The 72089-nt window shown below is 39.4% G+C and overlaps 4 protein-coding genes and 2 long non-coding RNA genes across 6 annotated transcripts in view; 1 reads left to right on the plus strand and 5 right to left on the minus strand.

Annotated features, from left to right (window-relative positions):
• LOC102404175 (olfactory receptor 491-like) overlaps window positions 1-7127 on the minus strand; it is a 160490-nt gene extending 153363 nt beyond the window's left edge. Inside the window, exon 1 of the mRNA XM_006052815.3 lies at window positions 7014-7127. The gene's annotated coding sequence lies outside the window, so the exon portion shown is untranslated. The remainder of the gene's footprint in view (window positions 1-7013) is intronic.
• Window positions 7128-8635: 1508 nt separating this feature from the next.
• On the minus strand, window positions 8636-9565 carry LOC102407305 (olfactory receptor 478-like). The gene has a single exon (XM_006052826.3). It carries the CDS (start codon window positions 9563-9565, stop codon window positions 8636-8638), a length of 930 nt encoding a protein of 309 aa, XP_006052888.3.
• A 12120-nt stretch (window positions 9566-21685) lies between these two features.
• On the minus strand, window positions 21686-27661 carry LOC102402555 (olfactory receptor 5P3-like). The gene has a single exon (XM_006052810.4). It carries the CDS (start codon window positions 22959-22961, stop codon window positions 22029-22031), a length of 933 nt encoding a protein of 310 aa, XP_006052872.3. The 5' UTR covers window positions 22962-27661; the 3' UTR covers window positions 21686-22028.
• A 39-nt stretch (window positions 27662-27700) lies between these two features.
• LOC112579662 lies at window positions 27701-35284 on the minus strand. The gene is made up of 3 exons (XR_003103965.3): window positions 35232-35284; window positions 34804-34923; window positions 27701-28544 (listed from the first exon to the last, which is right to left on the minus strand). It is a non-coding gene; the product is annotated as an uncharacterized LOC112579662 (long non-coding RNA).
• A 6148-nt stretch (window positions 35285-41432) lies between these two features.
• On the plus strand, window positions 41433-42368 carry LOC102402241 (olfactory receptor 1030-like). Its single transcript, XM_044929473.2, has one exon. It carries the CDS (start codon window positions 41433-41435, stop codon window positions 42366-42368), a length of 936 nt encoding a protein of 311 aa, XP_044785408.2.
• Window positions 42369-54213: 11845 nt separating this feature from the next.
• LOC123329623 lies at window positions 54214-59318 on the minus strand. Its single transcript, XR_006545156.2, has 3 exons — window positions 59259-59318; window positions 55024-55121; window positions 54214-54271 (listed from the first exon to the last, which is right to left on the minus strand). It is a non-coding gene; the product is annotated as an uncharacterized LOC123329623 (long non-coding RNA).
• Window positions 59319-72089: the final 12771 nt, after the last annotated feature.

Genomic DNA, 72089 nt, shown 5'->3' on the forward strand with positions numbered 1-72089 from the left:
AGAATAGCATTGAAAAATATACATTACCATGTATAAAATAGCCAGTGGGAATGTGATGTATGATGCAGGGAGCCCAAAATCGGTGCTCTGTGACAACCTAGAGGGATGGAGTGGGGAGGGAGCCAGGAGGGGGGATCAAGAGGGAGGGGACACATGTATAACTATGGCCAATTCCTGTTGCTGTATGGCAAAAAACCATCACAATATTGTAAAGTAATTACCCTCCAGTTAAAAAAAATTTTAAAGAAACCTGTATCACTATGGTAATCATCCCCTACATGGTGGGCTTGCTATCAGACAGCAAGTCCATTTCTCTTCCTGAGTGTGCCACACAGATGTTCTTCCTGTCCAGCAATAACTGCTTCATCGTGGCTGCCATGCCTCTGACTGGTACACTGCTATTCACAACCCATTCCACTACTCCATCTTCATGACCAATAAGATCTACTTTCAACTGATGTTGGCAGATTGGGTAGTGGGTAGGTTCCTGGTTTCTGTGTGCATCGTCACCATTGTATTCAACTTGTCTTTCTGTGACTCCAACACCATCCTGTACTTCTTTTGCGATGTCTTGGCTATGGTCTGCCTTGCTTGTGACTATACTCTCGTGAAATGGCTACTTTTGTGCTGACTTTGTGTTGGTGGGCAGCTTTATTTTAATTATGATTTCCTATGTCTTCATTGGGTTCATAGTCATGAAGATGCCTTCTGCCAAGGGGAGGTATAAGGCCTTCTCATCTCACGGTGGTGCGCATACACTATGGATTTGCTGGCTTTGTCTATTTGAGGCCAAGGACAGTGACTCAGCCTGTGAAGATATGCGGATGGCATATACAGTACTGACACTTCTGCTTAATCCCATTGTTTCCTTTTAACTTTAGTGATTATGTTTTTCAGATCTAGAAATTTCCCTTGGTTCTATTTTATAATTCTATTTCTTTGCCAAAATGTTTTAAACAAAGAAATAGAATTTCAATGATTGCTTGTTGAAGCTTTGTTTACTGCCGCCTTGAAATCCTTGTCAGATAATTTCAGCATCCTTTTCATTTTGATGTGGGCATACATTACCTTTCCTCATCGAACTGTGATTTTCCTAGTTCTTGGTATGACAGTGACTTTTATTGTAACAGAGACATGTAGGATATCATATTAAGAGACTCTGGATCAGATTCAATCTTTTCTTAGGAGGATGTCCCCCATCACAGCAACTACTAGGGTGTGGGTATGTGTGTGTGACTTCAGCTTCCTGCTGAGCACACTGATTTGGCCAAAAATGGAGTGCTGACTCCTCTGCCTCCTGGTAGTTGAGTGAGAGACAAGCTCAGCTTTTCCCACTGCCCTGTCGCCTCCTTCCCCATTATAGGGTAACACCCCCTGCCTTGCACACCTCCTCTCTTCCAAGTAAGGTCAGCTCCTCGCTGGACCCCCTGCCTCTAGGGAAGGGAGGATGTGGAGAGCTGGTTCACACTGCTCTGTGTTGAAGGTAGTGGTGGAACTCAGATCCCCATTGGGCCCTCACTTCCAAGGGTGGGGTCATCATTATAGGGAAGTAGAGTACCAACTAGTACCCCCTCACATTCTTTCACTGCTGCCAGATGACCAGGGGAGGTTCATTTCCCTGTTGGATGCCCCATGACAATACCCCAGCAGACAAATCAAAGGTTGGGGAGGAGGGTAAAAAATAGCTCCCTACTTGGCCCCGGTGAATCCTGCAGGTAGGAGACAGGTGTGGTTTTCCTCTCACTTGTCTGCAGTAGGGCAGGTATTGCCAAAAGGTTTTCTATTCTGTTAGGTCACCCTTTTCCCAGTTCCTTGGCTAGCAAGAACAGACTTATCTTTGAACACTTTTTGTCTTTTTGTGGTTCTGGGTTGGAGGCTTGTGCAGCATCCTGTCCAGGATATGTGCAAGCAATAAGAAAACACAGGGACTCAGGCCTATGGGATTTCCTCAGGTGTAAAGTCCCTAGGAGTCTGCCTCCTTCTCCACCTTCTTTATGATCTTCCTAAGTTTGTTGTTTTACCTAGGGATGTTTTTAATAAGAGGGAGAATCTAAGGGGTATAGAGCAACTTTATCTTCTATGAAATGGGAAGTTTATGCCTTCAAACATTTAACAATATTTTTCTAGCTTCTTATTGATTTTGTGACAGAAATTTGGTCTAATACAAGTTCACCTGACATATCCAGATGAAGAAGTCTGCATACTTTGAACAGAAAGAAATGAAATGTGTCACAAATGAAAGTCCCTCTAGTGGTGAAGTATTTTCGAAGAGCCCCGCATTCTGCCTGACCACAGAGAGTATGTACCTTAAAAGAAATCAGAGTATTAAGAGGATATTTGTAACCCTAAAATTTTGCTTAACCTTTATGTGTCTCAGTTACAGCTTCTGAAAAGGATGAATTAAAAAACACCTTTTGGGGTTATTCTGAGGATTAATTGGGTGACTACTTGTAAATTACTAAGAACTGTAACTGGAAGGTAATGAACAATCTCCTATTGTTAGCTCCTTTGCTAACACTCTTGCTACTGCTACGCTAACATTTGTCTTGTACAAATTCTAACTCTCCTCTGTGTCTCCAACCATGCCAAGACAAAAGGGAGACACTACTCAGCAGAGTGATTACATAGCTTTAACTAAGACAGGCTGAAATGATAGTTGCCAATCTGAGTTAAACAGGGTCAAGGCAGTGGTGTAATTGTGGTACGCATGGGTTTGTGTCAAGGCCTATTATAGGTGTAGCAGGATCTGACACAAACATTCAGTCAATTTGAATCAGGCTGACATTCAATTGATTCAAAGGCTGCCAAGTCAGTGGTTCATGCTAGGGCAAAAACTTCATTCATCCATTCATTTATTAATGTTTTATTCATACATTTTAAATATACCTTTATGCTTACTATGTTCCAGAAATCATGTAAAAACAGACACAGAGGAAAAGCAAGACATTAAAGGTGTCTGTATGAAGAGTCCAGCATTTTGGAGAAAACAAATACTGAGTCTGTAGCTGCAAGTGCACTGAGTATTCTTAAAAATATGCAGGGTGCTTCGGAGGGGTAACAGGTGTATTTAATTTGGTCTGAAGCCTGAGGAAGGTTTCCAGGAGGATGGAAAACATTTAAGTGGGTACGTATAGCCTAAGTACAGAGAAAGCAATGGCAACCCACTCCAGTACTCTTGCCTGGAAAACCCCATGGATGGAGGAGCCTGGTGGGCTGCAGTCCATGGGGTCGCTAAGAGTCGGACACGACTGAGCGACTTCACTTTCACTTTTCACTTTCATGCATTGGAGAAGGAAATGGCAACCCACTCCAGTGTTCTTGCCTGGAGAATCCCAGGGACTGCAGGGCCTGGTGGGCTGCCGTCTATGGGGTCGCACAGAGTTGTATATGACTGAAGTGACTTAGCAGCAGCAGCAGCATAGCCTAAGTAGATGTTACCCAGGTGTGAGGGGGAAAATGCATTCAAGTAGAGTTACTGCACGTGAGAGGGTCCTATGGTGGCAAAGAATGTGGATATATTTGTGGTTTTTAAAATAAGACGAATAATACATAGAGTCTGAGAGTCTGGGGAGTGCAGGAGGAGTGTTGAGAGAGAGAAATGTAACAGGGGCCACATTCAGGACTTCCTAAGACATGTTAAGAATTGGTGCCTTTACTTAGAGTCTTTGGGGGATATTAACAAAGGAATTAATCTGTTAGATTTATGCCATGGTTGGTATATGGAGAATGAGTAGTAAGACAATAAGAGAGGGGAAAGGAGAGATGATTAGCGTTCTATTAGCTGGGATTATCCAGAGAAAACAGAGCCACTGTGATGGTGGTGGTGGTGGTGGTGGTTTTAAAGGAACTGGCTCACACATTTATTTTTTTTTTTTTTTTTTTTGTTTTAATTTCATTTTATTTTGTCTTGCTACTATAAAATAGAGTCTTATCTCTCATTATACCCTCTAAGTAGTCATTGCATATATATATATATATATATATATATATATAAGATTATTGATTTCTGAATGTTGGTTTTTATAATTTGTGACTTTACTAAATTCTCTTATTGTTTATAATAGTTTTTCCATTGATTCTTTCAGGTTTTCTAGAGAGATAATCACATTGTCAACAGATAGAGTTTTAGCCTCCTTTCCAATCCTTATGCCATTAATTGTCTAAACACATTGTTTGTACATGTTATTTAATTTTATTCTTTTACATTACCTATGAATGTAGAGTCAAATGGCTTGTCAAATAAATTTCCAAATGAGATTACAGATTTTAATTTAAAATATCTATCTTTATCTAACTTCTGTTAGGTAGAATACAGTCCTGCTCTTATCATTAGTATCAACATTTTAATGCCTACATTTTTATTTATTTATTTTTTTTTTTAATTTTATTTTATTTTTAAACTTTACATAACTGTATTAGATTTGCCAAATATCAAAATGAATCCGCCACAGGTTTACATGTGTTCCCCATCCTGAACCCTCCTCCCTCCTCCCTCCCCATTCCATCCCTCTGGGTCGTCCCAGTGCACCAGCCCCAAGCATCCAGTATCGTGCATCGAACCTGGACTGGCAACTCGTTTCATACATGATATTTTACATGTTTCAATGCCATTCTCCCAAATCTTCCCACCCTCTCCCTCTCCCACAGAGTCCATAAGACTGTTCTATACATCAGTGTCTCTTTTGCTGTCTCGTACACAGGGTTATTGTTACCATCTTTCTAAATTCCATATATATGCGTTAGTATACTGTATTGGTGTTTTTCTTTCTGGCTTACTTCACTCTGTATAGTAGGCTCCAGTTTCATCCACCTCATTAGAACTGCTTCAAAGAAGACATACAGATGGCTAACAAACACATGAAAAGATGCTCAACATCACTCATTATCAGAGAAATGCAAATCAAAACCACTATGAGGTACCATTTCACGCCAGTCAGAATGGCTGCAATCCAAAAGTCTACAAGTAATAAATGCTGGAGAGGGTGTGGAGAAAAGGGAACCCTCTTACACTGTTGGTGGGAATGCAAACTAGTACAGCCACTATGGAGAACAGTGTGGAGATTCCTTAAAAAACTGGAAATAGACATGCCTTATGATCCAGCAATTCCACTGCTGGGCATACACACTGAGAAAACCAGAAGGGAAAGAGACACGAGTACCCCAATGTTCATCGCAGCACTGTTTATAATAGCCAGGACATGGAAGCAACCTAGATGCCCATCAGCAGATGAATGGATAAGAAAGCTGTGGTACATATACACAATGGAGTATTATTCAGCCATTAAAAAGAATACATTTGAAGCAGTTCTAATGAGGTGGATGAAACTGGCTCACACATTTATGAGAGCTGACAATTCCAAAATGCAAGGGACAGGAAATTCCAGAAAGAGTTGATGTCACAGTCTTGAATCCAGAGGCAGCCTGGAGACAGAATCCCTCTTTTTAAGAGGATTTAAGTTTTTTCACCTAAGGTTTTCAACTGATTGGATGAGGGCCACCCACATTTCGGACAGTAATCTGCTTTATTCAAAGTCTAAACGTTAATCACACCTAAAAATTACCTTCCCAGCAACATTTAAACTCATGTTTGACCAAACAACTGGTCACTGTAGCCTAGCCAAATTGACACATAAAATTAGGCTGTGCATTTGACCACAAACAAGTCACTTAAAGAGCTTGTTTATCACTCCCTAGGAATTCAGGAACCCTGCTTATTTCCACAGAGAAATCACCTGTTTTTGACCTGGCAGAATTCACAGCAGTTGGTCAGGGACATCTACTGTGTTCTTTATGAAGTCTCCTATAACTAGGCTGGAGTCAGACTTAATAACACAGAACAGATTTTTGGGGGTCCAAAAAGACCATCACCAGCAGATATCCATGCAAAAAGAATGTCTCTAATAATTTCACTGTCTGGCTCCACTTGGTTGTCTCCTCTCAGAATATACTCAGTCATAACTATAATTTTCATACTCATTCCAGGACAAGCTACTTTTGAAATGGACCCAGTCTTAAAGGTTTGACAGTCCAATAGCCTTCCTTGACTTGTACCAGAATACAGCTCTTGAAACGATATGAATAAAACTTTAAAGAATTTTCAAAGGATTATTTTTTCATGTTAACCAGTTTGGGTTACTAATTAAGAATTAAATTTCAGTTTATTTAAGAGCCTCTAGTTTACTCTCTGATACGGGAAAAATCTAGCCCCGACCTTTACTAAGAGCCTTCACATTAGCTAATAACATATAGACCAATATGTTTTGACCAGAGACAGCCTTTGTCCTTTCGTTATTATTTTATGGTACATCATTATATCAAATACTAAAAAAAAAGAACAAGAAAAAACAAATTAAGAACACACATTTCTAGCAAGCTCTCTCCACCCCCAAGCTGAGTTTTCAGCACAGCACGAACTGTGGTCTGAAGTGCAGGTACAAGGCCTCTGGACTCTAAGTAAGTGGAGAGAGGCTAAGCACAAAGGAAAACAAAGCAGTCTTCATCACACAGGAAAAGATGACTTCAAAGGTCATTTCAACCTTAGGGAGAGCAGCCAGGACAGCAAAGTAAAAGGACCCTGAGCTCACTTCCATCTCAGGAGCACACCAAAATCACAACTATCTGCACAACAACCATCAGTGAAAAAGACTAGAACTTACCAGAGAAGATCTTCTACAACTAAATGTATCAACATAAAGAAAGCACCAAGATAGGTAAAAAGGGCAGACTCAAAATACAATCAAACACCATCACCCCCCAAGCTGAGCGACGACCCACAAACTGGAGAATAATTATATTGCAGAAGTTCTCCCACAGGAGTGAGAGTTCTGAGCCCCAGCCTAGTGGTCCAGCACCAGGAAGATGAGCCCCCAAAGCATTTGGTTTTGAAGGTCAACAGGGTTTAATTTCAGGAGCCCCTCAGGGCTAGGGAAACAGAGACTCCTCTCAGGGTGCCCACAAAATTCCACAGGACCCCAGGCAAGAGCAGTAATTGTAAGAGCCTGGACCAGACCTACCTGCAGATCCTGGAGAGTCTCCTGGAGGGGGTGGGGGCAGCTAAGGCTCGCCCTGGGGACAAAGACACTGGCAGCAGCCACTCCTGGGAGCAGACTTCCTCGTGCAGGTGCTGGTGCTGGTAGAGGCTGATGCTGGCAAGCGCCATCTTGGAAATTTTCCTCCAGCTCATTAGCCCAACAGCCTACAGGTGCTGAGACGCCTGAGTCCAAGCAACTAGCTGGGTGGAGACATAGCCCCAGCCTTCTGCAGACAGCCTGCTTAAAGACTAAAGAGCCCACAGCTGCCTCTAGATGCAGCCCAGGACTCAGCTCCACTCACCAGTGCGCAGACACTAGCCCCTCCCACAAGAAAGTCCGCATAAGCCCCTAGACTAGCCTCACCCATGGAGACAGACACGAGAATGTAGACCAGATCCTGACCTGAGACAAGCTAGGCCATGGCCCTGCTCATTAGCAGACCAATGCAACCTTCAGGACCCCCAAATCCCACTACCAATGATTTGAAATCAGATCCAGGACCCCTGGACCCTGGAGTGTGGCTGCCAGTAGACCAGCACTAACCCAGGGCCTGGCTTCACCTCCCAGTGGGTGGACAACAGTCCCAGTCTTCAGGACCCTGGATCCACCCACCAGTGAGACACTGCTAGCCCTGGGGCCCCATAGGGTTCCACAGCCAGCCATCTCATGACCAGATCCTGCTAAAGAGCAGCCAGCAGCCTCCATACAAGGCTGAACCTGGCAGCCAACCAGACTGCTGGCATAGTCAGCCCACCACAACAGAAGGACCCACACAACCCTCTTAGGGGGATTCCTAGAACATATAGCTTGGGGAATGAGAGGAGAGTGCACTGCTGGGATGTGTAGGGTACCTCCTACAGAGGGCCAGTTCTTCAAGGTTCAACCACAGATATGGGCTTCCCAGGAGGCGCTAGTGATAAAGAACCTACCTGCCAATGAAGGAGACCTAAGAGACATGGGTTCGACCTTTGAGTCGGGAAGATCCCCTGGAGGAGGGCATGACAACCCACTCCAGTCCCATGGGAAAATCCCATGGACAGACAAGCCTGGCAGACTATAGTCTACAGGGTTGCATAGAGTCAGACATGACTGAAGGAACTTAGCATACACACACGCACTACAGATATAAAAACATAAATAGCAGCTTAAAATAAGGCAGCAGAGGAATATGTTTCAGATGAAAAAACAAGATAAAACTGCAGAAGAAGTGATGTGAAAATAGGCTGCTGCTGCTGCTGCTAAGTCGCTTAAGTCGTGTCCAACTCTGTGCGACCCCATAGACGGCAGCCCACCAGGCTCCCCCGTCCCTGGGATTCTCCAGGCAAGAACACTGGAGTGGGTTGCCATTTCCTTCTCCAATGCATGAAAGTGAAAAGTGAAAGTGAAGTCGCTCAGTCGTGTCCGACTCTTCATGACCCATGGACTGCAGCCTACCAGGCTCCTCCATCCATGGGATTTCCCAGGCAAGAGTACTGGAGTGGGGTGCCATTGCCTTCTCCGGTGAAGATAGGCAATCTACCCAAAAAAGAGTTCAGAGTAATGATCCTAAGAATGATTAAAAAACTTAGGAGGATGGATGCACAGAGCAGGAAGTGAGAAGTTTTTTAACAAAGCTCTCTCTTCAGAGCCCCCTTAATCTCATTGTTCCTGAGGCTATAGATGAGGGGGTTCAGCATGGGGATCACCACCATGTAGAACACAGACACCACCTTGTTCTGGTCAGTTGAGTAGCTGGACTTGGGCATCACGTAAATGAACGTGATGGTCCCATAGAACAGAGCGACTGCTGTGAGGTGGGACGTGCAGGTGGAGAAGGCCTTGTGGCGCCCCTCGGTGGAGTGCATCCTCAGGATGGTGATGAGGATGTAGATGTAGGATACAGCTATGACAGTCACTGTGACCACAATGATGGAGCCAGCCGTAAATGAGGGGACAGCTGCAGGGATACTGATGTCTGAACAGGAGAGTTCAACTAAAGGAGCAAAATCACAGAAAAAATGATTGACTCGATTTGGTCCACAGAAGAGTAAAAAATAGAAGCAAATAGTAAAAGAGCAAGCATTGAGAAAACCAGCTACATAAGCCACTGTGAGTAACTGAACATAAACGTGTGTGGACATTTTGGTAGAATATAGTAGCGGGCTGCAAATTGCCACAAAGCGATCATACGCCATGGCAGCCAAAAGAAAGCACTCAGATGACCCAAAGAAAACAACGGAACCAAGCTGGACTGCACATCCAGGATAGGAGATGGTATTTGTCTCTACCAGGAAGTTTACAAGCATATTGGGTGTAACAGAAGATGAATAGCCTATGTCAGCAAAGGCCAAGTGGCTCAAAAAAAAGTACATGGGATGATGGAACTGAGAAGAGATTCTGATAAGAATGATTGTGCTGAGATTCCCACATATGGTCACCAGGTAGATACAGAGGATGATCATGAAGAGGATGATTCGAAGGACTGGATCATTTGTTAAGCCCAGTAACATGAACCCTGCCACTGTAGTATCGTTCCTCTGCCACAGGGAATCCATGAGATAAGGTAGCTCCTATGGTAATGAACCTGCGATGAAGCATTACATTAAAGAAATTTTTAATTGGATGGTTTCCTTGTTCTTAATACACAGAGGTTATTATCAAAATAAACAAATTATTTTCAAGATGGTTTTGGACTAATTTTTTTTAACTTAGAGTAAAAAAAGTATATACTTTTATTTTTATATAAATTTTAGAGTAGAAAAGTTTATTTATTTATATAATGAATATTCTGTATGCTAAACATTGTTTTCAGTAGTAACACTGGAAAACCTGCTTCAAATAATGTGTATCTTTTTCTCTTTATATAATAGTTAACATTTATTGAATATTTACTAAATGGCAGGCCTTGGGTTAATAATTTTCTGTATAGTTCTATTTTAATTTATATAAAATAATATGTATTTTTATCTCATGTATAGATGATGAAACTGACTTTAGCAATATAACAGCTAAGTTTGCACAGCAAGTGGTAAAATCAAGATGTGACTCTCATCTTGGTAGTTTGAATCCAGTCCATTCCTTCAGTAACTATATGCTGCTGCTACTGCTAAGTCGCTTCAGTCGTGTCCGACTCTGTGCGACCCCATAGATGGCAATCCACCAGGCTCCGCCGTCCCTGGAATTCTCCAGGCAAGAACACTGGAGTGGGCTGCCATTTCCTTCTCCAATGCATGAAAGTGAAAAGTGAAAGTGAAGTCGCTCAGTCGTGCCCAACTCTTAGCGACCCCATGGACTGCAGCCTACCAGGCTCCTCCATCCATGGGATTTTCCAGGCAAGAGTACTGGAGTGGGGTGCCATTGCCTTCTCGCAGTAACTATACAGTACGCTATAAATGAAATTAAAGAATACTTACGATGAAGTCAAGTCTCTTGGATATGGGTGGATAGCACATTACTTTCCTACTTTCAGAAAGGTGAAGTATAAATGAGATACCTAGTTAATTACAAAGTTTACAGTTTCTCTCAATAAAACAAGATCACATTTTTAAAAGGAGAAACACAATTTTCTTAATAGGACAAAGAAGAAATGGAAAGGAAATTTAAAGTTATAAATGAAATCAGCTATTATAAATGTATTATGTTCATTTAACATTTATAATTAAGAACTAAATGTTTCAATTAGTTTGAAACATCAATATAATCTCTATGCAAAATGTTACATGTTTAATATCTAGGACATAATTAAGCTACACACATTCAAAGAAATCTGATTATTTCCTAATGTCATGATGTTACATTGGAGTAAAATAGAACAAATAATATTAGCTTCAACATAATATACTGCTGAATAAGTTTCCAGGTTAGATAAGAAGTGTACTCAGTTTCACCCAGCAAGTTGCCAGCTTGAAACTCATCTGCAAGTTCTTTGACTTTATATTTCCAACTTTGTCTAAAGCCTCTGGTTGCCTCTAAGCTTAAGTCTTCCAAACAATTAATAAAGGAAGTTTTTCCAAGATATTTACAAACAGTAAGTCCTCAAAGCATCTTAAAGTTAGTGAATTTTATAGTATAATACTTATTGGCTAAATACCAAGTTTAAATATCATTGAAAGACTATGTAATTTTCTGGTCTTATGGGTGAAAAAATGAGGAATCATTATCACTTGAATTAAGCCTATTTATACACTAAGTGGGCTTTCACAGTAGCTCAGCTGGTAAAGAATCTACCTGCAAAGCAGGAGACACTGGTTTGATTCTGTGGTAAGGAAGATCCCCTGGAAAAGGGATAGGCTACCCACTCCAGTCTTCTCGGGCTTCCCTGGTGGCTCAGGTGGTAAAGAATCCACCTGCAATATGGGAGACCTGGGTTTGATCTCTGGGCTAGGAAGATGCCCTGGAGCAGGGTATGGCAACCCCAGTATTCTTGCCTGGAGAATCCCCATGGACAGAGGAGCCTGGTGGGCTACAGTACATGGGGGTCTCAGAGAATCAGACACTACTGAGTGACTAAGAACAGCACAGCACATACACTACATAGATGATTGAAACTTAGATTAATTCAACTAACGTTATTTGCTGGCTTCCCTGGTGGCTCATCTGGTCAAGAATCCGCCTGCAATACGGGAGACCTGGGTTCGATTCCTGGGTTGGGATGATCCCCTAGAGAAGGAAATGGCCACCTACTTGAGTATTCTGGCCTGGAGAACTCCATGGACTGTATAGTCCATGGGGTCACTAAGAGTCAGATACGACTGAGCGACTTTCACTCAAGGTTATTTGCTACATTACTGCTGGATAGCATCTGCCCAATTTCTCCACTGTGATTAGTAAGTACAGATACAACTTCAGAGAGTAAAGTGTTCTCAAGTGGGTATTGAAAAATCAGTTCATGCATGCTAAGTCAGTATAACTGATTAACTTACAAAAGCCAAAAATTTTACCTCTTAAAATGAGAACTCATTCATCTTGCAGTAATAAATTCAAACTCATTGCTGTAATATAACACCTGTGCTATCTCATTATTTGCCTTTGAGGATAAATCTCTGAAGATTCTCAAGATTCAAATGTGAATTCAACAGCACCAAGGGTCATTATCACATTCTCAAGTGAATACTGAACAGTGCACCTCACACAAATGTAACTGATCTTTGAGGGGTCTGTCAATTCTCAAGCAATCAAATTTTTTGTTTGTTTGTTTTTATCTAGTTGTACACTTCCATTTGATAATTATTGGAAATATAATAAATTATCTCATAACTAAATATTGGCTCTAAGTTTAATATATCAGGTTAAGAACTAAACTTCAAATATAAAATGGTAGAAGAAGGTGCAATCAAGATAGCAGATTTAGGAAGACATCGAGCTCGCCTCCTCCCACAAACACATCAAAATTACAAATACAAATACAGCAAGTTTCTCTGAGGACAACTTGAAGACTAGAAGAATGACTCTATGATCAAACAAAGAACCACACAGAGTCAGGTAGAAGAGGTGCTCGAGTTGGGACCCACACCCACAGTGGGCAACCCAGAGGAGGAAGAGAATATCACAGGCTCAGGGATTCTCCCTAAAAAGAAGGGGGTTCAGCTCCACATTGGGCTTCCCAGCCCTGAGGTTGAGCATCAGGAAGATAAGCCCATTTCCTGGTTTTGAAAACCAGGGGGGCTTACCAGAAGGCTGTAGAAAACGGAGATCTGCTCTTGAAGAGTACACCCACAGACCCACTTGCTCTCTATCCCAGTGCAAAGGTAGAAGATTGAAAAGTTCTTGGTGCTCTGGCTAACCTGTCAGATTGCCCCAGAACATTCTACCCCAGTATCCAGCTACAGCCTCTCTGCCAACCCCCCACCAGTGTGTGACTGCCAGCATGTCTCAAGACTAGATGCAGCTTTCTCTAGGCTGCAGTTTAAGCTCCTCTGGCTCCAGTCATATCCCACCAATGCAGCAACCACCGTCATGCCACAGGAGAATCCATGGCTTACACCAGGCTCTGACTTCAGCCCCTCTGTCTCCAGCTCTAATTCCCACCAAGGTGGTAGCTGCCAGGAGAAGTCATGGTCCTTGCTAGTTTCAGATCCAGATCTCCCATCAAAACCACTGAGCACACACAGACTGCAAAGGGATGCTCCCCCAGAAGCACACACCTTCAAGGCCAGGATAGGTAATGTTTCACCTAATTTCATAGACAAACAAAGAAAGTCAAACAAAGGGAAAAGATGAGGAATATGTTCCAAATTAAAGAATGAGATATGTTGTTGTTGTTGTTGTTCAGTCGCTCAGTCGTGCTCGACTCTCTGCGGCCCCATGGACTGCAGCATGCCAGCCTTCCCTATCCTTCACTATCTCCAAGAGTCTGCTCAATCTCATGTCCTTTGAGCCAGTGGTGCCATCCAACTATCTTATCCTCTGTCATCCCCTTCTCCTCTTGCTTTCAATCTGTCCCAGCATCAGGGTCTTTTCCAATGAGTCATCTATTCGCATCAGTGGCCAAAGTATTGGAGCTTCAACTTCAGCAAGAGTCCTTCTAATGAATATTCAGGGTTGATTTCCTTTAGGACTGACTTGTTTGATCTCCTTGCAGTCCAAGGGACTCTCAAGAGTCTTCTCCAGCACCACAATTCGAAGGCATCAATTCTTCAGTGCTCAGCCTTTTTTATTGTCCAGCTCTCAAATCTGTACATGACTACTGGAAAAACCATAGCTTTGTCAGCAAAGTAATGTCTCTACTTTTTAATACACTGTCTAGGTTTGTCATAGCTTTTCTTCCAAGGATTAAGCATCTTAATTTAATTTCATGGCTGAAGTCACTTTCCAAAGTGATTTTGGAGCATAAGAAAATAAAGTCTGTCACTGTTTCCATTGTTTCCCCATCTATTTGCCATGAAGTGATGGCACCAGATGCCATTATCCTAGTTTTTTGAATTTTGAGTTTTAAGCCAGCTTTTTCACTCTCCTCTTTCACCTTCATCAAGAGGCTCTTTAATTCCTCTTCACTTCTGCCATTAGGGTGGTGTCACCTGCATATCTGATGTTATTAATATTTCTCCCAGAAATCTTGATTCCAGCTTGAGCTTCATCCAGCCCATTATTTCTCATGATGTACTCTGCATAGAAGTTACATAAACAGTATGACAATATACAGCCTTGATGTACTCCTTTCCCTATTTTGAACCAGTCTGTTGTTTCATGTCTGGTTCTAACTGTTGCTTCTTGAGGTAGATACAGGTTTCGCAGGAGACCTGCATACAGGTCTGGTATTTCAGACCACCCAACATAGAACAGGAAAGACTAGAGAGCTCTTCAAGAAAATTAGAGATGCCAAGGGAAGGTATGAGATAAGACCTCAAGGGGGAAAAAAAAAACCCTAATAAAATGGAGATAAGTAATTTACCTAATAAAGAGTTCAAAGCAATGGTCATTAAAATGATCACTGAACTTAGAAAAGAATGGAGAAGCATACTGAGAATTTCAACAAAGAACTAGAAAATATAAAAAGAACTGATCAGAGTTGAAAATACAATAGCTGAAAGGAAAAAAAAAAAAAACACTAGAAAGAATTAATCGCAGACTAGATGGTACAGGCGCTTCCTTGGAGGCTCAGCAGTAAATCTGCTTGCAATGCCAGAGCCTGTTTCTCCCTTCAGAACTGATAGATCTAGGATAGATAAGACTATTCCCACCAAATTATCTATCCTAGAAAATACTCTGTGCATTTAAGAAGAATGTTATTCTGCTTCCATAGAATGGTATGTTCTATATGATGATGATGATATAGTTGCTAAGCCATATCCAACTCTTGTGACCCCATGGACTGTAGCCTGCCAGGCTCCTCTGTCCATGGGATTCTCTAAGCAAGAATACTGGAGTGGGTTGCCATTTCCTTCTCCAATTTCTATATATGTCTTAGTCTATATATGTCTGCTTGATCTAACATATGGTTCAAGTCCACTGTTTCCTTTCTGATACTCTGTGTGAATGATCCATCCATTGCTTAAAATGGAGAATTGATCTTGTCCTAGTCTTGTATTGTTGCCTGTTTCTTCCTTCAGATCTGTTAGCACTTGCTTAATATATTTACCCTGATGCTGGGAGGGACTGGGGGCAGGAGGAAAAAGGGATGACAGAGGATGAGATGGCTGGATGGCATCACCAACTCAATGGATATGAATTTGGGTAAACTCCGGGAGCTGGTAATGGACAGGGAGGCCTGGCGTGCTGCAATTCATGGGGTCGTAAAGAGTCAGATACGACTGAGCGACAGAATTAAACTGAACTGAAGTGAATATATTTAGGTGTTCCATATATACTTATAATTATAAAATCTTCTTCACTAATTCATTGCATTATCATTATATAGTGACCTTCTTTGCATCTTGTTATTATTTTTGGCTTAAAATCTATTTTGTCTGATAGAAGCAGAGCTACACCTGCTTCCTTTTGGTTTCCTCTTGCGTGGAATATCTTTTTCATCCCATCATTTTGAGCCTACGCGTGTCGTTACATCTGTAGTGAGTCTCTTACAGGCGGCATGTACTTGCCTGTTATTTTTTTTTTTAATCCATCTAGTCACTCTGTGCCTTTTGTTGATGAATTCAACTCATTTACATTTAGAGTAATTATTAACATTTAAGGACTTGGTAATGTTCTCTTATTAATTGCTGATGGGCACTCTTGTAATTCAGTTGTTTCTTTTTTCCTTTGTTTCTGCTTATCCTTATAAACTGGTGCTTTTCCATGGTGCTTTTCCATGCTCTGTTTTCCCTTTCTCTATCTTTTGTTAACCTACTCTAAGTTTCTGTTTTTTAGATTATCATGGAGCTTATATACAATCCATTTTAAGCTGATAACTTTTTCACATTCATAAGTTCCACCTACTTTTATATTTTATTTATATTTATATATTTATATTTTATTCCCTACTTTTATATTTTTGATGTTACATTTTACCTATTTTTATATTGTGTATTCACTAACAAATTATAATGCTAGATTTATTTTTAATAATCTTTTCCTTTAATCTTTATCCTATAGCTGAGTGGTTAACACACTATCATATTATAGTTGGAGTTTTCTAAATATGACTGTTTACCTTTACCAGCTTGTTTTATATTTTCATATGTTTTCAAGTCACTAACTGATACTTTCTCATTTTAGCTTGAATTCCTTTTGGCATTTCTTGCAAAGCAGATGTAGTGGTTAGGAACTCCCTCAGCTTTCGTTTGTCTGGGAAATTATCTCTCCATTTCTGAAGGATAACTTTAGTAAATAGAGTATTCCTGACTGGCAATTTTTTCAACACTTTGAATATATCATTCCATCCTTTCCTGGATCGTAGGGTTTCTGCTGAGAAATCTACTGGGATGAGGGTTCCTTTGAAGGTTACGATCTTTTTCTCTGGTTGTTTTTAGTATTCTCTTTATCTTTGATTTTTGACTGTTTCATTACAACATGCCTTGTACAAGGTGTTTTTGCATTGAGATAATAGGGTACTCTATTAGCTTCGTGAAATTGGATGTCTATATCTCTCCTCAGGTTTGGCACATTCTTAACTATTATATTTTATTTTTTTTAATTTATTATTTTATTTATTTATTTATTTATTTATTACTTTACAATATTGTATTGATTTTGCCATACATAAACATGAATCCACCACGGGTGTACATGTGTTCCCCATCCTGAACCCCCCTCCTACCTCCCTCCCCATCCCATCCCTCTGGGTCATCCCAGTGCTCCAGCCATGAGCACCCTGTATCATGCATCAAACCTGGACTAGTGATTCATTTAACATATGATAATATACATGTTTCAATGCCATTCTCCCAAACCATCCCACCCTCTCCCTCTCCCACAGAGTCCAAAAGACTGTTCTATATATCAGTGTCTCTTTTGCTATCTCGCATACAGGGTTATCATTACCATCTTTCTAAATTCCATATATATGCGTTCGTATACTGTATTGGTGTCTTTCTTTCTGTCTTACTTCACTCTGTATAATAGCCTCCAGTTTCATCCAACTCATTAGAACTGATTCAAATATATTCTTTTTAATGGCTGAGTAATATTCTATTGTGTATGTGTACCACAACTTTCTTATCCATTCGTCTGCTGATGGGCATCTAGGTTGCTTCCATGTCCTGGCTATTATAAACAGTGCTGCAATTAACATTGGGGTACACGTGTCTCTTTCCCTTCTGGTTTCCTTGGTGTGTATGCCCAGCAGTGGGATTGCTGGGTCATATGGCAGTTCTATTTCCAGTTTCTTAAGGAATCTCCACACTGTTCTCCATAGTGGCTATACTCGTTTGCATTCCCACCAACAGTGTAAGAGGGTTCCCTTTTCTCCACACCCTCTCCAGCATTTATTGCTTGTAGACTTTTGGATAGCAGCCATTCTGACTGGTGTGAAATGGTACCTCATTGTGGGTTTGATTTGCATTTCTCTAATAATGAGTGATGTTGAACATCTTTTCATGTGTTTGTTAGCCATCTGTATATCTTCTTTGGAGAAATGTCTGTTTAGTTCTTTGGCTCACTTTTTGATTGGGTCTTTTATTTTTCTGGAATTGAGCTGCAGGAGTTGCTTGTATATTTTTGAGATTAATTCTTTGTCTGTTGCTTCATTTGCTATTATTTTCTCCCATTCTGAAGGCTGTCTTTTCACCTTGCTAATAGTTTCCTTTGATGTGCAGAAGCTTTTAATTTTAATTAGGTCCCATTTGTTTATTTTTGCTTTTATTTCCAATATTCTGGGAGGTGGGTCATAGAGGATCCTGATGTGATGTATGTCAGAGAGTGTTTTGCCTATGTTTTCCTCTAGGAGTTTTATAGTTTCTGGTCTTACATTTAGATCTTTAATCCATTTAGAGTTTATTTTTGTGTATGGTGTTAGAAAGTGTTCTAGTTTCATTCTTTTATAAGTGGTTGACCAGTTTGCCTCCATTGTCAAAGATAAGGTGTCCATAGGTGCATCGATGTATCTCTGGGCTTCCTATTTTGTTCCATTGATCTATATTTCTGTCTTTGTGCCAGTACCATACTGTCTTAATGACTGTGGCTTTGTAGTAGAGCCTGAAGTCAGGCAGATTGATTCCTCCAGTTCCATTCTTCTTTCTCAAGATTGCTTTGGCTATTCGAGGTTTTTTTGTATTTCCATACAAATTGTGAAATTATTTGTTCTAGTTCTGTGAAAAATACCATTGGTAGCTTGATAGGGATTGCGTTGAATCTATAAATTGCTTTGGGTAGTATACTAATTTTCACAGTATTGATTCTTCTGATCCATGAACACGTTATATTTCTCCATCTATTTGTGTCCTCTTAGATTTCTTTCACCAGTGTTTTATAGTTTTATATATATAAGTCTTTTGTTTCTTTAGGTAGATATATGCCTAAGTATTTTAATCTTTTCGTTGCAATGGTGAATGGAATTGTTTCCTTAATTTCTCTGTTTTCTCATTGTTAGTGTATAGGAATACAAGGGATTTCTGTGTGTTGATTTTATATCCTGCAACTTTACTATATTCATTGATTAGCTCTAGTAATTTTCTGGTAGAGTCTTTAGGGCTCTCTATGAATAGGATCGTGTCATCTGCAAACAGTGAGAGTTTTACTTCTTCTTTTCCAATCTGGATTCCTTTTCTTTCCTTTGCTGCTCTGATTGCTGTGGCCAAAATTTCCAAAACTATTTTGAATAGTAGTGGTGAGACTGGGCACCCTTGCCTTGTTCCTGACTTTAGGGGAAATGCTTTCAATTTTTCACCATTGAGGATAATGTTTGCTGTGGGTTTGTCACATATAGCTTTAATTATGTTGTAGTATGTTCCTTCTATTCCTGCTTTCTGGAGGGTTTTTATCCTAAATGCATGTTGAATTTTGTCAAAGGCTTTCTCTGCATCTATTGAGATAATCATATGGTTTTTATTTTTCAATTTGTTAATGTGGTGTATTATGTTGATTGATTTGCAGATATTGAAGAATCCTTGCATCCCTGGGATAAAGCCCACTTGGTCATGATGTATGATCTTTTTAATATGTTGCTGAATTCTGTTTGCTAGAATTTTGTTAAGGATTTTTGCATCTATGTTCATCAGTGATATTGGCCTGCAGCTATTATATTTTAAAATAAACCTTCTTTCCCCTCTTTTCCTTCTTCTCTCCTTTTGGAACTGCAATTATTCTAATATTTGTACATTTGATGGCATCCCAAAGATCACATCATCTTTCTTTGTTCTATGTCATGCTTTTTTCTTTCTTCACCTCTGGATGGATTCTTTCAAAGTTCCTACTAGCTAGATCACTTATTCTGTCTCCCATTTGGTCTACTCTACTATAGATGCCTGATGTCCTCTATAGCATTTTTCATTTCATTTATTGAATTCTTCACTCCAGAATTTCTGTTGGATTCTTTTTTATATAATTTCTATGTCTTTGTTAAATGACTCATTTTTCATATATTGTCTTTCTGTGTTTTTTAATAGCTTGTTGAGTTTCCCCAAGACAGGTATTTTCAAATTCTTTGTCAGATTTCAGTATTTTGTGCCATTGAGTTCAGTTACTGGAAGGCTATTATTATTCTTTTGGTGATGCCATACTTCCTTCAGTCTTCATGTGCCTTGTAATATTACAGTGATGGTTTTGCATTTCCTATAATATCTGGGATTTTTCCCTGAACTTGTATGGATATACCTGTTCCCAGAGGCTTGTAGACTTCTTGCTTAATTACTGAATACAGTCAGCTTTAATTTCATCCCTTTAGTGTCCTTTACGGAGAAGGCAATGGCACCCCACTCCAGTACTCTTGCCTGGAAAATGCCATGGATGGAGGAGCCTGGTGGGCTGCAGTCCATGGGGTCGCTAGGAGTCGGACATGACTGAGTGACTTCACTTTCACTTTTCACTTTCATGCATTGGAGAAGGAAATGGCAACCCACTCCAGTGTTCTTGCCTGGAGAATCCCAGGGACGGGGGAGCCTGGTGGGCTGCCGTCTATGGGGTCGCACAGAGTCAGACACGACTGAAGTGACTCAGCAGTGTCCTTTAACATTCTTATCTGCTTCTTTTCTGATCTTCTCCCTACCCCAGTCATGGAGGTATTGCCTCAGTAACACTTTTTTAGATGGACTTCTCCAGCAGTGTCTTGAAATGCCAGGGAAGACAAGCACTCACTCAGTGCTATCCTTTTCCTGTGTAGGATTGGACACTGCTTGCTAGTTCCACCCCAGGCACTGTTGCCTTGGGGAAACAGCTGTACTGGCAAAGCTGTAGCCTTCACTGCACCCAAACTCACATTACTATTATTTTTCTCCAGCTGCATGCAGGAATCCCTCACCTGGAAAGCTACATTTCTACAGTCTCGCTGATCCATAGGTTTCTGCCCAAGTCTGCACTCTCCAGGTTTCCCTTGGCAGGGGCCAAGAAGAATTGAGGCAAATTCACTGACTCCTGCTGGTTTTGAGGCCCATATTGGGGTCTTTCTGACTATCACTAGATGCATAGGTGGTCAAGATTCCTCCTGGATCCCTTGCTGTATGGTTCTGGATCCCATAACATCTTCTGAGGCACTTTGTTGATGTATGGATGCCTGATTAGTTGTTTAAAGAGGGGAGGACAAAAAGGAGAGATGTCTCACACTACCATGAAGCTAATCTCACTCTGGACTTAATGTAGTGGACAGTGGAAACATTGATTATGACTAAATAGAAAGATCACATGATATAACTTGTATTAAGATTAGTCTGGTATTTATATTTATTAAAGGAAAAATAAGATCCTTAAAAATATTATCCCTTTTTATTTAAAAATATCCACATAGAATAAAACAACTGGGAGAAGAAACACAAAGAGGTCTATAAAAATACAAATAATTTAAAATTCTATAAGGGAAACCATCTGGTTTAAAGGGAGCACTTTATGGGCTAATCCAGAAGTTCCAATGAAATTATGTGCAAGAAATCTGAGAATTTCAGTATAAGAGTCAACAAGACTAGGAGGGAAAGAATGGTTTAACACACCTTATAGGAGTATGCAGCATACATTTGACAAGACTGAAACAACCTTAAAAAAAAAAGAAACCTTACTTTCTGACCTAGAAAGGAGCCAGGTCATGTCAATTAGCCCCCAGTAGTCTTTCTTCTGGAAACTCTTGAACATATTTTTGAGAATAGATCCCTGAAAGGGAAGAGCTAAGCTAAATGGAGCCTTCAGATATCCTCTGAGTTAGCTTGCTGAGACTCACCTGCTGAGGTATTGTGGGGAGAATCCTGTTGCTCAGATCACAAAGCAGCAGAAGCTTTACAACTACCAGCATCACTGATTTCAGTCCTTAGATTATCTGTACATCATGGACACCATCTCTATCAGATGACAAGATTATGGATGGCAACACTGCTCTTTATTTCCCACTCAAGGAGTTTCAGGTGCTTCCAGCAGTTATTTCCAAAGACTACATTCAAAGAGCACAGAATTTATTTGAAAAGATTTGTACTTGTAGCGGGGGAAGGCAATGGCACCCCACTCCAGTACTCTTGCCTGGAAAATCCCAGGGATGGAGGAGCCTGGTAGGCTGCAGTCCATGGGGTCTCGAAGAGTTGGACACGAATGAGCGACTTCACTTTCACTTCTCACTTTCATGCATTGGAGAAGGAAATGGCAACCCATTCCAGTGTTCTTGCCTGGAGAATGTCAGGGATGGGGGAGCCTGGTGGGCTGCCGTCTATGGGGTCGCACAGAGTCAGACACGACTGAAGCGACTTAGCAGCAGCAGCAGCAGTACTTGTAGGGGCGAAAAATGGTGGGTAAAGTAAGAATAAAACTTTTTTTTTTTTTTTTTGGCTAATATTCCTATACTGATGAATGCACATTTATTTTTTTTACACTGAATTTTTTTCTTAGAATAAAATTTGTGAGTCTCAAATACTATGAATATACACTGAAATTTACTCAGTATATGATTTATTCATCTGCAGGAGAAGTCTTCATTACACAATGTTTATTATTAAAAATTAGATTGTTTTAGGACTACCAATGTGTTCTAGCCATTAATTTTCTCATGGCCTCTTTAACCTCCTTGTTTCTGAGACTGTAGATGAGGGGGTTCAACATGGGGATTATGACTGTGTAGAACACAGACACCACTTTGTTTTGTTCAGCTGAGTAGCTGGACTTGGGCATCACATAAATGAATGTGATGGTCCCATAGAACAGAGTAACTGCTGTGAGGTGGGATGTGCAGGTGGAGAAGGCTTTGTGCCGCCTCTCAGTGGAATGCATCTTCAGGATTGAGAAAAGGATGTAGATGTAAGAGAGAGCAATAATAAACACAGTGACTACAATAATTGAGCCAGAAGAGATGGCTGGAATTATTTCAGAAGTAAAATCATGAGAACAAGAAAGTTTCAAAAGTGGTGAATAATCACAGAAAAAGTGATTGACTTTATTTGATCCACAGAAGGACAGGCTTAACAAACAGCCAGTGAATGTCCAAGCATTCACACACCCACCTAGATAGGAAGCCCCCACTAAGAGAATGCAGATTCTGGGGGACATGTGGGTGGAGTAGAGCAGGGGCAAGCAGATGGCCACATAGCGGTCATAGGCCATGGCAGCCAGCAGGAAGCACTCAGCTGTCCCAAATGTGACCACAGAACAGAGCTGAGCAACACAACCAGCAACATGGATAGAAGTTCCTTCCCTGAGGAAGCCCATGAGCATGACAGGTGTGACTGATGAGGAGTATCCAATGTCCACAAAGGCCAAATGGCAGAGGAAAAGGTACATTGGGGTGTGAAGCTGAGGGCTGCTTCTGATTAACATGATTATGCTGATATTACCCATTAAGGTAACTAGATAGATTCCCAAAAACACAATAAATAAAATGGCACAAACTGTAGTATTCTCCGCTAACCCCAAAATAATGAACTCTGTCACAGTTGTATAGTTTCCAGTCCCCATCTATACTGAGAATGGTGCCCACTGAAAGAAAAACAAGTGGATATTAGAAGAAAATACTATACTCTGCAGACTTAGTTTTACAATAGCTATATAAGAAAGTACCAACATATATACTCACATGTAAATATTTGGGGGAAATGTTTTCACACATGATACCTTGCATAGAACTTGAAAATATAGATGTTCATTGATATAAGGCCAAGAATACTCAGAAAAATCTGGTTTTTTAACTTAACACATTCAAGTCACATTTGCATTGTGTAGTTGGTTTAGGTGGTCCATGAGGAATAATTCACATGAGCACATCCTAGAGATGGCCACCAGACAGTATTAGCGACCCAATAACTATATCTTCTAAGCCAAAGACATGATGAAAGGGAGTAGAAATGCTGGAATGGGCCAGGACCCATGGAAAAGAACAACTGTTCAAAATATATGAGGTATCACTTCTTGTATGAAAGAGGATGAGCAACTGAATTTAAACAGGTATCACAGTTTTCAAGCACAACAAATATCCAGGAAGTTTGGACAGAGGCAGGATGTAGAACAAGGTGCTCAAACCATGATCAAATCAACCTGGAGAGATTGAGTTTTGGAAAAGGAGATGGTATCATGTTAGGATCAAGTTATCTGATTCATGATAGTGAGTCAATCCAGGTAAAGGGAACCAGACACATTGATCAGATTACTCCAGAAAGATTCCACAAGTGCCTGAGACTTTGCATAACCTGGGGCAATGGCTGTTGGCAAAAAGGTTCCAGCTTCCTACTTCCCACAGGTATCTAGCCCCATGTGAATAGCACCTGTCTGTGAAAAATCACACCTTAGGTCAGCTTCTAAGAAACTCTTTCCCTTATCAACTTGTTTGAGGGGGGAAAAAAAAAAAACATGAAAAAGCAAGAAAAGCATGAGAGCTTTTTCACCATCACAGAATGCTAAGCTTCAAAATGCAGCCCCATCCATTCCATCTCTCTCATTTTATAAAGTTAGAAACTGAGATCTACAGAAGTTTGGTAACTAATTTTAGGTTAAAGGTCTTTCTTACAACTGAGCTGAAGTCAAATTTCATTCCTGGAGCCTTCTAACTCATTACCACATTGATAAAACACAAATATTTTCTATACTTTCTAAAGAAGAACATAGAATATCAGAACGTATATTTGGTTCATTTATATGTTCAAAGAATTTTTCAATTACATTAATACATTAATAATATAGGTAATATCTTTACTCTTAAAAGGATGACTTTGAAATCTAGTAATTCATATAAATAAAGGGCTACAAGGTAATGGCAACTCTGTGAGGCAGATGATATATGTACTCAGTGCCCTGATACAGAAAATTGATGTGGTCATGTGTTCAACTGGACTATTAGGGGTCCTTGGTAGGTAAGAAATCAAATTTAACTAGGATTTCTTTTGGAGAGCAATAAAAGAGATAGGTATGACATTTGAGAGCAGATGCAAGTAGAGAGTGAAACCACCATTATTTAAGCAGAGCATTTAAGATGAATGAGTACATGAGATGGGTAAAGCCAACAAAAAAATGTCAGGCCCCCAGGGAAATGCTTTCATTATTCTACTAAAGAGAATGAGCTAGAAAGACAGGAGATGGTGATAGTTACAGTTTGAGATGCTTAAATGAGATCCAAAGCTGCAGTTATTGGCAAATGCCACTGCCTAGTAAATCTGACAATGGAGTGACTGGATACAGTAGGGAGAAAAAGAAGATCTTTGGAGGGGAAATCAAGAAACTAAGGGGCCATAATGTTCAAAGGATCTTCTCTATGAAGATATTAAAATCACAATTCTTGTCCATCAGGAATTGTGACAGGGATACCATTAAGAGAGATAGAGCAAGCCAAAGCCAAAAACTTTCCAAAGATGAGGAAACATAATGCTAGTTAGTAGGTGATTGCAAAAAGGTGAAGGAGGATAAGGAGGATTGGTTATAGAGGCTGATGATGTAAACTCAACTATAAGCGTTTGTAGTCCAAAGAGAAACAATGTCTGCAAGTGCCAGTGGAGAAGGAATACCAGCCTCTACCAGGCCCAGGGGTATTAAGAGTAAGAGAAAAAGCATGTGTCTCTTGAGAAGACTGTAGAGAAAAAAAAAATGTCCTCAGGGTTAGCAAAGCATTAATATCTATAGAAAAGAAGAATGAAGAGAGTGGAATACTCTAAAGAGATACTGAAGACATGAGATTTTGTTGATAATCGTTAAGTATAAGAAACATAGGAAAAAGGCTTCAGGAGTTAAAGAGAGATGGAAGCAGGACCTCTTCATTCAATAGAAAATAAGGAGACTTGAAAATAACCTTTCTTAACTCCAGTAGAATGGAGTTAATGTTCAAAGACCAAGTAAAGAAGATAATTTGAAGAAATAATGGATAGATATTATTATGTTGTGTTTAACCGCTGAATGAACAAAAAAGGTAATGAAGGCTACTCCCAAAACTGTGGAGGAGGGGTAGTGGGGGAAATCAGAGCCTATTTTGAATGTCAGTGATGGCATGGACCAAAGCATTGTAAAGATATGCCATGAGCTTTGCAGCCATATAGGTCTGGAATCAGATTCTAGCTTTACCACTGATTATCTATGAAATCTTAGACAATTTATATAAGTTTTCAACCCTTCATTATGTATTTGTTTCTTTAAAAAATACTTCACATGATCTTGTGTTAAATAAGATGATGTATATAATAATACAAAGTACTGCTCATAGAAATAAGTGGACTTAAGAAAGGATTATTTCCTTGAAGTAACCCAAATCTTAAGCTCTAATACAAAAATGAAAAACAAATATTATTGTATCAATAGAAAAGGAAAATTATTACCTGCAGATGTTTGTACCTCAATGATAAGGACAAATGTCAAAAACACATTGTAAAGCAAGGCTATATTTATGAGATTCGGGGGCTTTGGGGATGTAATCCCTTGAGTACATTACTTGTTTGTGAAAATTCCACTGGAAATCTATCAGGACAGAGAAAATTTCAGGTATACCTGCTCATGTAAATATGTGTCATCTCAAGAATATCTACAAACACTTTTTGTCTGTTCATTAGAGTTTTCAAAGTGAAAACTTTTGATGCATTTCTAAACTAATTCTAACTGTATTGGAACATGCAAGAAGAAACAAAGATACAGTGTAGGAGATGTAATTTCAACTCAAAACAGAAATCCTTCTGGGAAAAATAAAATAAGTGCTTGTGTGTGCACGAGGTGGGGGAAGGGTTGGCTGTGGCTAGGCAGTGAATATCAAACTAATATGAAAAGAAGGGACTCAGGATTCTCATGGTACTTGGTTTAAAATAGTTAATATCACCTGTGATCACCTAAAATAAAGTACCCACTGAAGGCAAGTCTTTTGATGATATAAAACCCTAGACAGAATGAAGAGTTTCAGAAATTCACTTACAGTTGTGTTGGATCATCTCTTCTAATCATTCTAGAAACCTCACGGAGAATTACAGATTCATATTTGTTAATCCTTTGCCTAAACAATGGAGTGAAACCAAGAGCTATCAATGACTAAGCTGTAATTTCTAGAGCAAACATTGATTCTGTCAGTTGATATATTACAACAACTGAGTTCATCTCTGTAGATATATAATGAGGAATTTAAACTTTGATCAGAAAATAATAGAAATGAGGATATACCTGAAGGTTTTGATGACTCAAATTACCCTGAACCTCTGACTCTCCTGGAGAGTTTGCCAGCCAAAGAAGCTCCTCTTTGCCTGTATGACGAGGCTGCTCCTAACTTGTTTGAGGACACTTTAATGACTTCACCTGAGGAAGCTACCTTTCAAGGTAAATAAAAACTCCTTATCCCTCATCCTTAGTTGTTTCTTTTTCTTTTTCTTTTTTTCTGAAGCTCCCAACATACTCAGGAGACATTAAGTCAAAGCTGAGAATATAAGATTTACATATCAAAGAGTTTTAATATTTTCCCAATTTATTTCATACTAGTGTATAGGAATGGTATGAAGGTACCAAACTGAGGGAAGAATATCCTATTAGAGTGTTTGAATTTATGACGTACAGTTGACCCTTACAAAGCAGGGGTTGGGAGCACTGATTTTCCATGCAGTAGAAAAATCCATTTTTAATTTATAGTTGACCTACCTATATGAGGTCGGGTTCCTTAATTCTGCAGTTCTGGATTCAACCAACCATAAGTCATGTGGTATTGTAGTATTTAAAATTGGAAAAAATCTGTGTATAAATGAACTTCCACAACTCAAACCTGGGTTCTTCAAAGGTCCATTATAGTTGTTTGTTTAGTTAGTTAACTAGAACCTAAACTGAAGGCTTCCCTGAGTAAGGTGAATTTGGAAGCCAGAAAAAATTGCCTGGTATATGCAGAAGTAATCAAATGTTTGGAAAGATGTGGAAAGGTGACCTGAGTGTATCATATGCAGCCCATTGCCCGTGTATGCACCTTCCAAGAAGAGTGGAGAAACATCTTCTACCCCACGACACTGAGAAATTCATTGGTGAAGGAACATAATTATTTTTAAGAAGAAATGAAACAGCTATTGTCTGTAGCCCAAAGATGTGGGTGCATCCATGTCAAGTCACTTCAGTCATCTCTGACTCTTTGCAACCTTATGGACTGCAGCCTGCCAGGCTCCTCTGTCCATGGGGATTCTCCAGGCAAGAATACTGGGGTGGGTTGCCATGCCCTCCTCCAGGGGATCTTTCTGACCCAGGGATCAAACCTGCATCTCTTATGTCTCCTGCATTAGCAACAGATTCCTCACCACTGGTGTCAGCTGGGAAGCCCAGAGATGTGGGTGGGAGATATCAAATTAGAAAATAAGATCAAATTTTGAATACCGTATTATAAATAATTACCTTGTCAAAATTGGTGTGGTGCTCCGAACACATGTATATGGTTGCTGCCACTTTGATAAGGCAATTATTTATAATTTGGTATCCAAAACATCTGGGATCTTCAGGGCTAGCTAATTAAGCATGGCATTCTTAAAATCATGGATAGACAGCCCACCCACTAATGTTTCAGGCCCCAGAATTCCATTGCAGTTCACCAATCAGAGAGGGTGCTTATAGGAATCTTGTTGTAAGTAGAATTTTGACCTATTTTCATCTCATTGTGGGCCCAATATCACCCTGATATATTATACATAAATAACTGAAATACACCTGGGCAACAACTGTCAGAATCTCCCCCCACCCCATTTAGTTTTCCAATCCCTGGAAAAAGGCTATTTCACTGCAAGATCCAAGTGGAGACTCCTGAAATCTACTTCTCCCAGCCAATATGGTAAGTCAAAAGAACATTTCTTTCTTCTGGGAAATAAAAGATAAATACATCCATCAAAGATGCAGTGTAAGACCCTGGAAGTATTGCTGAGGCAGCAAGATCCAGTTTCTGGGGCAGCAGGGTGGTGTCTTTCATGTCCAGCGTGCAGCAGTGGTTGCCCTTACAATACATGCCGAGGTCCTAATGTTGAGCAGCAACTCTGGAGGGTGCTCACTTGCTCAATTCCTTGCAGGGCTTTGGGGCATAGCTTTCAACCGGATACTTCTGTCTTCCTGGTGGCTCTTGATCTGCTGAAAATATAGGGAGTCTATTTTTGTTGCTTACAATTGAAAATTGTCACTGGTTCATATGCATACACTATTAGCATTATTTCTGTAAGTTAGAAATGCATGAGAAGAGCAGCAGTATTGCTCACTGGAACAACAAAATTGATGCGAGTTTTTATTTAGATGGCATTCATTGAAATAACGTGGCTCAGATGGTAAAAAGTCTGCAAGGCAGGAGACTTGGATTCGATCCCTGGGTGGAGAAGATCCCCCAGAGAAGGAAATGGCTACCCAATCTAGTATTCTTGCCTGGAGAATTCCATGGACAGAGGACCCTGGTGGGCTTTAACTGAGCAACTAACATTTTCACACTTTCATTGAAATAGCACCATTACATATGTAAATATGATAATATAAATGAATATAATATAGTGTAGATGACATCAGAATAGTGTTAAGGAGAAAGATCTAAACTCTGGGCTCAGATTACTTGTTTCAAATCCCATCTCAGCCACTCACTTGCTTTGTAACCTTGGCCAAGTTACTTAACTCTAAATACTCATGTTCCTCATCTATGTAATGAAGATAGTAGAACTGTTAGATATTAAGTGAGATAATATCTGTAAAAGGCTTAGAATAGTGTCTAACACGCGACATGTGCTTAGTCACTCAGTCGTGTCTGACTCTTTGCAACCCTGTGGACTGTAGCCCGCCAGACTCCTCAGTCCATGGGGATTCTCCAGGCAAGAATACTGGAGTGGGTTGCCGTGCCCTCCTCCAGGGGATCTTCCCAACCCAGGGATCAAACCCAGGTCTCCTGCATTGCAGGCAGATCCTTTACCATCTTAGTCACCAGGGAAGCCCAAGAATACTAGAGTGGGTAGCCTCTCCTTCTCCAGGGGATCTTCCCAACCCAGGAATCAAAACAGGGTCTCCTGCATTGCAGGTGGATTCTTTACCAGCTGAGCTACCAGGGAAGCCCAACATATGGCAAGTACTCAATAAATATCAGATACCATTAATATCATGAAAACACTAACAGAAGAAACTTTTAATTAGTTTAGCCTCTCAACAACCCACTGAGAAGCACTGGTATAATCCCCACTTGACAGATGAGGAAACAGAAGCACAGGAAGGTTAAGTAATTTTCCTAAGATCATACGATTAGTAAGGGGATGAGCTTGGACTCCAACCCTGAGTAGTATGGTTCCAGAATTTTCACCCTTAGTCACAAAACTATAATTAATTTACTACTGCTACTACTACCTGCTACTCTTATTTTTGGCTATCATTGTTATTCAGTCCTACTAACAGCTGACTCTGAAACCATGGCTGACATCATATTACAGTCATAAACAAATATATTTTCAAGCTCATTAGAGCAATATCTTACTTTAGATGTGAAAGTTGTTTTCCTGAAACCAGATTTGGGTTTGGATTAGTCAACTCAGAGTAAATGGTTTTAATGACTCCTTGGGGAGCAGAGCAGCCTTCCCTCATAGACAATTTTAGAGACCATGACGAGTCTGAAGATTAGTCCAGGGATTCACATCTATATCTGGAACTGAAGCTGAGTTGCAAAATTGAAGACTAGCTCCAGAAAACTCATAGGTGAGACACAATCTCTGCCTCCCCAGCAAACACATCTGCAAGTCATGCCTCATCCCCAGATAATGGGGGCATGTCATTACTCTTACCCCCAGAGTACAGGGGATGTCATTAATTCTTGAATATATACATATATATATATGTATATATTCAAACAGAAATATAAATACTAGAGAAATACCCCTTCTTCCCCTTTGGGGACTGAAACTACCTAACTTTTTGAAATTTAACAAAACTGGCATTTTAAATAAAATTTCTAAAATCTCTACTAATTGCTTTGCCGATGACTGGTGAGTACTGTCTGAATCTGTAGCTTGCCCCACCACTGAGAAGGCTACTGGTCAGGTTTCATTCGAGGGTCAACAGGCTTCAAAACAATCTCCTAGATGAGTCATATTCTGAGCTAAAGTGTGTTATAGAGTATGTTGACAAAGTAAGTTTGAAGCTTTACAAATTAAGTACTTGGGGGAGAACCATCCACACAAATAATAATGCAATAATAAGTGCAAAAGCAACATGAAATATGTGCAAAGAAATGAATTAAAAAGTTTAAAGTCGGACATAAGCACCTGAACAGAAGCAAAAAAGACCTTTTTATTCAAATATATGAATTTGTGAATAAGTTAAAATAAATCAGAAAATAGAAGGGAGAAAGTTATAGAATCTACTATGTAACAATAGCTTTGAAACATGAATAAATTAATTAATGCTATAGTTATAGGTATTCCGTTGGTCAATAAAGTACATTTTTCATACAAAGTCTTATTGAAATGAGCAAGACAAAAAGGATGTGAGGGTTCAGTCTAGCAATAGATGTTTTATAATCTCTTTGAATGCCTTTGTGGAAGGAGGACACACCTAAAGTATCAGTCAAATATCAACATCTTATTACCTTATAATTCATTCATTCATCTTTATTCCTTTTATCATTATGCTTTAAATTATATGACGTCAACAGTACCCCACGGCTGTTATATTTTAATATCTTAATTATATCAAACCATAATGTATACCAGAATTCCTTCCACTGAACACTTTCATAAGCCACCCTTTTATCAGGACATTTTTATTCTTCAAAAATCAATTGCTAAAATTAGGCTCAAATGTAAGGTATGGTATTATCAGAATGTATGACTACAGCATAATTAAAGGGAGGGAGTGAGAGAAAGAGGACTTGATAATGTTTGTGGTGAGATTACAAGGAGGAAATATAGCATTATGTTGATTGCACACACTAACAATGTGAGAGTTGTGTTTGCAGAACTAACACCAAAATTGTGCTGAAAGCAATCTGTTTACATCTAATCTCAGTCTCTCTGATTACTCATTATTTTCCTCAATTTCTGCTATATTCTTATTTTTCCCCCCAGATGAAAAAAAAATTCATGAACAAACAAAATAACTGGAGAAATTCTGTGCACTAGACTGAAGCACCTCCTCTATGAGTTCTAGAAAATCAAGAACATCAAAGGTCCCTTTCTGTGTTTTTCTTAGCATTGAATGACATCATTCTTGCCTGGAAACAGGAGACAATCCTGATTACTCCAATTAGACTGGAATTTATCTTGCCCCTTGCACATTTTAGTCTATGCCCCTTGCACATTTTAGTCATTTAGATAGCCCCTTGCACAGGCTGTCATTCTCTCAGGGCACTGCACAGTCTCATCTTGCAGAGAACAACTATTATCATGATGGAGTCCTATATACAGATTCATTTCTTATGTGTTCCACTCAACAGGGTTCATTGTCTCCTAACCAGAGTATCATATGGCCAATCCATGTCCATCGATTGCCTTGTGAGCTATGTGATCATGGTGTCTAAAGAAGTCTGGAATAATCTTCTGGCCTGGGCTTACCTGAGTTCAAGGACATACACAATAGTAGCCTCTCTGCTACTCTTTGCTGACTAGACCATCATCCATTTCTTTTCTTACACAACCCTGACTCAAGCTGTTAGCTGTTAGAGATTTTGCTCAAAGGGGAACAGTTGTTGTTTTTTTAAATTTGCTTTTGTTGTTTAGTCACTAGATTGTATCCGACTCTTTTGTGACCCCATGGATTATAACCCACCAGGCTCCTTTGCCCATGGGATTTCCCAGACAAGAATGCTGGAGGGGTTGCCATTTCCTTTTCTTGATCATCTTGACCCAGGGATCGAATCCACATCTCCTGCAATGACAGGTGAATTCTTTACCACTGATTTTTAAAATTATATTTATGTAAATATCACTAATACTATTGGGATTGTCTTCATCTCCCAGATATTTAAGGTTTTAGTCCCAAGGATTCTACCCTCTGAAGGTTTTGTTTTGTTTTGTTTTGTTTAGCTACATCTTCTACCTCTCATTCCTATCCAATTTTCTCTCTAATATTCCAAAACAAACTGGTTCAAGTCTTATCTCTACTTGGAGCAGATAACCAAGGCCATAGGCATGTTTTCCAATTGAGGTGCTAGAGAAGACTCTTGTGAGTCCCTTGGACAGCAAGGAGAGCAAACCAGTCCATCCTAAATGAAATCAGCCCTGACTGATTTCACTGGAAGGACTGATACTGAAGCTGAAGCTCCAATACTTTGGCCACCTGAAGTAAGGAGCCACCTCATTGGAAGAGACGCTGATGCTGGGAAAGATCAAAGGCAGGAGGAGAATGAGATGACAGAGGATGAGATGGTTGGATGGCATCACCAGCTCAATGGACATGAGTTTGAGCAAACTCTGGAAAATAGTGGACAGGGAAGCCTGGTGTGCTGCAGTCCATGGGGTTGCTAAGAGTTGGATACGACTGAGCTACTGAACAACAACAATAACAATAAACATGCTGAACCCTTCCTAACACACCTCAAGGCAATCCAAGGAAAGGAATTTCCCAGAAACCGCACCAAAGGAAAAGACTGCTGTATGTGCTTCAAAGGAAAGCAGGACTTGCTATTAACAATTAAGCTGAACTGGGGTCCAATCTGCTTGGTATCACCTGGTCTTGGACACTGAGGTAACATGTTTGAATACAAAAATAATTATCAAATTCAGAAAACCAAGATGTTTTACATAACACAAGACTAATAGTTCATATGAGACAATAAGCTTATTGGTTCTTTATCTACTGGTTTCTCAAATTAAAAATTTCTTCATGCCATTCCTTTTTTCTCTCTTACACTCTGTGGGGCCCATGAGTGATAAATACAAAAGGTATTCATTTCTCAAACCACAAAATACACCTTGTTAATTTTGATCATCTGTAGTAAGTGCCAAAACATTTGAGTTACTTTCATCCATGAGATTTTCTATCTAAAGGGAAATACATATCAAGCAAATTGTAATTTCCAAGTTCTGCTTAAATCATGTTCTTGGAAAATCATTTTTTGTTATAGTACATTATTGAGCAAATCATGGATCAGTATGTTGATGTCATATCAGTCATTCATCTCAGTTTCAGACAAATACAAAGCAATCAAACATTTGAATTGCAATATCAGTGTAATCACAGCCCAGAGCATCTCTTTTCTCAGTCATAAAAAGAAGAGACTTTCCTCAATCCAGATAGATAAGCTATTTTATGGGAAGTCATAGCTCACAAATGCACAGATAGTAAATACAGGAGGGCAAATGCCTTTCTTTTTTCTGAAGGTTGAATTTGTTCACTCAAATGCTAACACCAGCATTTCTTCTAGGCCTGTTTAAATTTTGGTCACACCGGGAGAAAATTAAAAGTGTACATTCTTAGTTGCTTCACTTATTCCACACTGTATTAATATGGGAACATTTCATCAAGGGAAATATAAATGTGTAATAAAACTTCAAACCAAATGCAAGCAGAACATCAGCTCCTCTAGGGCAGACATGGTAATTCGGAGCACCCACTAACTCACAGTTCAGCAAAAGAATCATCAGGTTCATATGGGTTCCTGACTGTGGTTGAACAAAGTATCAGTGGTTTTGACACTGACACTTTAAGAGTTAACTTACCAAGATTCTTTCACACCTACAGAAGGCTCCTTCTCAAAGCGTGTCCCAAGCTGAAAGCATGAAAAAACATGTGCCCTTTCCTTTAACACAAGTCCTTCCTAAAAACTGGAATTAAACTCATGACCCAGCGAATCCTTAAAGAGACTCTTCTCTTCTTTAGAACCTCACTGGTGACCATCTGATGCTCCCAGACTTAGAACTTCTGTTTCCCAGTTTTGCTGAGCAATACAGCATAGTGTAAATTCTGACTCAAAAGGACCACAGACAGTTCTCCTCAGCTCTGTAAGACCTACAGCATCAGTTTCTTTCCTGATCTTTTCCCTGATAGGCATTCTACCAGGTGACGTGCACAGTGTCATCTGCTTTACGCAAGGATAGAATTGGCTAATTATGAAAAGAAAATTCCATCAGAAAATCAATTCTCAGAAAATTCCATTGTTTATCATCTGAACTGGGACTAGACATGAAATGTGATCAATGGCAGTAGTTTAGCTGACCCTCTGCTGCTGTCCCTTACTCCAGCTCTCTAAGTCACTATTCAAGGTAGATGTGCATAGATGTCCCATTGCTTATTGTCAGGGTAAGCTGGTTGTGATCAAATATGGCATTTGATCATGGACTTCTTCAATTAGCAAATCAAACTTACATACTCTATACTGTAGATAGTCTAGAAATTCTCCCCTTTAAACCAGAATGAAAAGTTATAGATTTACCTGCTGCCAGGACAAAACTGACCAGGAGAGGCTACTAGCACCATGCCACCGGGTCTGACATGAACACACTTCTGTACCCGCTTCCTCCTCTTTGGTGTGAGTCAATGGACTTGGGAAATGCTGAGGGATGGAAAACATAGGTTCTAATTGGAAAATGCTCTCACCTTAGCCCTGCTTTGCTTCTAATACCGAGGTTGGGGGCAATGTTCTTTGCAGCAGTACTTCAAGGGCTGTATTAAATCACTGCAATTAATGACCTAGAGTATCAGGTTCTAATGTCTTTTTCCCTAGTGGCCATGAGGAAAGACCAGTAAGATACAGTAAAACACTGACCTGGCTATTGTCCCAGTTTCGTTCCAGAGCAGAATGGGGAAGGGAGGAAAAAAGGGAAGGAGGCCTATGGGGCCGTTAAACATTTAGTCACTGACCTGATTTCGAATGGGCTTCCCTGGTGGCTCAGATGGTAAAGAATCTGCCTGCAACATAAGAGACCTGGGTTTGATCACTGGGTCAGGAATATCTTCTGGAGATGGAAATGGCTACTTACTCCAGTTCTTGGCTGGAGAATTCCATGGACGGAAGAGCTGGCAGGCTACAGTCCACGGGCCACAAAGAGTCAGACATGACTGAGCAACTGACAATTTCACTTCACTATCACTGGTTTTGAATATGATTTCATTCCTTAATTTGATTCAACACAAAATATGTAACAAGAAAAATGAAAACTGCTTTTCTCTTCACTACAAAAGGGGAAAAATAAATATGCTAGCTAAAACCATCTTTTCTTTGCTAGCAAAGAAAATGTCCCATATGTGATTCCTAGTCACACTACCTTTGCATAACCTTACTTAGTCCCCTATAAAGCCCTCACTAGGCTCCCACCCCAGCCACAGCTTCAAAGCCATCCGTCCATTGAAGATGTCCTTCCAAGAGCAGGAAGGTTATCTCCAAGTATCACACCAAAAGTTCTGGACTTGGGAGTCATCTTGAGAACGTGCACCAAAGCATCATGGCCTGAGTCATCGTTAGTTACCAGGATGATTCAGGATTTTAATTCCCAAAGGTAGTTTAAATCAAATGTAAAATATATCCCAGAAACTCTGTATAAACAATTCCCTTGGTACCCAGGAAGCAGTGAAATAACAGGCGATAACATACTCGTTACACTTTAATTTTATAAATACTCACAGTTTGTGGATGTGGAACACAGAAACCAAGCCTTCCAGTCAGACATGAAGAAGCTCATTCCTCCGATTGGAAATGCTCTAAGTGGACCTTTCCAGGGCACTAGGAATCCTGACTGATTGCCTGAGAGGTACCTGTAAGTAGTCTTCACTCCCAAGGCTGTTGTAATACAAACTATAAGGTAGCCAAGATAAGAGTGTCAGTTCTGGGACTGGACAGGATGGGGTTTTGGACAGGGGTGTTTTGCTTCTGTCAGAGAAGCAAATGGGGAAGAGCTGGTTGACTCTGGCTAGGAAAAGCTGGAGGTTTTATTGGTATATTAATCTATGAGGAAACCTTAGCAGGGACCTGAGAAATTCATGAAGGCTATGAAATCGCACGCAAAATTCTATGTGAGTGAAACTTTCCTAGGAAGAGATACTTAGCTTTCGTCAGATTCTCAAAGTAGTTCATGTGCCCCCTCTTCCCAGGGGTTAAGAATATTTCTTAATTGTTTTAATTGTTCAAACAAAGAAAGGAAAAGCACAATGCTCTGAATCATTAAATTTCAATGTATCAGTTAAACACAACAATAAATATTAAAAGTGTCTGAGCAAACTAAGAAGAAGTATTACTGAACTCATCATACCATACCTAAAATTTTCTCATAGGAGTCTAAATTTAAAAAAATAATAAGAAGAAAAACAAGATTAAAAAACAGATAAATGTTGAGGAATCATAAGTGGGGAGGCAGTATAGTTTAGGCTGAGGGCTCTGGAACCAGCCTCAGTTCGGTTCAGTCGCTCAGTAGTGTCTGACTCTTTGTGACCCCATGGACTGCAGCACACCAGGCTTCCCTATCCATCACCAACTCCCGGATCTTACTCAAACTCATGTCCATCGAGTCAGTGATGCCATCCAACCATCTCATCCTCTGTTGTCCCCCTCTCCTCCCATCTTCAATCTTTCCCAGCATCAGGGTCTTTTCAAATGAGTCAATTCTTCACATCAGGTGGCCAGAGTATTGGAGTTTCAGCTTTAGCATCAGTCTTTCCGATAAATATTCAGAACCAATTTCTTTTAGGATTGACTGGTTGGATCTCCTTGCTGTCCAAGGGACTCTCAAGAGTCTTCTCCAACACCACAGTTCAAAAGCATCAGTTCTTGCTTCCCCATCTATTTGCCATGAAGTGATGGGACCAGATGCCATGATCTTAGTTTTCTGAATGTTGAGCTTTAAGCCAACTTTTTCACTCTCCTCTTTCACTTTCATCAAGAGGCTCTTTAGTTCTTCTTCGCTTTCTGCCATAAGTGTGGTGTCATCTGCATATCTGATGTTATTGATATTTCTCCCAGCAATCTTGATTCCAGCCTAACTTGAACCAGCCTAACTGGTTTCAAATTCTGGCTCATCTACTTTATAAGTTTGGAAAAACTGATGAACATTTCTGTGTATCAATTTCCTCATGAAGAAAATAGAAGAAGTAACAATTACTTATTAAACAGAATAATACATGTAAATAAATCAGTCTCAGCACATTACAAATATTCAAATAATCATCAGGTATTATTAGCCAGTTTGAGAGTAATCAAACCACAATACTCAGTATTTTATTTTTTAAAGTGATCATAAACTTTCTCTTTGGTGGAAAATGACAAGTCAAACATTTATTATTAGATACTTGTTTCTGGAATTTATCATCAGATGTAGCTCTATATTCTAAGAAGTAATAGACTAAGCATTAATGTTATCTATAAGCCTCAATCTTAATTGCCCTTGAAGAAAATCAGAGAGTGTACTGGTTTGAAAACTGTTAAGAAAGACTATCCAATTAGAAATTTTTTGGAATGCAGACAAGCATCTCCATAGGATAAATAATGATTCAATATTGAGCTAATGGAAAAGAAAACTTTAAAAATCTAGAAATTAGAATAGAATGCATTAACCATGTCTTTGAATCTTCAGAGGCAAATATGCAATCATTTCTATAACAGCTAACATGTTATCTAAACCTTCTATCACACAAGAGCTGTTGAATAAACCTGGAGTCTGCCCACTGGCTTTTTGGTTTCCTCCAGGGTTATTTAACCCTTCCATTATTCAGTTTGAAGTGAGAACCATCACAGTAATTGAAATGAGGTGGGAGGACTTAACCAATTCTAGAAATGAATTCAAAAGAATGTTTTCCTGCCTTTAGATGGCACAGAATCCAGAATAACAACAATTTTACTAAGATTGTTTATGTGCAGTGCCTAAAGATCTCAGGGGTTTTTGTTTGTTTTAAGACTGTTATTGAGAGAGAGAAAACCACAACAAAACAGATTACCTCTGCCATAAGCCAGGAGTGTCAGAAATTACCATATTTAAAAGATTCCATACCATTTTCTGACATAAGATCTGAAGATCTTAGGACACCTAAGATTGCTGCTCCTCTCCTAACCCTTAAAGATATACTTTCCAAAGGTGTGTCCTTGAACCCTTGCTGTTACTTCTTTCTCTTTCCCTGAATGATCTCATTGGTCCCTACAGCTTTTAGCATCCTCTGTCCACTTATGACTCCCAAATCAGTATCATGAGCTCTGACTGTGAGATAGATGCCCCCATCCCCTCAAACTGAATTCAACATCCTTCCCTCCAACTCCACTCCTAGCTCATTCTATTTCTGTTAAAAGTACTAACCCTCAGTAACATTGTTATGTAAATACAGAGAGAAATTTTGCTTCTCCTTTTCCCTCAATTATGTTTCAACTTTCGAATTCTATGATATTAATTTTGATGTGTATGTATTTAAGTTGTATTATATATTCTTGGAAAGAGACAAGGTAAAATTAAATGATCAATTCTTAGGTTATCATTATCCTGGTCTTTCAGACTTGAAAACAATTTCAGTCAAGCACCAGTTTCTAGCCATTTTTCTCATCATTCAATCACAGACCTTAGATTCAAACAAAAGAGACCCTGCCTTAGCTCCATTCTTCAGGGCAACTCTACGCCTCTTCCTACTCCACCATATCCCACTGGACAAAGCCAAAGGGATGTGTCCACCCAGAGTCCATCCTATCCACTCCTTCAAGACCATCCAAGGAACAAGACCTTCAAATTCCTGGCCCAAACAGCCTCTAGCTTACTCCCAGAATCTATAGGAGTTTCTTTCCCAGATCACCTAGTAAGGGTGAACCACACTACAGATGCTCACATGTATGGGCCTCAAGGGGAGCCAAGGGATGGCTGTTTGCAGGGTGTGAACAGAGGGTGTTCATGCAGGCTGGCGTGTCTAAGCTTGCACAGCCACATGTGTGGCTGGACACAGGTTTTCCTTGTGCCACCTCATTCCAGCTTAGAGAGGCAAGCATCCCAAGAATTCTGCCTTCCAGGTTATTATAAAAGTGTATTTGTTAAGAGTGAAAGATAAGATGTATTTTATTAATTTGCTGACTTTATTTTCTGACTTTTAATATTTAAGCACATGATACGTGGGCCTCCATTTGGTTTTCTTGCCTTGGGTCCTGCCAGTGTCAAAGGTGGGCCGACTCCTAGAAAGCCTATTAACCACACTAGTTCTTTGTAGTTCTTTAATGCCTTGTCTTTCTCAAACACCAATTATGTTCTAGTGGATGTTATCTCTGTCTATGCATCCCTGAAGCTTTAAGAGTTTAAAGGTAAAACCCACCACTGCTATCACTACTGTTTTTTACATTGTTCTGGAAGTACTGGCCAAACAAGTAGAGGAGAGAGAAGAATGAGAGAGTATACAGAAATGAGGGAGGAATTTCATATCTTTTTCATATTATGTGAGTTTGTATTGGTAAAGAAAACAAGAGAATTGACTAAAAAACTATTTTTAAATGATGAGGAACAATACTAAGAAAGACAGTTATAAAATTAACTTACGGACATCAATAGCTTTCCTATATATAAATAATAGTTAAATAAACCACAAAGTTAAAAAAAAATAAGATTTCACTTACAATAGCTACAAAAGGATAAAATACCTGTGAGTAGATTTTAAAGAAATAGGCAGGATGTTTATCTGTAAGGTGTAAAGAAAACTTTAAAATTCCATTTAGGAAAGTCCTAAATAAATAAAATACACACCTTAATTACAGAAAAGAAGATTTCAGTTGTAAAGATGGCAATTCCCTCCAAGTCAACATACTCATTCAATGCAATAGCATTCTAAGAACAAATAATTTTTTTTTTAACTTGAGGGGGACTTGATAAAATAATGGCAAAGTTCCTCATACACACACACACACAAAATACATGTGAGAATAGCCAGAAAATTTGCTACCAGGTATTAAAATCAAGATTTTAAATATTGTATTTAAGGGTTTAGTCCTGGATCTAGAAGAGACTACAAATAAAAAGAAGCAAAAATTAACCCAAGTACTTATGAATGCTTCACTTTGTGAAAAGGCTGAAGTTTTAAATCAACAGAATCAGTTGGCAAATGATTTCTCACCAAAAAAAATGGCATCAGAACACCCAGCTAGCTTTTCAGAGAAATAAAAAGAGTTGATTACCTAATTCCTTATATCAAAATTAAACTCCAGAAAATTCAAACACTGTAATATAAAAAGGAAATCTAATAAAGCTCTAGAATAGAATGAGATTATTATTTTAATAATTTTAAATTTAGGAAGGCTTAGCCAATCCTATCACAGAGACCAGAATTTAAAAGGAAAAGATAAATTTGACATCAAACCACTTAAGATTTACTATACACAGCACATAGAAAAATTACCATACCAACAATGAAGGACTGGGACAAGCCAAAAAAGAACTTGTAATACATATATCAAATGGCTGATCTCACGATACTGGATGCTTGGGGCTGGTGCACTGGGACAACCCAGAGGGATGGTATGGGGAGGGAGGTGGGAGGAGGGTTCAAGATGGGGAACACATGTATACCTGTGGCGGATTCATTTTGATATATGCCAAAACCAATACAATATTGTAAAGTTAAAAAATAAAATTAAATTAAATTAAAAAAAATGCTTAGAATGCTAACAACTTAATAAAAAGTTAGTAAAGGAATTGAACTTACCAAGCATAGAAAAAAATACATGCAAATAATTCGTTGAAAAATGCTAAAAAAAGACACAAATCAAGAGACATGAGTTACCAATATTTACCATCACAGCGGCCAAGGTTTAAAATTTGATAGCACTAGGTTTGTGAGAAAACCAATATTCTTGTACAAAATCGTTGGGAGTGTAACTTGGTGCCACTAACTTAGAGGTCAATTTGTAAATCTCCATCAAAAGAGAAAATGAATGAGTTCAGACATTTTTGTGTCTGTTTTAGCAGAATAAAGCTAAATGATGGCTGTTAATCACTGGGATTGTGAACCCAAATTTTGGTCATCTTGTACTGGAACAAAGAGGTAAGAAGCTTTTGTTTGTAAATATCTAATCATTTTGAAGCCATATTTTCTTTTTTCAGCAAGAGAAAGAACAAAATGGCAAGAGGCAACCATACCATAGTGACAGAATTTGTTCTCATGGGATTCACAGACTGTCCCGAGCTTCAGCTTCCTCTCTTTGTGGTGTTCCTGGTCATTTATCTCATCACCATGGTGGGAAACCTTGGCATGATCCTGCTCATCAGGATGGATTCCAGGCTCCACACCCCCATGTACTATTTCCTCAGCCACCTGGCTTTCATTGATCTTTGTTACTCCTCTTCCATTGGACCCAAGATGCTGCAAAATTTATTGATAAAGAAAAAAAACATCTCCTTTTCAGGCTGTTTTGCCCAGCTCTACTTCTCCAGTGCTTTTGCCACCACTGAATGCTTCCTCTTGGCCACAATGGCCTATGACCACTACATGGCCATCTGCAATCCCTTGATTTACACAGCCATTATGACTCAGAGGGTCTGCAAGGAGTTGGCAATTGGGGTCTATACCTATGGTTTCCTAAACTCTGTGATACAGACAGTTCTGACCTTCCAGTTGTCTTTCTGTGACTCCAACATCATCCACCATTTCTATTGTGCTGACCCCCCTCTCCTTGCCCTCTCCTGCTCTGACACCCACAGCAAAGAAAAGCAGCTCTTGATCTTCTCTGCAGTGAATCTCACTGGATCCCTCCTGACTGTCCTCATCTCTTACATTTGCATCCTCTTTTCCATTATAAAAATCCAGTCTTCAGAAGGCAAGTGCAAAGCATTTTCTACCTGTGCCTCCCACCTCACTGTGGTCATCATTTTCTATGGAACACTATTTTTCATGTACCTAAGGCAACCTAAAGCAGGGAATTCATGGAAGTACAACAAAGTGGTCTCTGTGTTTTATAGTCATATAATTCCCATGCTCAATCCCCTGATCTATAGCTTGAGGAACACAGAAGTCAAGAACACCCTGAAGAAGATGCTGGAGGGCAAGGAGTCATAGTGAGTTTTCAGTGGGTAGCATTGGGAAATCATGATGTACTGACATGGTATAACCAATCTGTTTGAAATTTCACAAGCCTATTATCCACCATCCAACCAGAATAAACAATCAATATAATTTGGATTCTTTAAAGATCAAAAGTACTAGACCACTTGCTTCAGACAGTAATATTTAATCCAAGTAATTATCATAGACTAATCAGAATTGATTTACAAGCTAGACTGTTAATAACTTCATATGTTGAAAATGATATTAGGTAGTAATATAGAAACTGTCAATTAGGTGGTAATATGGGAAATTCATTTTTTGAGCTCCAAAATCACTGCAGATGGCGACTGCAGCCATGAAATTAAAAGATGCTTGTTCCTTGGAAGAAAAGCTATGACCAACCTAGACAGCATATTAAAAAGCAGAGACATTACTTTGCCAACAAAGTCCATCTAGTCAAAGCTATGGTTTTTCCAGTAGTCATGTATGGATGTGAGAGTTGGACTATAAAGAAAGCTGAGTGCCAAAGAATTGATGCTTTTCAACTGTGGTGTTGGAGAAGACTCTTGAGAGTCCGTTGGACTGCAAGCAGATCCAACCAGTCAATCCTAAAGGAAATCAGTCCTGAATATTTATTGGAAGGACTGATGCTGAAGCTGAAACTCTAATACTCTGGCCACCTGATGCGAAGAACTGACTCATTTAAAAAGACCTGATGCTAAGAAAGATTGAAGGTGGGAGGTGAAGGAGACAACAGAGGATGAGACGGTTGGATGGCATCACTGACTCAATGGACGTGACTTTGAGTAAGCTCTGGGAGTTGGTGATGAACAGGAAAGCCTGGCCTGCTGCAGTCCATAGAATCGCAGAGTCAGACATGACTGAGCAACTGAACTGAACTAAACTGATGGGAAATTCAAAAAGGTCCCAAAAAGTAACAGTCAGAGTAAAACTTAACAAATTAACAAATTTTAATTGAAATTATAAAACTGGGTATAAAACTCACACATGAAAATCTATGTTGTTAGGAACATTTTCCCGCTTAAAACAGGCTATATGGTAGCAAGTCACTTGTAAATCTTAAAATATATTTCTTCATAACATTTCTATGTATGGTAGTCAGGTTTCAAGGCCTGATCACATAAAAGAATATTTAATCTAAGTGTAATTGAAATACTGCATGCTTAAAATGAACAATAGAAAAAAATAGTATTACTATTAGCAATAATAAGGGGGAAGGGAGAACAGAAAAACTATGAATCAGTTCAATGTGGGACTTATTTAAATGTTTGTGTAGAATAGAAAGTTTAAATAGAAGAGATAGAGAAGGTTCAGTGTACTTTCAGAGATGTTAAAAGTGGCCATTTATTTGATAGCCAGGGTTTAATTTTTCCAGTTTTTGGAAAGTGCCGCTGCAGTGATGTTTAGGAGGCATGGTTTTGGGAGGAGAGTCTAAAAGGAAAGAAAAGTAAGGAGGAAAAGAGGAGAGCTTCCCACATTCTGACCAGGTCCAAATGTGCATGTTTCTTAAATTATTTAAATGATCTAGAGAAATAGTTTTTCAACATTTTCCATATTCTTTATTGCTATTTTCACAGATATGATAATCCAACTTTCTGAGACATAAATCTACATAAGTTCTTGCTATCAGTGGGGACAGGTGAAGAAAAATCACTTTTAATTTTTTTTTTTTAGGCAAAAATATGAGCACTCTATAGTTTTCTCAAGCCCCAGTTCTAATACTTCTTCCAAAATAATTCTTAAGACATATAAATCTGCCATAAACCATTAGATTATCCCCCAAACCCTTTGCAAATGCAATTATTTTTGTCTTTTTAAAAATAGCTCAGAATATATATCACCAATCAATTATAAATAAGTTTAAAATTAGTAAAGGATCCAAGGGATGCCCATTGCCCCCAGATTACAGATAACATTAAGGGATCTCTGTTGAATTGTTGCTTGTGATCTGGTAATTTAGGAAAATAAAAATAGTTCAATAGGTGTAACTCTTCTCACTCAGCTCAAAAAGGCTTTCTGGAGAGTTGCGTTCAAGCCACATTCCTAAACATATGGGTTGTTGGCTGTGGTTAAAAAGAAAGATATTACCAGGGTAAAGGAACAGAGTGAGGAAAGGTATGAAGTAAGCCCAGACGGTAGGAGAGCTTACACAGTTGTGTACAAGAAAGGAGCTAGCAAGGTGGACAAGATAGTGCTGAAGGATAACACGACACAGATGCTTAGACATTGATTTCATTGAAACTTACCAGGTTAACTCTTCACAGTGCACTCTAGAACCTACCACAGTTCTTGGCACAGACCAAACACACCATAACTGACTGCCAAGCAGAATGGTACTCTTCCATATTTAGTCCTAATTCCAATGGATGGGTGGATATGGTGCCCAGTAATGGCCCTGTGGTTGGGAAGTAATAGAGAGAAGGAAGCTACTAAGGTCATAAAATCTTTGCTTTTTTGGTTGCTTTTAACTGAGGTAAAGTTGGTATATAATACTATATTGGTTTCTGGTATATAATATAAAAATTTGATCTTTGTGTATACCACCAAATGATCACCACAATCAGAGGAAGAATGTTTTTTAATCTTCTCCCCAACAAGGCTAACATCTTTAAGACAAGAAAACATGAAGGCAACTACTCAGCCTGACCAGTGGAAGAGATGCATGTGGGAAGTTGGTATATTGGGAAGATGGTAATAGCTGGAGTTATTGATGGACCATGACAGGCAAGGGACCATCATTATCTCAGATAAAGAAAATGAGCAGGCATCAGCACTCAGATGATAAATTATGTTTTCAACAAGAAGTCACACTCATTTCTTTTTTTTTTTTTTTTTTTTAAATTTTATTTTATTTTTAAACTTTACATAACTGTATTAGATTTGCCAAATATCAAAATGAATCCGCCACAGGTATACATGTGTTCCCCATCCTGAACCCTCCTCCCTCCTCCCTCCCCATTCCATCTCTCTGGGTTGTCCCAGTGCACCAGCCCCAAGCATCCAGTATCGTGCATCGAACCTGGACTGGCAACTCATTACATACATGATATTTACATGTTTCAATGCCATTCTCCCAAATCTTCCCACCCTCTCCCTCTCCCACAGAGTCCATAAGACTGTTCTATACATCACTGTCTCTTTTGCTGTCTCGTACACAGGGTTATTGTTACCATCTTTCTAAATTCCATATATATGCGTTAGTATACTGTATTGGTGTTTTTCTTTCTGGCTTACTTCACTCTGTATAATAGGCTCCAGTTTCATCCACCTCATTAGAACTGATTCAAATGTATTCTTTTTAATGGCTGAATAATACTCCATTGTGTATATGTACCACAGCTTTCTTATCCATTCATCTGCTGATGGACATCTAGGTTGCTTCCATGTCCTGGCTATTATAAACAGTGCTGCGATGAACATTGGGGTACTCGTGTCTCTTTCCCTTCTGGTTTTCTCAGTGTGTATGCCCAGCAGTGGGATTGCTGGATCATAAGGCATGTCTATTTCCAGTTTTTTAAGGAATCTCCACACTGTTCTCCATAGTGGCTGCACTAGTTTGCATTCCCACCAACAGTGTAAGAGGGTTCCCTTTTCTCCACACCCTCTCCAGCATTTATTACTTGTAGACTTTTGGATTGCAGCCATTCTGACTGGCGTGAAATGGTACCTCATAGTGGTTTTGATTTGCATTTCTCTGATAATGAGTGATGTTGAGCATCTTTTCATGTGTTTGTTAGCCATCTTTATGTCTTCTTTGGAGAAATGTCTATTTAGTTCTTTGGCCCATTTTTTGATTGGGTCATTTATTTTTCTGGAGTTGAGCTGTAGGAGTTGCTTGTATATTCTCGAGATTAGTTGTTTGTCAGTTGCTTCATTTGCTATTGTCTTCTCCCATTCTGAAGGCTGTCTTTTCACCTTGCTAATAGTTTCCTTTGATGTGCAGAAGCTTTTAAGGTTAATTAGGTCCCATTTGTTTATTTTTGCTTTTATTTCCAATATTCTGGGAGGTGGGTCATAGAGGATCCTGCTGTGATGTATGTCAGAGAGTGTTTTGCCTATGTTCTCCTCTAGGAGTTTTATAGTTTCTGGTCTTACGTTTAGATCTTTAATCCATTTTGAGTTTATTTTTGTGTATGGTGTTAGAAAGTGTTCTAGTTTCATTCTTTTACAAGTGGTTGACCAGAGTTCCCAGCACCACTTGTTAAAGAGATTGTCTTTAATCCATTGTATATTCTTGCCTCCTTTGTCGAAGATAAGGTGTCCATATGTGCGTGGATTTATCTCTGGGCTTTCTATTTTGTTCCATTGATCTATATTTCTGTCTTTGTGCCAGTACCATACTGTCTTGATAACTGTGGCTTTGTAGTAGAGCCTGAAGTCAGGTAGGTTGATTCCTCCAGTTCCATTCTTCTTTCTCAAGATCGCTTTGGCTATTCGAGGTTTTTTGTTTTTCCATACAAATTGTGAAATTATTTGTTCTAGCTCTGTGAAGAATGCTGTTGGTAGCTTGATAGGGATTGCATTGAATCTATAGATTGCTTTGGGTAGTATACTCATTTTCACTACATTGATTCTTCCAATCCATGAACATGGTATATTTCTCCATCTGTTAGTGTCCTCTTTGATTTCTTTCACCAGTGTTTTATAGTTTTCTATATATAGGTCTTTAGATTCTTTAGGTAGATATATTCCTAAGTATTTTATTCTTTCCGTTGCAATGGTGAATGGAATTGTTTCCTTAATTTCTCTTTCTGTTTTCTCATTATTAGTGTATAGGAATGCAAGGGATTTCTGTGTGTTGATTTTATATCCTGCAACTTTACTATAGTCATTGATTAGTTCTAGTAATTTTCTGGTGGAGTCTTTAGGGTTTTCTATGTAGAGGATCATGTCATCTGCAAACAGTGAGAGCTTTACTTCTTCTTTTCCAATTTGGATTCCTTTTATTTCTTTTTCTGCTCTGATTGCTGTGGCCAAAACTTCCAAAACTATGTTGAATAGTAATGGTGAAAGTGGGCACCCTTGTCTTGTTCCTGACTTTAGAGGAAATGCTTTCAATTTTTCACCATTGAGGATAATGTTTGCTGTGGGTTTGTCATATATAGCTTTGATTATGTTGAGGTAGGTTCCTTCTATTCCTGCTTTCTGGAGAGTTTTGATCATAAATGGATGTTGAATTTTGTCAAAGGCTTTCTCTGCATCTATTGAGATAATCATATGGTTTTTATTTTTCAATTTGTTAATGTGGTGTATTACATTGATTGATTTGCGGATATTGAAGAATCCTTGCATCCCTGGGATAAAGCCCACTTGGTCATGGTGTATGATCTTTTTAATGTGTTGTTGGATTCTGATTGCTAGAATTTTGTTAAGGATTTTTGCATCTATGTTCATCAGTGATATTGGCCTGTAGTTTTCTTTTTTTGTGGGATCTTTGTCAGGTTTTGGTATTAGGGTGATGGTGGCCTCATAGAATGAGTTTGGAAGTTTACCATCCTCTGCAATTTTCTGGAAGAGTTTGAGCAGGATAGGTGTTAGCTCTTCTCTAAATTTTTGGTAGAATTCAGCTGTGAAGCCGTCTGGACCTGGGCTTTTGTTTGCTGGAAGATTTTTGATTACAGTTTCAATTTCCGTGCTTGTGATGGGTCTGTTAAGATTTTCTATTTCTTCCTGATCGAGTTTTGGAAAGTTGTACTTTTCTAAGAATTTGTCCATTTCTTCCACGTTGTCCATTTTATTGGCATATAATTGTTGATAGTAGTCTCTTATGATCCTTTGTATTTCTGTGTTGTCTGTTGTGATCTCTCCATTTTCATTTCTAATTTTATTGATTTGATTTTTCTCCCTTTGTTTCTTGATGAGTCTGGCTAATGGTTTGTCAATTTTATTTATCCTTTCAAAGAACCAGCTTTTGGTTTTGTTGATTTTTGCTATGGTCTCTTTTGTTTCTTTTGCATTTATTTCTGCTCTAATTTTTAAGATTTCTTTCCTTCTACTAACCCTGGGGTTCTTCATTTCTTCCTTTTCTAGTTGCTTTAGGTGTAGAGTTAGGTTGTTTATTTGACTTTTTTCTTGTTTCTTGAGGTGTGCCTGTATTGCTATGAACTTTCCCCTTAGGACTGCTTTTACCGTGTCCCACAGGTTTTGGGTTGTTGTGTTTTCATTTTCATTCGTTTCTATGCAAATTTTGATTTCTTTTTTGATTTCTTCTGTGATTTGTTGGTTATTCAGCAGCGTGTTGTTCAGCCTCCATATGTTGGATTTTTTAATAGTTTTTCTCCTGTAATTGAGATCTAATCTTACTGCATTGTGGTCAGAAAAGATGCTTGGAATGATTTCTATTTTTTTGAATTTACCAAGGCTAGCTTTATGGCCCAGGATGTGATCTATCCTGGAGAAGGTTCCATGTGCACTTGAGAAGAAGGTGAAATTCATTGTTTTGGGATGAAATGTCCTATAGATATCAATTAGGTCTAACTGGTCTATTGTATCGTTTAAAGTTTGTGTTTCCTTGTTAATTTTCTGTTTAGTTGATCTATCCATAGGTGTGAGTGGGGTATTAAAGTCTCCCACTATTATTGTGTTATTGTTAATTTCTTCTTTCATACTTGTTAGCATTTGTCTTACATACTGCGGTGCTCCCGTGTTGGGTGCATATATATTTATAATTGTTATATCTTCTTCTTGGATTGATCCTTTGATCATTATGTAGTGACCATCTTTGTCTCTTTTCACAGTCTTTGTTTTAAAGTCTATTTTATCTGATATGAGTATTGCTACTCCTGCTTTCTTTTGGTCCCTATTCGCATGGAAAATCTTTTTCCAGCCCTTCACTTTCAGTCTGTATGTGTCCCCTGTTTTGAGGTGGGTCTCTTGTAGACAACATATGCAGGGGTCTTGTTTTTGTATCCATTCAGCCAGTCTTTGTCTTTTGGTTGGGGCATTCAACCCATTTACGTTTAAGGTAATTACTGATAAGTATGACCCCGTTGCCATTTACTTTATTGTTTTGGGTTCGAATTTATACACAATTTTTGTGTTTCCTGTCTAGAGAATATCCTTTAGTATTTGTTGGAGAGCTGGTTTGGTGGTGCAGAATTCTCTCAGCTTTTGCTTGTCTGAAAAGCTTTTGATTTCTCCTTCATACTTGAATGAGATCCTTGCTGGGTACAATAATCTGGGCTGTAGATTATTTTCTTTCATCATTTTAAGTATGTCTTGCCATTCCCTCCTGGCTTGAAGAGTTTCTATTGAAAGATCAGCTGTTATCCTTATGGGAATTCCCTTGTGTGTTATTTGTTGTTTTTCCCTTGCTGCTTTTAATATTTGTTCTTTGTGTTTGATCTTTGTTAATTTGATTACTATGTGTCTTGGGGTGTTTCGCCTTGGGTTTATCCTATTTGGGACTCTCTGGGTTTCTTGGACTTGGGTGATTATTTCCTTCCCCATTTTAGGGAAGTTTTCAACTATTATCTCCTCAAGTATTTTCTCATGGTCTTTCTTTTTGTCTTCTTCTTCTGGGACCCCTATGATTCGAATGTTGTAGCGTTTAATATTGTCCTGGAGGTCTCTGAGATTGTCCTCATTTCTTTTAATTCGTTTTTCTTTTATCCTCTCTGATTCATTTATTTCTACCATTCTATCTTCTAATTCACTAATCCTATCTTCTGCCTCTGTTATTCTACTATTTGTTGCCTCCAGAGTGTTTTTAATTTCACTTATTGCATTATTCATTATATATTGACTCTTTTTTATTTCTTCTAAGTCCTTGTTAAACCTTTCTTGCATCTTCTCAATCCTTGCCTCCAGGCTATTTATCTGTGATTCCATTTTAATTTCAAGATTTTGGATCAATTTCACTATCATTATTCGGAATTCTTTATCAGGTAGATTCCCTATCTCTTCCTCTTTGGTTTGGTTTGGTGGGCATTTATCCTGTTCCTTTATCTGCTGGCTATTCCTCTGTCTCTTCATCTTGTTTAAATTGCTGAGTTTGGGGTGTCTTTTCTGTATTCTGGCAGTTTGTGGAGTTCTCTTTATTGTGGCGTTTCCTCGCTGTGTGTGGGTTTGTACAGGTGGCTTGTCAAGGTTTCCTGGTTAGGGAAGCTTGTGTCGATGTTCTGGTGGATGGAGCTGTATTTCTTCTCTCTGGAGTGTAATGAAATGTCCAGTAATGAGTTATGAGATGTCTTTGGTTTTGGGGTGACTTTGGGCAGCCTGTATCTTGAAGCTCAGGGCTGTGTTCCTTTGTTGCTGGAGAATTTGCTTGTTATGTCTTTCCCTGGAACTTGTTGGCCCTTGTGTGGTGCTTGGTTTCAGTGTCGGTATGGAGGCGTTTGATGAGCTCCTGTCAATTAATGTTCCTTGGAGTCAGGAGTTCCCTGGAGTCAGGGATTGGACTTAAGCCTCCTACTTCCAGTTATGGGTCTTAATTTTACAGTAGTTTCAAAACTTCTCCTTCTATACAGCACCACTGATAAAACATCTACGTTAAAGATGAAAAGTTTCTCTACTGTGAGGGTCACTCAGAGAGGTTCACAGCGTTACATGGAGAAGAGAAGAGGGAGGAGGGAGTTAGAGGTGACCCAAATGAGATGAGGTGGAATCAATAGTGGAGAGAGTGGGCTAGCCAGTAGTCACTTCCTTATGTGCACTCCACAACTGGACCACTCAGAGATGTTCACGGAGTTATACAGGGAAGAGAAGAAGGAGGCAGGAGACAGAGGTGGTCAGAAGGATAAAAGGGGGAAATGAAAAGGCGGGAGACAGATCCAGCCAGTAATCAGTTCCTTAAGTGTTCTCCACCGTCTGGAACACACAGAAATTCACAGAGTTGGGTAGAGTAGAGAGGGGTTAGGGAGGAGATACAGGTGACCTGGTGGAGAAAATGGAGAGTCCAAAGGGAGAGAGAGCAGTCAAGCCAGTAATCTCGTACACTAGTGAAAAATGGGTCCTGAAGATTGGGTTCTTAAAGGTACAAAATTGGTAACAAATACATAAAAACAAAAATTAGAAATTATAGTAGAGTTTGGAATTTCAAAAATGCGATGTTAATGAAAAGGAGAAGGAAAAGAAAGAGAGAAAAAACGAACAAAGAAAAACAAACAAGGTCGTGAAAGTAATAAAGAAACTACAGGTACAAAATTGATAACTAATACCAAACAGCAAAAATTAAAAATCCAGAGTAGAGTTTGGAATTTCAGAAATACAACGTTAAAAAAAAAAAAAAAAAAAAAAAAAAAAAGAAGAAGAAGAAAAATAAAGAGAGAAACCAAACAAACCAACAAAAACAATGTCGCAAAAATTATAAAGAAAATACAGGTACAAAATTGATATCAAATACCAAAAAGCATAAATTAAAAATCTTGAGTAGAGTTTGGAATTGCAGATATACGATGTTATATAAAAGAAGAAGAGAAAGAAACAGAGGAAAAAAAAAAAAGTCACAGCAATTATGAAAAAAACTATAGGTACAAAATTGATAACATATATCAAAAGGCTAAAATTAAAAATCTAGAGTAGAGTTTGGAATTTCAAAAATGCAATGTTAAAGAAAAGAAGAAAAAGAAAAAAAAAAGAAAAAAAAAAGAAAAACAAAAAAAAACCACGGTCAAAAAATTATAAAATATATATATGAAGTTTGCTGAAGAAGAAAAAAAAAAAAATAGGGTCTTTTTTTTTTTTTTTTTGCAAAGTAATAGTTATAAAAGTGAAAATTAAAGGACAATAGAGGACTTAAAAAAATTTTTTTTTAATTAAAAAAAAAGAAAGAAAGAAAGATTGATCGTAAAAATAGTAGAAATATATCTAGGTCTTTCTCTGGTTTTGTTGTGAGTATTGTGGGTTCAGTTCATTTTTGGCAGTTCCTTAGTCCGACTTATATTTCTCAAGATCCATAGGCCCCTTCCTATGTAATCCGTAGTAACCACAGGGTTTTAATCTATGGCCTGTAGCTTCCAAGGCGTTTCCCTCTGTTAGAGCTTCTTCTGTTTGCTGGTCTCTTCAGTGTCTGGTTCCCGCCCTGACACAAAGGGGACGGTGGAGGACCCTATTTTTTTTTTTTTTTTTTTAATTTAGGCTCACTTGTTCAGCCGCGCTGTGGGGAGGGAGGGAGGGATGCTGCAAACAGATAACACTGGCGTGCGCTCGAAGTGCCTCGGCCACACTGGGTCTGCCCCCGCTCACGGCGCGTGTAACCTCCCTGCCCACACTGCTTGGGCTCTAGGTTGTTCCGCCGGGAACAATCAGAGGCCGGCCCTGGACTGAGCTCCCAGGTCCAAGCCGCTCAGGTTCAGGCACTCGGGTAGTCCTCAGAGGCGCAGGCTTGGTTGGGCCTGCGTTTTGTGTTCTTCCCAGGTCGAGCAGCTCAGGCGATGAGGTGCTTGGCGGGCGCCAATGCTGCGACTTATCGCCTCCCCGCCACTCGGTTATCTGGGTGTAAAACCGGCGCACCTTCTCAGGCAAATGTTGACCGTCCAGACCCCCAAGAAGTTTTAGTTAGCAAAGAAGCCTGCTTACAGTTTTATAGATAGTGTCTCTCTGGGGCTGCGATTGCCCCCTTCCGGCTCTGGTTGCCTGTCACCGGAGGGGGAGGTCTGCAGCCGGCTATCTCTGTTCAGTCCTTTGTTCTGTGCGCGGGCCTGGCGGTGTCTTAGGTTAGGGCTGGCTTTTCGCGTGGTAGATATCCCACAGTCTGGTTTGCTAGCCCAAATTATTTCGCTCAGATAGCGCTCAGGACATTCGGCCCGATTCTTACTCTAAGGGACACAGCCTGTGCCGCACTTCCCTGCCCAGCCCCCGCTTGCTAATGCCGTGTGCAGGCGTCTGCGCTGCTTCTCCGCTGGGGGAGTTCCCGTAGGGCTCACAATCCGCGATTTTTAATTGTTTATTTTTTTTTTTTTCCCCCTCCCTTTTATGTTGCCCTCTGTGCTTCCAAAGCTCGGCACAGATTCGGCAGTGAGAGGGTTTCCTGGTGTTTGGAAACTTCTCTCTTTTTAAGACTCCCTTCCCGGGACGGAACTCCGTCCCTCCCTCTTTTGTCTCTTTTTTTGTCTTTTATATTTTTTCCTACCTCCTTTCGAAGAGTTGGGCTGCTTTTCTGGGTGCCTGATGTCCTCTGCCGGCATTCGGAAGTTGTTTTGTGGAATTTACTCGATGTTTAAATGCTCTTTTGATGAATTTGTGGGGGAGAAAGTGTTCTCCCCGTCCTACTCCTCCGCCATCTTGGCTCCTCCCCACACTCATTTCTTAAAAATTTTTTTTCAAACTATTTCACATCAGTTTAGTTTAGAAAGAGGAAACAAATAGTAAATAGACATCACATGTTTTATACATACCTCTCAGCAGCAAATTATAATCATGTTCTTGAAGGACTATTTGGCCTAAGAGTACATTTAATCAGTCCTTCAGTTCTTTTTAGAGAAAACTGAAGAAATGTCATAGGACTTTCCATAGTGCTTTCACAGCAGGTGAGTTGGTGTGCTTTGTTCAATGTGCTTCTCTGATTTCCTATAAAGCAAAGCAGAAAATTGAGAATATTGTATTCACAGATTATGAAGGATAAAAGTTCATGTTTTCCTAAATTCTCCAAAAATCTAGAAAACAAAGAGAGAGGAACTGTCTGAATTACCTAAATTTTGGGCTAATATTTTCTATTTCTTTTCCCACTGAGACTCTTTAGTCTTATAAATTTGTGTCCCTGATTTGGGCCTTATAGTAAGAAAATTCTCCAGTAAATTTCTTACATTTATAAAATTTTTAGCATACCATACAGGTGTTGAGATGGTTGGATGGCATCACTGACTCAACAGACATATCTCAGGGAGATAGTGAAGGACAGAGAGGCTTGGTGTGCTGCAGTTCATGGAGTTGCAGAGTCAGACACAACATAGGGACTGAACAACAATAACAAAATACAGATGTTTAGTATTAAGATGATGATATTTAATCCATAGGAGAAACCAGCATGATTATGCATCTTCATTCACTTATAAAGTGAGGCTGCTTCAATCAATACTCACAACAATTACAATAATTTTTTAACCAAAATAAACAAATTCCTTCTGAAAAAGTATTACCAAAATAATGAAAATTTTATCTATGTTAGGTTTTAAAGGTCCAACATTTCACTGAAAGTGAAAATAAAACTTCTCTCACATACAAATAAAATATTAATCCATTTTCCTTATGGTAATCCTGAAAATGAATGCTATCTGCCAGCATTCACTACAATTTCCATTAACACATCTAATTGTAGCTAAAATATATGACATATGCATATGTAAATAAATCTATATTTATTTGCACATAAAATGCTGAACTTTTTAACAAACTTAAATTTCTTCTTTCTTTTTAAATTTAAATTTCTTCTTTCTTTTCATTTAATACTTGATTGATTTGCCATGCTTAGAAACATACCCAAAGGATATTATTAGGTTGATCGTGAGAAAGGAAACTTGAGTGAAAATTCTATTCATTTTCTTTCATGTTATTTGACATACACAAGTATTCCAGAAACAAGAATTTTTAAATCTCAAAGGTATGCCACCAGACTTTCAACTCTGCTCTGAAAGTATAATTCTAGCATTCTTTGGAGAGCAAAGTGGAACTGGAAAATGTTAATTCAGTGATGACGAGTGGCTCTCACCTGCAGTTAAGTGGTGCATCCACCAGAGAGACAGGGAGCCACCCATGTTAGAACTTGGGGAGTTTAGGCTCCTGGGAAGGAGACAGATTTAGCCAATTCTGTAAAAATACAAACACATAACAAATAACTAGGACTTTCATCTCTGGTGAGATAGGGCAAACTGGAGAGAGGAAAAGATCATCTTAATTTCACAAAATCAAATAATTACTTTAGTGTTATTGCAACAGCTTGACAATCCCAACAGAAGACTTCATTCTGTGGTCTGAAAGAATGTATTTTATCCCTTCAAGCTCAGTTTCTTTGCTTGGGTTTGTTGACCACTCTGGCACATGGACACCTATCACCTTGCAGCTTCCGCCCCTCATTATAGGTAGCCCTTTCTGCTGATCACATAGGACCTATTAGAAGCAGAAGGATAGAGCAGAGAGCCAGGTAAGTACAAGCACTCTCCAGCCCACCTCTGGCTCACCCTCAGGAAGGATGTTACACGACTGCATACTAGGTTTCTCATACTTGGGCAGAAATAGGGAGAACTCCCAGGTCCATCTCTGGTTTCCCACAGAAGGTTTTTATTCCATTTTCACTGCCTTTCCTCTTAGAAAGAACGATTTTTAACTCTCCTTATCCCTAGCAAGTTATCTCCTGCTATCCCTTATCCTAGGGCTTCCCTAGTAGTTCAGCAGGTAAAGATTCTGCTTGCAATGCAGGAGATCTGGTTTTGATCCCTGGGTTGGGAAGATCCACCCGAGAAGGAAATGGCAACCCATTCCAGTATTCTGGCCTGGACAATCCCATGGATAGAGGAGCCTGGCAGGCTATAGTCCATGGGTCACAAGAGTCAGACATGATTTATTGACTAAACCACCACATCCCGTGCAGGTGGGAGGAGAAGAGGATGACAGAGGATGAGATGGCTGGATGGCATCACTGACTAGATGGACATGGGTTTGAGTAAGCTCTGGGAGTTGGTGATGGACAGGGAAGACTGGCGTGCTACAGTCCACGGGGTCACAAAGAGATGGACACGACTGAGTGACTGAACTGATCCCTAGCAAGTGAGCTTGCCAGGTGGCTCAGTGGTAAAGAAGCCACCTGTCAATGCAGGCGACACAGATTTTATCCCTGGGTAGGGAAGATCCCCTGGAGGAGGAAATGGCAACCCACTCCACTATTCTTGCCTTAAAAAATCCATGGACAGAAAAGCCTGTCCATGGGGTCACAGAGAGTCAGACATGACCGAGCGACTGAATAGGCACATCACTATCAACCCATCTCATGTGAAAGCTTATATTATGAATAGCATGCTTCCTTATCCATCATGGGCCTTATCAAAACTAGCAAGTAGCTTTCCCTAGAAACCTTTCAGACACACAGTTTAAATTGATGTTCATTATAAGGGAGCAGGAAAGCGAAAGGAAATGTTCATTAATGTTCTTTACATTGGGGGATCATTTTACAAAGAAATGTTCAAATCTCTTTCACAAATTTTGGACTATCTTTCCTTCTTATATTTATCACAGATCACAGATGGGTCCTGTATTGTCCATAAGCAGAAGAAACAACTCTACCACTTAATCTATGTTTTAATCTAAAAGTGCATTTCTTTGCTCTGTTTTAATGAATCGGGTGTTAAAACACTGTCTGTTAAGCTTCTATCTCCTGGCCTATTTACATTTCCCTGTACATTAAATTGTTACATCAAAAGAATGCTGTGCATGTGTGATCGCTTCACTAAACCTGTAACTGACTTCTGATAACATCTATAAATCCACATTTGGGAACTACATAACATATGCTTTCATGCCAACAAACAAAATAAATCATGCTGGGCCTGGGAAAAAATGTATGGTCTTGGAAGTAAAGATTTTGCTTACCCCCCACCCCCAAAAAAACACAACCTCAAAAACAGGGCTTTAAAACACTGCTTTTTAGCAGTGCTGGTGATGTAGCAAGGAGGACATGATGAACTCAAGGCTGAACTTGAGTTCTAGGTCTGTCAGAACCATGATAACAGTCAAGGGGTTTGATCCATCTGAGCCTTAGGTTCTTCATCGAGAATATGAGGAAAACAATATCTCACAGGGTAACTATATGATAAAATAGCATAGGGTGCACTGAAGGGCATTTTAAACATTTAAAAGTATAAAGTTCTTATTTCTAATAACCTACAGTCAGACTACTCTGACTGTTCAACTTTCAAAATCTTTGATTTTAAAGCAAATATTTGGAAAATCATTGTTTGAAAGTCATTTTACAAAATATAGAAGTTTACAAATATCTCCAATAAAGGATTTTCTTCATTTCATCTGCCTGACTGGAAAACTTAGTACCTACAGTCCATTTCCAATTTCCAGGCCCTCCAGTACCAATGTCTGTTTGCAAGTCAGTGATTTGGACCATGGCAACACTGTCTCCTGGAAACACAGTTGCACGTGATCTTCTCAGCTCAGACAATAAAAGTCTTCTTAATTCATAAGAAGCGTCCACTGATACTACTTTGACCCTGAACCACTACAGCACACAGGTTCCCATAGAACAAAGGTCCGATGTTCCATAGTGGGCAACTCGGAATTCCTCTACTTTTTACAGCTACAGCAGTGGAAGGCATTTTCGTCCTCAGGACTGACTTCTCTGAGCTTTTGCTGGCTTCACCTCAGTCTATGAAAGAGCACTCAGGGGTGAGCTTCGGGATGGAGGCCAGGGTGGGTGGTGGGTCCACTATGGGGTGGAAGGGGCACATCACTTACTCTCTCCTGCTCCTTATTCTTGGCCACTGCTTGGACTAGCAGTAAGCCTGGAAGAAGTCAGAGGAAACAGCATAGAGGAAAATAGTCAGAGTTAAGTCCCCAGAAAGCCTTTTCTCCTACCTTCTTCCCCCTCCAGGGCTCTCTACCTTCCTGCTGTGTTGCTGCTAGGATGGAATTCCACTTCCTCTCTCATTCTGAGAAGGATGATCAGGGTCCTGGGATGTGAACATCTAAGATTGGGCAGGAGGGGAGAAAAGAGGCCAGGGGAGAGAACTAGGGAGAAGCTGATGAGTCATTTCTCAGACTCCATGGACATGCAGCTATTGCTTTACTTCTTTAAGGAAGAGAGTAAAATCTTCAAAGTGCTTATGAACTACCCAGGAAAATGCAGTGTTGCCTGTTACATACAGTAGATGCTAAATAAAAGTTAACCAATTCTGGGCTTATTCTATTCTCTCATTCTTGCTCTCTGTCTCTGTCTGTCTCTTGCTCTCTCCTACACACACACACAGACACACACAAACACATATATCATCACCATCATCACATTCATAGAGATGCTCTGCTGGGACCACAAACACAAAATCTTAATGATCAAATTGAACATCTACTTCACAGCTGACTTCTGCTTTTCACAGTTTTATACAGGAGACTTTCCCTCAGTCACCTGAGTTCAAAAAAGCTATAATTACTTTGACCTCTCCTTATTATTGTCACATTTCAAAAAAGAGACAAGATTTATCCATTATTTATCTGTGCATTGATGCAAGATTACTTGTATTAATCCCCTTACTTTCCATTCCTATTACCATCCTTATCATTACTTTGCACCTGGACCTCCCTGTGTCTTTGCTTCGAATCTCCCAACCTCAAAAACCCTCAGTAGCTTCACATATGTATAAGTATGGTGTATGATAATATCAGCATTTCAGACCAGTAGGGAAATGATAGACTTATCAATAGATTAGTGCAAATGCAAACCATGAACACACTTTTATGTCATATATCTTGTATCAAAGTAAATTCAAATTAACCTGATTTTAATGTAATAAATAGAAACAAAAATATTTAAACAAAATATACATAAATATTTGCTGGGCTGGGAATAGGAAAACTTTTCTAAGGAAAAAACTAAGGTCAGAAAATGTGAATAAAAAGTATGACAGTTTCAGTTAAATAAAAATTTTAAATTTCTTTTACAATAATCAGTAAACACAAACATCAAATGAGAAAATATTCCCAATGTATATATGACAAAATTAATATAGACAAATAAGATAAATCAATAAGAGTGCACATAAGATATGAAAGACAATACGCAAAATAAAAAATATAAATAGCCTACACATGAAAGATGTTCAATTTCATTCGTAATCAAGGAAATACAAATTCATACAATAAAGAGATCATTTTTCATCTATCAGATTGAGAAAGATATTAAAGAATAATAATGAGCAGGTGATAGTGTAGGAGAAGAGGCATACTTACAAGCTGCTTTTGGGAGTTTCAGTTCAGTTCAGTTCAGTTCAGTTGCTCAGTAGTGTCCGACTCTTTGCGACCCCATGAATCGCAGCACGCCAGGCCTCCCTGTCCATCACCAACTCCTGGAGTTCATTCAGACTCACGTCCATCGAGTCGGTGATGCCATCCAGCCATCTCATTCTCTGTCGTCCCCTTTTCCTCCTGCCCCCAATCCCTCCCAGCATCAGAGTCTTTTCCAATGAGTCAACTCTTCACATGAGGTGTCAAAGTATTGGAGTTTCAGCTTTAGCATCATTCCTTCCAAAGAACACCCAGGGTTGATCTCCTTTAGAATGGACTGGTTGGATCTCCTTGCAGTCCAAGGGACTCTCAAGAGTCTTCTCCAACACCACAGTTCAAAAGCATCAATTCTTCGGCACTCAGCTTTCTTCACAGTCCAACTCTCACATCTATACATGACCACTGGAAAAATCATAGCCTTGACTAGACAGACCTTTGTTGGCAAAATAATGTCTCTGCTTTTCAATATGCTATCTAGGTTGGTCATAACTTTCCTCACAAGGAGTAAGCGTCTTTTAATTTCATGGCTGCAGTCACCATCTGCAGTGATTTTGGAGCCTAAAAAAATAAAGTCTGAAAAGTTTGGGAGTTTAAATTGGTATAAAATATCCGTAGAGCAATTTGATGATATTCACCAAAAGCCTTAAAGTTAAATCTTTTTGATTCATTTTGATGGAAATGCTCCAAGAAATGCACAAAATATGTATGCATTTTACAATTGACTATAATAATGTTTGTAACAGTAAGAAATCTGTAGCATTATAAAAATATAACAATGAAGGATTGATTAAGTAAATTAAGGAATAGTGACATACTGATATATATAATACACATAATAATGCGTTGATTAAAATATGCATTATGTGCATTATATATAATGTAGATATATTTATTTTCATGAAAATGCTCATGATATATGCATAAAGCAAAGTACCCATATGACATCATTTTATTTTTTTTTTAATGGTATATGTGAAATATATAAATACAGACACGGATTGTTGATAGTAGGTGATATTGTTTATTTCTAGGTGATAAAATTGCAGATGCTTTTTACTGATTTCTTTATTCTGAAATAAACAAAAAATAAGAAATCAATCCTATTCTGGATATCCATAGCCTTTATGTTTACCAAAATTTGTCTGCCTTATATATTTAACTCTAAATTACCTTCTTAACCCCAGGTGCCAAGCCTAGAGGCAGGAACTCAAGTTAAAAGGATACTACCACAACCCAGATGTATAGTTAGTGACTAAGGCTAGTGGGAAGAGAGGAGAAGAATGAGATGATGGAGTAAAAGATGATGCTGGGATTTCAGATCTGTCTGACTGGGAAGCCACTGACCAAAATGGGATATGCTTTAGCAAAAAGATACTGGATCTTTACACACCCAACACAGAGCCTTGAACATAACAGTGATTCGATACTCTTTAAATGGGTAAATGTGATTTCATGTGATCCTTGTTATAGTCAGTTATATCAGTGCTCTATCCAAAATATTTTCTGGTGATTCCAAGAAGGCTCTAATGGAGGCAGTGTGATGCAATAGAAGAAGCATTAAAATAGGAATCATGAGACTTCTTTTCCTGCCAACTAGCTACATGTTACTTCATATTTTCCTCTGCCCAGGAGTTCTCTTGTTTTGCACAGGAACTTAAATGCCACTTTTTCAAAGAAGTCTTGCCTGACTTCCAGGTCTCAAGAAAAAGAAAGAAGTCAAGTCCTCTTGCACTAATTTCTCTGGTTGTCAGAATTCAGCTGATGCCTAGAAACTCATAAATCTCTGCCTTTCCTGTCTGGACTTGCCACCAACGTATTTAATTTCTTTATCTCAGATTGGACTTAGGTAACATAAAGAATGCACCAAGAAGTCTGCTCAGAATATCCTGTAATATCAGCCCAAAAAAGCTAGTCCCCTTCACAGGTCTTAGTCCCTGTACCGAACATACATTGGACTCTGCTCCCCTTCAGGCACTGCAGGAGATATATGCAAAGTGATTTGTTTACATGGGAGTATTTTACATCATCATCACAATAACAGATGCTACTATGATTAACCATAAAATAGAAAAGTAAAGCAGAACCTAGAAAAACTAAGCGACATATCCTAGATCACATAATGTGCAAACGGTGGAGGTCAGATTCACCCATGGAGAGGAGATGGGTCATCTGCTGTTACTTACAGAGGTGCAGGCGCTGCTGCAAGATCTGAGGCACTGCTGAGATGTTCTATAGCTTTCTCCACCAATTTTGTTTTTCACTTTCCTTTTAAGAAAAAAAAAAAGAGAGAAATACAGTGATCTGGCTGGCATGTTATTGGAGCGGGGACTGGATGTAGCACAAAAGCCTTCTAGTTCATGCTGGGTGTCTCAGTGATGGAGCTGGGTTTGGAGGCCAAACTGCTTCTCAGAGGTGCTGTAGTGGGCTGTAACCTACTGTTCCTATGCCCACCAGGACTGAACTGCTTCCCCACTGCTCTCACCACTGGGAAGCCCAGAGCTGGGATTAGCAGGAGAGTCAAGGACAAGCTGGCCTGGATGTCAACTGTTCACAAGAGTTACCCTAGCACAGCAAGGCTATTCACACTCAGTCTGCCATCAGCACGAGGCCTAACTTGCTTTTGTCCAAGTTGTCCTCAGGTTCAAAAATGTAACAAGGAGCAGAATAAAGCACATCTGTAGGCGCCTGATGACTTTACATATTCTCTTCCAAACAACACACACTTACAGGCTCCCAAGGACAAGCGGTAGCTCTCTTCCCAGGGGCCATGCTGGTAGATCATTTGCATCAGAGTAGATGTCTGAGCCCCATAATTCCTTTTACTTCCATATTCTCTATATTCTTAAACTACAGGCTCAGATTACTGGCATGATTGAAAAATCATTAGAATGGACCCAATTTTTTTGACAGTTCAAATCCTATCTGAACCTCTCAGTTTTGTAGTGAAAACCAGTTTTTGAGATGTGATATATGAGGACTTAATAATTGCTAAAATTCTGGAATAAGAATTTAAAAAAGAGGGAACAGGCTCTAAAATCTTACATTTACTTGATTAGTAAAAGAGGAAGAAATAATTCAGAAACCCCTGCAAAAAAAAAATAACTAAGAAGAACCATTTTAATTAAGAGCCTCTAAAAAATAATGTTCCCAATGATAATACCTTTAAAAAAACTGCAGAATTCAAGCATATAATAAAAAAAAATTGATTTTTAAATATTGATTTAAAATTCAAGTTGAACTAAACCAGTTAGATGTATTACACATGCCCTTTGATGATCTCAAGTCCAATTTTTTAAACTTTCTTAAGACAAATTTAACACATGTGGATTATCATTTTAAAATAACTTTTCAAAACCATCTGCGGCTTTGCAGCCAGAAGTCACTTACTTGCATGTTTTGTCACCAGGTTTATACTGTGGTATAAACGGGGGCAGTTTATGGAGTCTGAGTTTTAAATAACTTGAGAAAATGGGTTCTTGCAACTTTCCCTGGGGATTTAATACTAATCCTGCTATTGAGAAAATTACAAGGATATTATTAGGAAAGTTTACAGCACATGTACCCCCTTGAAAAAACTGAGAATTATGGTTATAGCTTAGTCTAGGCTTTTCAGCCTTTGTAAACTCTATATAAGTTACATATTATTTCTGCTTTCCATAGATGATTTTATTTGTGTACCTTTTTCACTTAGCCTAAAATTACAAACCTAGAAGTAATACAAAAACAAAAATTTTAGGCCATGCTCAAAGGAAATTGCTATTGTCTCTTTCACAGGCTTCCTCCATTGCAACCAACACCTATGTTGAAAATGGTTGTTAGGTGTCTTTTACTGTCATAGTCCCATCACTTCACAGCAAATAGAAGGGGGAAAAGTGGAAGCAGTAACAGGTTTTATTTTCTTGGGCTCTAAAATCACTGTGAATGGTGACTCTAGCCATGAAATTTAAAAACACTTGCTCCTTGGAAGGAAAGCTATGACAAACCTAGACAGCATATTAAAAAGCAGAGATATCACTTTGCCAACAAAGGTATGTACAGTCCAAGCTATGGTTTTTCCAGTTGTCATGTATGGAGGTGAGAGATGGACAATAAAAAAGGCTAGAGGGCCCAAGAATTGATGTTTTCAAATTGTGGTGCTGGAGAAGACTCTTGAGAGCCCCTTGGACTTCGAGGAGCTCAAACCAGTTAATCCTAAAGGAAATCAGTCCTGAATATTCATTGGAAAGATTGGAGCTAAATCTCCAATAATTTGGTACCTGATGCGAAGAGCCAACTCATTGGAAAAGACCCTGATGCTAAGAAAGATTGAAGGCAGGAGGAGAAAGGGGCAACAGAGGAAGATATGGTTGGATGGCATCACCAACTCAATGGACATGAGTTTGAGCAAACTCCTATATATTTCATAAAATAGGGTCAGTGATAGTACCAACTTCGACTGAGGATAAATGAGACAGTATGTATAAAGCACTTCCAGCAGCACCTGGCACATGATAAGCATTTTAAAAAACGCCCACTCTCCATGTAAGTGTGGCCACTTCAATTTGGCAGATTATAGAATACGAGACCAAGCAATTTAGTGCATGGGCTTCTTTTTTTTCTCACTCACTGAGGCTCTTCACAGCCAGAAAATGGAATGGAATGAAGGAGGGTGGGGCGAGTGGCATGAAAAGAAAACATTACAGTGCAAGTGAAAAGAAAAAAGAATCAAAGAAAAAGGAAAGAAGAGAGAAAGGAAAACCAAAACAGAGAGTAAAGAAGAGAAATGACCCAAACTCACTGTGAGTGGGACAAAAATGACAAGCAGGGATTGTGTAGTGACAGAGGCTAAAGAATGCCTTTCCTCTTTCTTCTTGGCTTTACCACACCCAAGCCCCTCAGTTACTCTGAATTCCTTTTCTATATTTCTCAAAGTTCTATCTCATAATAGTTAACCATGCTCATTAGAGAATGCTTGAAAATATCAGAAAGTATTTTAAATAATATAAGTGACCTCTAATCTCATCAGGCCAGAAGAACCCATTGCAAATAATATTGATTCATTCCTTCCATTTCTTTTCTAAAATATGTATATAACATAAATAAAATTAAATTTACATTTCTCATACAACATTAGATAAAACCAGCTGAAAGGAGTTTTATAAAATTAGTAGTACATGTTAGGAATAGTCTAATTTAAGATATTGACTGTGTGGTTCACATAAAATTCACTTTTGAGTGAGTGACTCACAGAAAGTAAGAAAGCATCTCAAAGACATAATCAACCATTCTCTCTACAGATATGACATGCATGGAGCAGTTTTGTCTAAGTCTGAGACTCTGTGATGTGTTTCAGGATAAGAATAACATATTTATTCATTTATTTATATTTAGTATAGTTTTCTACTTTTATATCTATTGAGAAATTCAGGAAGACCAAGCAGTGCTATAGTCCTAGAGGAGGGGCTCAGTTTTAATCAGAGGAAGTGACTGTCAGCTCTAAGCACAGATTAGGTGACATATAAATTTATGTACTCTTTTATATCCTGCTATATTACTTTACATTATCTTGTGAAAGTTGCTCAGTTCAGTTCAGTCGCTCAGTCATGTCCAACTCTTTGCGACCCCATGAATCGCAGCACGCCAGGCCTCCCTGTCCATCACCAACTCCTGGAGTTCACTCAGACTTACGTCCATCAACTCAGTGATTCCATCCAGCCATCTCATCCTCTGTCGTCCCCTTCTCCTCCTGCCGCCAATCCCTCCCAGCATCAGAGTCTTTTCCAATGAGTCAACTCTTCACATGAGGTGGCCAAAGTACTGGAGTTTCAGCTTGAGCATCATTCCTTCCAAAGAAATCCCATGGCTGATCTCCTTCAGAATGAACTGGTTGGATCTCCTTGCAGTCCAAGGGACTCTCAAGAGTCTTCTCCAACACCACAGTTCAAAAGCATCAATTCTTCAGTGCTCAGCCTTCTTCACAGTCCAACTCTCACATCCATACATGACCACAGGAAAAACCATAGCCTTGACTAGACGGACCTTTGTTGGCAAAGTAATGTCCCTGACTTTCAATATACTATCTAGGTTGGTCATAACTTTCCTTCCAAGGAGTAAGCGTCTTTTAATTTCATGGCTGCAGTCACCATCTGCAATGATTTTGGAGCCCAAAAACATAAAGTCTGACACTGTTTCCACTGTTTCCCCATCTATTTCCCATGAAGTGATGGGACCGGATGCCATGATCTTCATTTTCTGAATGTTGAGTTTTAAGCCAACTTTTTCACTCTCCTCTTTCACTTTCATCAAGAGGCTTTTTAGTTCCTCTTCACTTTCTGCCATAAGGGTGGTGTTATCTGCATATCTGAGGTTATTGATATTTCTCCTGGCAATCTTGATTCCAGCTTGTGTTTCTTCCAGTCCAGTGTTTCTCATGATGTACTCTGCATATAAGTTAAATAAGCAGGATGATAAGATACAGCCCTGATGTACTCCCTTTCTTATCTGGAACCAGTCTGTTGTTCCATGTCCAGTTCTAACTGTTGCTTCCTGACCTGCATATAGGTTTCTCAAGAGGCAGGTCAGGTGGTCTGGTATTCCCATCTCTTTCAGAATTTTCCACAGTTTCTTGTGATCCACACAGTCAAAGGCCTTGGCATAGTCAATAAAGCAGAAATAGATGTTTTTCTGGAACTCTCTTGCTTTCTCCAGGATCCAGCGGATATTGGCAATTTGATCTCTGGTTCCTCTGCCTTTTCTAAAACCAGCTTGAACATCAGGAAGTTCACGGTTCACATATTGCTGAAGCCTGGCTTGGAGAATTTTGAGCATTACTTTACTAGCATGTGAGATGAGTGCAATTGTGCGGTAGTTTGAGCATTCTTTAGCATTGCCTTTCTTTGGGATTGGAATGAAAACTGATCTTTTCCAGTCCTGTGGCCACTGCTGAGTTTTCCAAATTTGCTGGCATATTGAGTGCAGCACTTTCACAGCATCATCTTTCAGGATTTGAAATAGCTCAACTGGAATGCCATCACCTCCACTAGCTTTGTTCATAGTGATGCTTTCTAAGGCCCATTTGACTTCACATGTCTGGCTCTAGGCCAGTGATCACACCATCGTGATTATCTGGGTCGTGAAGATCTTTTTTGTCTGGCTCTAGGTCATGTCTGGCTCTAGGTCAGTGATCACAACCATCGTGATTATCTGGGTCATGAAGATCTTTTTTGTACAGTTCTTCTGTGTATTCTTGCCACCTCTTCTTAATATCTTCTGCTTCTCTTAGGTCCATACCATTTCTGTCCTTTATCGAGCCCATCTTTGCATGAAATGTCCCCCTGGTAGCTCTAATTCTCTTGAAGAGATCTCTAGTCTTTCCGATTCTGTTGTTTTCCTCTATTTCTTTGCATTGAGCACTGAGGAAGGCTTTCTTATCTCTTCTTGCTATTCTTTGGAACTCTGCATTCAGATGCTTATATCTTTCCTTTTCTCCTTTGCTTTTTGCTTCTCTTCTTTTCACAGCTATTTGTAAGGCCTCCCCAGACAGCCATTTTGCTTTTTTGCATTTCTTTTCCATGGGGATGGTCTTTTTTTTTTTTTTTAATGTTTCACCTCATTTTATTTATTTATTTTTTAACATTCAACAATTTTTAACAAATAGTGATCAAGTTTTAGACATTGTGTTTGATACCGGGAAGCCTCTATGACTAAGACACAGTCCCTGACTTTCAAGGTTTATATTTTGACAAAAATAATAAATCTGATGTTTGAACTTTATTAGGTTTTTATATTGGCATCATGATGGTTATCAGGGCTTGCCAGGTGACTCAGTGGTAAAGAATATACCTGCTAATGCAGGAGACTTGGGAGATGCAGGTTCAGTTCCTGGGTCAGAAAAAATCCCTTGGAGTTAAGAAATGGCAAGCCACTCCAGTATTCTTGTCTGGAAAACTCCATGGGGAAGAGGAGCCTGGTGGGCTACAGTCCATGGGGTCACAAAGAGTCAGACATGACTGAGCATGCATGCACATCATAGGTAACTCACACCCTAGTATTAAATAGACATTGGTCAAAGTGCTTTATACATGTCTTATGGATTCTGTGCAACGGAGCTACAAGAAAGGTACATTATTATCCTCATTATACACTCAAAGAAATATTTACCTAAAGGTCATTAACTTCAAGCTCACCTCTACTTCTTTCTGTCAAGTTCTCCTAAAATTCAATTTAATAGTTTTTTTGTGTGCAAGAATGAAACAGGAGGAGGAAAAGAAGGAAGGGAACAGAAAAACTGGAATCCAACCTCAGCCCAACTGTTCACTAGCTGTGTGAGATGCTTAATTTTACAAATCAACTTGAATGGGGATGCCCAGATAGATGGTAAAATATTATTTCCATACATATCTGTGAGGGTATCTCTGGAAGTGATTAAAATTTGAATCCATAGAGTGAAGAAGACATCCCTCACCAATGCAAGCGAGCATCATCCAACCCATGATCCCAACCAGTGCAGGTGAGCATTATCCAATCCACCTAATAGAACAAAAAAGCAGAGTCAGGGCACATTTTACTCTCTTTTCTTGAACTGAGACACCCATTTTTTTCCTTCTAATAGATATCTGACTCCTGGCTCTCAGGTTTTTGGACTCAAATTAGGATGTACTGCCCTCCCCACCCCTAATTTTCAGAAGTTTAGATTTGGAATAAATTATATCACTAGGTGTCCTGGTTCTCCTGCTTGAAGGGCAGATTATGGGACTTCTCAGCTTCCAATTCCAAAGAAAGGCAATGCCAAAGAATGTTCAAATAACTGTACAACTGCACTCATTTCACATGATAACAAGATTTTAATGAAATCCTTCAAGCTAGGCTTTAGCAGTACATGAACAGAGAACTTCCAAATGTACAGGCTGGATTCAGAAATGGCAGAGGAACCAGAGATCAAATTGCCAACTTATGCTAGATGTGGCGGATTCATTTTGATATTTGGCAAAACTAATACAATTATGTAAAGTTTAAAAATAAAATTAAATTAAAAAAAAAGAAAAAGCAAGAGAATTAAAAAAACATGTACTTATACTTCATCGACCATGTGAAAGCCTTTAACTGTGGATCACAACAAACTGTGGAATATTCTTGAAGAGATGGGAATAGCAGACTACATTACTTGTCTCCTGAGGAATCTCTTATACTCAACTCTTGAATGATTTTTATATCATTGAACCACCCTTTTTTCTCAATACGGCAGCAATACAAGCCACTATCAGATGGGTCAGCATTCTCTATGGTCAAGGTCAAATTCCTTTCACCAATATATCCTCTTAGTTGATAACGTCTGTCCTTCTGAAAAGTGACTTTGCATCCATCAGTCTGGATAATGTCTTCTCTGCAGCTCCACCAAGAACATTCCCCTCGGCCCCAGCATGCGGTTGTGATTTCTCCAGTATATAAGCAGAGTAGCCTGACAGACTCACCGGTTCTTCCAGTCACTTGAGAGTAAGAGGTTACACCATCTGTCAGAAGAAGTAGGAGGCCCAGGATGGCTACCCAAGGGTGCATGATGCTCTTGGCCAAGTACTTTCCTCTTCCGCCTAGCTGGCCAGATTTCCCTGCATTCTCCGCGGCTAGGCGCTAGCTTCGCAGGCTGGATTTACTTTCGGGTCCCTGTTTCGGCACCACTTGTCGAGACAGGCTTGACAAGCAGGGTTTCTGAAAGCGCGATACGGCGAGAGAATGAGAAACAAGACATAAGAATTCAGAGAAAAGCGAGGATCAGGGGACCAACACTGCTCCAAGGTGAAGGTTCAGAAACGGAATCCAAGCCGGCTTTATTATACTTTCAGCCGTGAATGAAAGAATATATGGGGAGTTAAACTATAACTCATGTGGCCTTCAGGGCCAAAGAACAAAATGCTCCATGGGGATGGTCTTGATCCCTGTCTCCTGTACAATGTCACAAACCTCATTCCAACTCTGCAACCCCATGGACTATACAGTCCGTGGATTCTATCAAATCATGAAAATAATTCTAAATGACTGCATTATCTATTCATTATGTAGATTAAAAATTTTTTCATATACCATTTATTATAATTCACTTAGTTCATTTCCATCTCTTCCACTGTTATTAATAACATTGTAGGGTACAGATCCTCATAAATAATTTCTGACTTTTATCCTTAGTTTGGGTTCCTAGAAATAAAGTTTTGAGGTTAAGATGTGCAGCTATTTTGAAAGGATCTTTTACACATACTTACATTATTTTCCAAAAAGAATATAGCAATTTACATTTTGAGCAAAACAGTTTGGGAATAACTCACAGGCCTCAAGAACTGCCATTTGCCTTCAGTTCAGTTCAGTTCAGTTCACTCGCTCAGTCGTGTCTGACTCTTTGCGACCCCATGAATCGCAGCACACCAGGCCTCCCTGTCCATCACCAACTCCCGTAGTTCACTCAAACTCACGTCCATCGAGCCAGTGACGGACCGACTCATCCTCCGTCCATCTCATCCTCTGTCATCCCCTTCTCCTCCTGCCCCCAACCCCTCCCAGCATCAGAGTCTTTTCCAATGAGTCAACTCTTCACATGAGGTGGCCAAAGTACTGGAGTTTCAGCTTGAGCATCATTCCTTCCAAAGAAATCCCAGGGCTGATCTCCTTCAGAATGGACTGGTTGGATCTCCTTGCAATCCAAGGGACTCTCAAGAGTCTTCTCCAACACCACAGTTCAAAAGCATCAATTCTTCAGCACTCAGCCTTCTTCACAGTCCAACTCTCACATCTGTACATGACCACAGGAAAAACCACAGCCTTGACTAGACGGACCTTTGTTGGCAAAATAATGTCTCTGCTTTTGAATATGCTATCTAGGTTGGACATAACTTTCCTTCCAAGGAGTAAGCGTCTTTTAATTTCATGGCTGAAGTCACCATCTCTCTCTACTGGACCGTTAATATCAGAATGAAAATGCGTTTTTAAAAAAAATCCTCTAATAATATTAAATTTTCAATATTTTACCTGGGAGCAGGAAGCCTTGCTAATGAGAACATTCTATAAACATGATGAGAGTCAGGGAAGAGATCAGCTGCCTGGAAAGAGGAATATGAACATCTTATAATTAATCTATTTTAAGTCTATTTACTCATTTGACAAATATTTGAATCCCTCCTATATTCCAGGCAGAGAAAGCAATGGCACCCCATTCCAGTACTCTTGCCTGGAAAATCCTATGGACGGAGGAGCCTGGTAGGCTGCAGTCCATGGGGTCGCAAAGAGTAGGACACGACTGAGCAACTTCACTTTCACATTTCACTTTCATGCATTGGAGAAGGAAATGGCAACCCACTCCAGTGTTCTTGCCTGGAGAATCCCAGGGACGGGGGAGCCTGGTGGGCTGCCGTCTATGGGGTCACACAGAGTCGGACACAACTGAAGCGACTTAGCAGCAGCAGCAGCAGCATATTCCAGACACCATTCTATTTCAGCTCCCTTGCCCCTCCAAAATCAACAAAGATCTCTTGGACTTTGTCTCCTAATTGTGGGGGGGGGGGTGGAGGATGGCAAACAATAAACAAATAAATACATGGTTATAAGGACTAAGAAGAAAAATAAAATAGGATAAGAGGACAGAAAATGGTGAGGTTCAAGCAGCTTTTTTAGCTAGGATGGTCAGGTAAGGCCTCTCTGAAAAGGTTGTGTCTGAAGAGAAACCTGAAGAAAGTGAACCAGGAGCACATCTGAATAAAATTCTCCAAGCAGTGGGGAAAGAGAAAGTACATGGACCCAGAGGCAGAGCATTCGTGGTATACTGGAGGAACAACAAGGATGCAGACATGGTTAAGCGGAGTTATATAAGCAAGATAGCGATGGGAAATGAGACAGAGACATAGCAGAGATCGGAGCATGTATGGCTTGGAGGCATGGTAATGATTCTGAGTGAGTTCGGAAACCACTGGAAAGTTTTGAGCAAAAAGGTGTCCAGTAAGTGAGTATGTGGGTACCATTGCATGATTCAGCTAGTTAGCTGTTACACATCCAAGACACCTCCTCTCACCACTGACTCATTTATTTTTCCATCTACCTTGTATATCTATCACATATTCATGGCTTTTACTTTTTCTTCTTTTCTATATTAATAATATCCACATCTTCATAATGATCAGTGGCATGATGCCACATGGCCTTTTCATTACCCCACTGGTTTAACTTCAGTTCCCAATGTGGTCTGACTCAGGTCATTTGCACTAACTCATTTTATCAAACCATGTCACAGGAAGGGATGACCTTTGTTTGTTGTTGTTTAATCACTAAGTTGTGTCTGACTCTTTGCAATCCCATGGACTGTAGCCTACCAGGTTCCTCTGTCTTCCACTATCTTCTGGAGTTTGCTCAAATTCATGTCCATTGGGTTAGGGATGCTATCTAACCAGCTCATCTTCTGCCACCCCCTTTTCCTTTTGCCTTCAATCTTCTTTAGCATCAGTGTCCTTTCCAATGAGCTGGCTTTTCACATCAGTTCAGGGGCCCACAAAATCAAGCCCATTGTTCCAAGAGAAGAGGTGAAGGAAGATGCAGAAGGAATCATGTGGTCATCTGCAGTGGAGCAGATCCCTCAGAAGTCTGTGCTGTCTACTAGACCCTGCCGCAACCAGCGCCACTAGCAGCGAGTGAATCCTGTGCTGCACTGTGTCTTTGTCTTAAGAGCTCCTTGTGCAAAGTTTGCAGTAGGTATGTTTGATTGATGGAATACAGATGTGTGTCTGGGCTCTAACTGCATAGAAAGTTACAAAAATACCTGGTATT

Source organism: Bubalus bubalis, chromosome 16, assembly GCF_019923935.1.
Source record: "Bubalus bubalis isolate 160015118507 breed Murrah chromosome 16, NDDB_SH_1, whole genome shotgun sequence".
Lineage (NCBI taxonomy): Eukaryota > Metazoa > Chordata > Mammalia > Artiodactyla > Bovidae > Bubalus > Bubalus bubalis.

What these genes read in the sequence shown, in the direction of transcription:
- LOC102407305 (XM_006052826.3), bottom strand. Translation starts at nt 9,565, where the DNA reads ATGGATTCCCTGTGGCAGAGGAACGATACTACAGTGGCAGGGTTCATG.
- LOC102402555 (XM_006052810.4), bottom strand. Translation starts at nt 22,961, where the DNA reads ATGGGGACTGGAAACTATACAACTGTGACAGAGTTCATTATTTTGGGG.
- LOC102402241 (XM_044929473.2), top strand. Translation starts at nt 41,433, where the DNA reads ATGGCAAGAGGCAACCATACCATAGTGACAGAATTTGTTCTCATGGGA.